The 65,043-nt window shown below is 39.9% G+C and overlaps 3 protein-coding genes across 5 annotated transcripts in view; 2 read left to right on the forward strand and 1 right to left on the reverse strand.

Moving 5' to 3' along the window:
* si:ch211-154o6.3 (uncharacterized protein LOC563854 homolog) overlaps window positions 1–14,463 on the reverse strand; it is a 28,075-nt gene extending 13,612 nt beyond the window's left edge. For both annotated transcript variants that reach the window (XM_053493676.1, XM_053493675.1), the window contains exons 1-6: window positions 14,174–14,463; window positions 2,975–3,090; window positions 2,208–2,362; window positions 1,956–2,079; window positions 1,737–1,858; window positions 1,474–1,560 (exon numbers count right to left, since the gene is read on the reverse strand). In XM_053493676.1, the coding sequence (XP_053349651.1) occupies window positions 1,474–1,560; window positions 1,737–1,858; window positions 1,956–2,079; window positions 2,208–2,362; window positions 2,975–3,090; window positions 14,174–14,263 (694 nt within the window). In that variant the 5' untranslated portion in view covers window positions 14,264–14,463. The remainder of the gene's footprint in view (window positions 1–1,473; window positions 1,561–1,736; window positions 1,859–1,955; window positions 2,080–2,207; window positions 2,363–2,974; window positions 3,091–14,173) is intronic.
* A 2,143-nt stretch (window positions 14,464–16,606) lies between these two features.
* On the forward strand, window positions 16,607–37,237 carry znf384b (zinc finger protein 384 b). Of its 2 annotated transcripts, XM_053494317.1 has the most exons (11): window positions 16,607–16,799; window positions 18,373–18,428; window positions 18,545–18,785; window positions 21,195–21,284; window positions 21,444–21,580; window positions 27,683–27,756; window positions 28,683–28,907; window positions 32,492–32,659; window positions 32,779–32,857; window positions 35,801–35,959; window positions 36,052–37,237. In XM_053494317.1, the coding sequence occupies exons 2-11, from the start codon at window positions 18,375–18,377 to the stop codon at window positions 36,379–36,381; spliced, it is 1,557 nt and encodes a 518-aa protein (XP_053350292.1). In that variant the 5' UTR covers window positions 16,607–16,799; window positions 18,373–18,374; the 3' UTR covers window positions 36,382–37,237. The 2 variants fall into 2 exon arrangements, with proteins under 2 accessions (XP_053350292.1, XP_053350293.1); XM_053494318.1 differs by lacking the exon at window positions 28,683–28,907.
* A 3,702-nt stretch (window positions 37,238–40,939) lies between these two features.
* On the forward strand, window positions 40,940–55,113 carry gnl1 (guanine nucleotide binding protein-like 1). Its single transcript, XM_053495303.1, has 12 exons — window positions 40,940–41,141; window positions 44,443–44,596; window positions 45,866–46,002; window positions 46,093–46,244; window positions 46,576–46,647; window positions 47,846–48,038; window positions 48,175–48,273; window positions 48,360–48,542; window positions 51,433–51,611; window positions 51,692–51,857; window positions 52,655–52,795; window positions 52,978–55,113. The coding sequence occupies exons 1-12, from the start codon at window positions 41,069–41,071 to the stop codon at window positions 53,238–53,240; spliced, it is 1,812 nt and encodes a 603-aa protein (XP_053351278.1). The 5' UTR covers window positions 40,940–41,068; the 3' UTR covers window positions 53,241–55,113.
* The last annotated feature ends 9,930 nt before the right edge of the window (window positions 55,114–65,043 follow it).

A 65,043-nucleotide genomic window follows, 5' to 3' on the forward strand; every position in this document is an offset into this window, starting at 1 on the left:
AGGCATTATGGTTGTACATGCATATTTAAACGAGTGCCAGAAATCATTTGGATATTCATTAAGCCATGAGATGATATGAAGTCAGCGAGAGAATAAAGCTGTATCTGTCGGTACTATGAAACAAAAAGCAGCACAGTGGTGGGCACTACAACAATTTCCAGTACCACTTTATTATACCTTAAATGGCATAAAAAAAAAAATAAAAAAAACAGGCACCTTGGGTAAACAAAAAAGGCTATTTTACAACAGGTGTCACATTCATCACGTTTTCACGAGTTTATTACATATAATTGAACATATTTATTGAAAATATAACATTGAAATATCTTAAGGGACATTTTATCATGAACACGTGCTGTGGATGGTTCTAATAATCTGTCATGATTGTTTTATTTAGCATCCTGATACTACAATTCAAAATGGCCCAAAACATGATATTGGTGTTAAAAAGTGTCTCACCTAGGTGTAGTGTCCGTAACCTTTTTCGAATTCAAATCTCCTTCAATGACCTTAACTGTCATTCAGATGAAACTTGGCCAATTTAGATTACACATGGAACGACACGAACCTGAAAAAGTGTATCATTCGAAAATGCTAAATTGTTAGGATATCACAACATGAATTCGACATGGTTACGGACACTACAGATTTTTTTTTTTTTTGAAGAAAATTTTGGTTTTAATTAAGCAACAAATTTTACAGGTTATAAACTTACATCAATTTTAGTACCAATCCTCATAAAGAAATATGAATAATTTGCATTTTAAATAATTATTATTTGAAGTAGCTGAAAATGGCCACTTTTAGGGTGCATATAAAACCATCTCTCCTAAAATTGAAAGGCAACTTGAAATTTTTTGTGAAGCAAGATCACACTTCCATGTTGCATAAACTTCAGAAGTAGTTTCTTTGGCACACGGATTTTCTGTATTTTATGTATAACATAAAAAAAAAAATTCAATCAGCTCCAATACTGTGTTTTGACCAAACGGTTGTACCCTTGGAAGCTTCTATGGCACTCTCAACTTTCAAGTAGTTTGAATTTTAATCAGCGCCGGTGCACTCACTGCTACTTTAGAGCTACAGCCTGAAATAGTAACCTGATTTCGGTGAAGCTTTTACTGTACTGTTTTTACATTTCTGATCACTATATCTCCATATTTCTTTATCTATCGAACATACGCCTATCAAACACATGTGCTGCCACCCACAGGAGGAAAGTTTAATTGCAGGCACAAATTAGGCAGAAGGTGCTGTACATCCCTAATAGGCAGATGTTCATTAAAAGATAAAAAATAAAGATACATGTAATAAAAAACTCATACCACTTCATACAACCATTAAAAATTGAATGAACTAAAAATATGATCTTGTGTGTAACCAGGCAACTGTTGTGTGCATGGAAGGTATGATTCACGTGGAGATGGAGATCCAGACTTATCGACGGGATTAAAAACGTTGAGCGTGACTCACCAGAACTCAGAGTCCATATTCGCACACAGCAGTCGGTGGAGCCACTTATGATGAACCTCTCCTTCTCAGACAGATGCAGAGCAGATGCTAGAGAGAGAGAGAGAGAGAGAGAGAGAGAATGGGCAGATTGCCAAACAACATGATTATAAGACCAATATGAAAAAAAAATGATTAACTCATTATGGTGGAGAAAATAAGTATAAAGTCAGAAAATTGATCAGCCATGGTCAGTTATATTTCAGTGTGTGTGTGTGTGTGTGTACCTAATTGCCTGCAGTATTCTGCAGGTGGTGTATGAAGACAAGTGACGCCACCACTGTGGCCTCCGAGATTGCGCTGCTCCGTTGCCGTGGGAACGTGCCACACCTTCACCGTAGTATCACGACTTGTGAAAGAGTATAGCATGAAGCTGTGATTTCACGCTTTATTAAAGTCACAAAGCCTATATGTTTGCTCATAATAAAAAAAATAAATAAAAATACCTGCCAGAAATCACAAGATTGTCCACGGCAGCTACACAAGTGATGATGTCACTGTGACCTTTTAGAGTCCTGAGGCGGAACTTGGCCTTTTCCCACAATGCTTTAAGAGATGAGAATCCGGCGTCTGGAATAGAAATACGGATACTTTACTGGTTTGGAGATGCGTCCAGAATACAAGGGTGAGATGTGGAGCTTTCAGATATCTGAGCATGCATGACTGGAAATGTGTGTGTGTGTGTGTGTGTGTTTGACCTGGATCTGGCAGGCTCTGGCTCTGTCCTTCAACTTCTCCCTTTTTTATCTCCTCCTGTGCTGCACTTTTTCGTTTATCATCCTTCTCCAGGTGGTCCCCACGTGCGAGCTTCACAGCCGGAGTGTGATCGCTGAGATGCTCCGCTGCATTATCTCTGAGGCCCACAATAGCAAACAACAGTCAGAAACACCAAAGTACATCATTCTCTCATTCATCTTCGGATACAGGTCAGGGACACCGTGAATCAGGATCCCGTCCCGGGACACACCGGGCATGATGTGGGAATACACACTGAATCCCCTGAATGACTGGATTTACATTACAAGCATACAGAGAAGCAGACATGACCAGTGTTGAAGAGTGTGTACTGTATGTGTGTGAACACCCTCTGCATGCATGTATGCAGGGTCTCGGGGGAGCCTGTCCCTGGAGACTTAGGGCATGTACTGTACATTCTGGACTGGGTGCCAATCCATCGCAGGGCACACACTCAAACACTCATTCACACACTATGGGCAACAACAATAAGCCTAATCTTTGGACTGTGGATGGAAACCCACCGAACACATGAAGAACATGCAAACTGCATGCACACAGACCCCGAGGCGGGAATCGAACCCGGACCCTGGAGGTGCAAAGTGTGAATGTCTGAGTGACACTGATAAAACTGAAAGATGGGGATTAGGTACGGGCAGCGAGAGGTGACACACACACAAAACCACACACACACACACACACACACTCTCTTCATTTCTGTCACACTTACACTTGTCTTTTCATTTTATCCTCCTCTTCACCCACAATACAGTGGCTTTGCTGCGGGCCAGAAAGTTGCAGCAGGAGCTCGGCCAATCTGCTGCGAAGCTCCTTCTTCCTCGAGACCTAAGAGAGGGACAGAAAGAAAGAAAAAGAAGAAGCGGGTGGGAGAGAAAGAGAAAGAATTAAGTTCTCTGCATGCAAATTAAGTTGAAGTTGAAATAAGAATCGAGCAACCAAAAGGCATTAGCATCATCACAGGTCTCAAGGCAGGAAGACGATATACTCAACGGCCACTTTATTAGGAACACCTGTACGACCTGCTCATACCGAAATAAAATGTGATCTCCGTGACTTTGATTGACTGATGAATCTCATCAGATTATACATTTATACAGAGCAGTGCAGAGAAACAGAAAGAAATAACAAGCACACTGTGTTTATGAGAGAGAGAGCTCGAAGGGAAAAGGCCAGCCTGCTTTGAGGTGATGGGTACCACAGTGGGCACCGTGTAATTGAAACTGGGCTGCCGGTGATTGGAAAAGCACCAAGGTGATGTTTTTCATTTCTTTAACTGTCCGGTTGCGACAAGTCTGTGCCAGCTGTAGTCTCTTTCTTAATGGATCGCAATAGAGCCCCATGTGGGCTTCTGCTGCTGTAGCATCTTCTTTAGGGTTTTGATGTGTTGTGAGTTCGGAGGTGCTTTACTGCTCACCGCGGATGTAGGAAATGTATAGACAGAATTGAAAAAAAAAATAGACATACAGTATGATATATATTAATTTCATTAAAGCTGCCGTATATGATTTTTTTAATCACAACTATCGTGGCTTATACAGTATGTATGAATGCGTATGAATCAGAGGCTGATACTATAATAGTATGTGTTTAAGTCATTCCCAATACACAAATCAGCCATGATATTCAGTTCCCCTTGAGCCACCACAACAGCCTTGACCCCTTGAGGCACGACTCCACAAGATCTCTAAAGGTGTGCTGTAGTGTCCGGCGCCAGGATGTTAGGAGCAGCCTTCATGGATCCGACTTGTTTGTCCAGGACATGCCATGGATGCACGATCAGATTAAGATCTGGGGAAATTAGAGGCTGGATCAACTACCTTGCTTAGCCGGATGTACAGCAAGCTGTGATGTAGTGTGTTCTGTTACATTTCTAAAATAAAATGGTGATTACCATCAAATATACCAATACATTCCCTTTTCACATCCGCATTCACACACTGCAGTCAGGTTGGGAATGCCAATTAGCCGAATTGGAGTTGGAGAAATAGGAAGAAAAGCATGGGGAGAACATGCAAACTCCATGCACACAGACCCCAAGGCGGGAATCGAACACGGAACCTTGAGGTGCAAGGCGACAATGCTAACCACCAAGCCACCTTGCTGCCATATAGCTACTAATCAATGTTGATGGCGGTAGTGTTATGGCTGATCGTTGTAAAAGTGCTCTTTTGGATATCATAATGCATTTCTAACTCACTCAGTCATCGTCTATACCGCTAGATCCTGTATTCAGGGTCGCGGGGGGCCTAGAGCGTATCCCAGGAGACTTAGGGCACGAGGTGGGGTACACCCTGGACAGGGTGCAAATCTATCGAAGGGCACACACGCATACTATAGGCAATTTAGGAACACCTTGAACCATAGGAGGAAACCGGAGTACCCGGAGGAAACCCACCAAGCACAGTAATAGAACCTAGACGCCAGCCGGAGCCTGGAGGTGCAGCGCGACAGTGCTAACTACTAAGGCACCGTGCCGCCCTGAATTTCTATTTTGACGGAAAATTTTTATTCAACTACACAGGGTAAACAGCCTTACAATATAATATTCATATCAGAAAACCTGCTGTTGTCTATGGCTGTCTATGGCTATCCATAGTGTTGTACAGTAACCGCACTCATGCACTGTAAGTCGTGCTCGAGTGTGCTTCAACGTCTGAACATCACGATCGTTTGGCTCACTCCATTTCAAACTCCATTGCCCAAAATACCACACGACAAACTAAGACGGCTAGCCGGGATTGATTCCAACTCCCAGCACAGCCGGTCAAGCTCCGCTGATTAGCAGCTCACACCTGCACGTAATTCTCCCACAACCTCCTGCCCTGTATTTAAGTCATTCATTCACCACCACTCAAAATGGAGTAAACACACTGTGTCCCTCACCTTCCGTTGCTAAGCTCTCGATTTTCTTTATTTAGACCCTTTTATAGCCTCCCTCGTCCCTCTGTACTGTATGTCCACAGACGGTCCCGTCAGTTTTTGAATTCTGATAAACCGGTGTTTGCCTTAAGTTATTAAAAGCTGATGTCTGCATTCGGGTTATCTCGGCTCCAGGATAAACATTAAAAAGAAAAAAAACGAACCCGGTCCCAGGTGATGGAAACAGCACTACCACAATGTCGAGAGCGACGTCCCTATTCATATTGCTGCACTTTTTTGGGGGACATTTTCAGCACATTAAATTGCAAATCATCAGAGCTAACCCATGGCCGCTTGTCACCGCTGACATTTAGCTTGGAATGTGGCGGCCGGCCCGTACGAGCAGCTCCGGAGAGAATTACCTGGAGAGAGAGTGTGAACACCTTTAAGCTTTTCTGCCTTCATGTTACGCAGTGCGAGCCAGCCGAACCAGCCTTTATGTAAAGCAGATACCTCCTGGGCTCTGTACTCAAGAACTAAAGAATTTAAACACAGTCCAGTTACCTTAGTCTAAAAGTAATCTTCTCTAAATGCCCCTCGTTGCTTTAAGTAATTTGCTTTTCGAGCACAAGAGGCTATAAACAAGGACGTAGTAAAAAACGCAGGCCTGATTAGATGAGCCTGGAATTACAGCAGAGTTAATGATATGTAAGGAATAAATCATGACAGGCTGTTATAGGAAAATAACTGTTCCCACACTGTTCCCCTCCCCGAACAATAGCAAGTGCCATATTTCTCTTATAACACAGGAAATTTCCACTTTTATAATACTGTATACTTTACCGCTTATGTATTTCACCCTCTTATAACACAGGAATGTAACGCTTTTATGTTTTAATTTATACACAAATGACACGTTGCACTTTTTAACCATACATCTCATTTTGTGAAATGTATGGTTAAAAAAAGCTTCAAACAGCATCTCTTTTCTTCTCTCCCTTGAAATTCATTTCTCTGTTCTTCCCGCGGCAGAAATCTCACTAGCTGGGCGATGTGTCCTATGAATTGAATACCCGAGACAAAATTCGATTTTCGATTTCAAAACGATTATTTTTCTTAAAATGGATAAAAATCAAGTTCTGGTTATTCAGTGCTCGCCCTATCATCCAGAGATTGTGGGTTTGATTCCCGGGTGATGCTGTAACCTCGCGCAGCCGGAGGTCTAGAGAAAGCCGATTGGCCGAGCTCTCTCTGAGGGGAGGGATGAGAGGTACTTTGTGCTCCCACATTAATCACGGCTCTACAGCCAATCAGGGGCATCTGTGAGCTCACGTAAGCGAAAGGAGAGGATAGCGAGGAAGGAGTAGTAGTAGCCTTAATGTGGGCGCCCCCTAGTTACAGGGAGGAATTGGACACGACTAAATTAGGGAGAAAATCAGGGGGACAATTTTTTTATATATTATTTTAGAATACAGAATTTTTTTTAATCACTGGGAAAATTTTTTTTGGTAAACCACATGCAACTTACATGCTAAATAAAATCAAACAGGTGGCTGACTGCATTTTGCATGTTTTTAGTAAGAGACACAAGAGACGTGCCCTGTGGCATCGATAAAATCCATTTTAATTTTTCAGCATCGACATAAACCATTAATTTGAATGAATCGATAATAACGATTAATCACGCAGCTCTACTGGCTGGTCCAAACTCCTTCCATTATTCTCTTACGGCTGTTCCCGTCGGGGGGTTGCCACAGCGGACCATCCAATCCACACACAACTTGGCACAGGTTTTACACCAAATGTTGCTCATGCGCACCTACTTGCCAGATCATAAAAAATAATTAACAAGCAAGTAATAAGAGCTCATCTCAAAACTTTTCAATACCACCTCGTGTATATATACTGCTTATATATATATATATATATATATATATATATATATATATATATATATATATATATACATGAACTAGGGGTTTGATCTTTTCACTATCATAAATAAAAACCAGGCTGTAACTTAGTGCATACATCATCTGTGACCATAAAAATAAAAAAAATCTTCGAAAAGCGCTGAGAAATTCCTGGACGTATTTCAGACAGGAATACCATGGTCGCTGGGAAGCTGTCTTATTGTTTAGACAGAGACAAATGACTGATGTCCAAGTTTGTCTTCTGGGATCATGTAGCAGCTGCTCCTGCTGGCTTCCAGTATGAGTCCAGATATTTGGGATCCAATAAGAAGATAGAAGCCTGAATGTTGAAACTACTCAAAAATGTGTCATTTAATCGTTTTCTGGTAAGCACTTTATCCTGCTCAGGGCTGTAGTGAATGTATGAGGCATGAGCGAACACACACTGCATGGACATCTGTATCTGTTACTATGGTATTACTATATATATATATATACAATTCTTTTACAAATAGATTAAATTTAACTTCCCAACCTACAGTATCTGCTTACTTTACGCTGCATGTCCACAGTCTGGCACAAGCATGTGTGTAAAAACAGGGTAGCAAACTTTCACTCAAGTGCTGCTCTGTATGTAGACCATCATAATCTCACCACACTAACCTCAAGCACTATGCTTTATAAATAACACTGATAGACACTGATCAACCATAACATTATGACCACCAGCCCCACATCGAGTAACAGTAAAGCACTGTGTTCTGACATCTTTCTATCACAACACACATTAAGCTTTTCATGATTTGTTCTGTAAATAAAATTTGTATTATTGTATTAAAAAAAATAATTATATATATATATGGGTTTTTCAAACAAGAAAAAATGTTGGGCAAATATATATATATATATAAAATATTTGCCCAAAATTTTTTCTTGTTTGAAAAACCTGTATAGTTCCACAGGATGCCCCTAAAGGATCAAAACCAAAATGGTGCACCTGCTCAATTTCAAAAAATTGAAGTGCATGCTGCATCCTGTTATTAATTTCTGGCACGTGAAGGGAAATAATGCGAAAAAGATTCGTGATGAACTGGTTGACTTGGGGTATGAAATTCTGCCTTGCCCCCCACCCTCTTCCTCTTCCATCAATTGAAGAAAGCACTTCAGATGTCAGTGAGGTGATTACCAAGGTGGAACTTTTCCTAAGGAACCAAAAGGTGCAGGGGTAGCTCAGTGATTAAGGCATTAGATTACAGTTCTGAAGATCCCAGGTTCGAACCCCATGACCATCAAGTTGCCATGGTTGAGCCCTTGAGCAAGGCCCTTAACCCTCAGGTGGCCTGCGTTCTCTCCCCATGTGTATCAGTGAGCCTCGGCCAGCATTGACCCTGTCGCTTGTTCACCGGTTTTCCTTCCTTAGATTACTTTTGGTATTTCCTGACCACTGCAGCCCAAAAACATCCCACAAACAGCTGCAGTTTTGGATGATAAGCTTGTAAGTGACGGGTGGAAAATCTGTACAGCATCCATAAAGAAATATAAAGAGTTAAATGTAAAACACAAATAAGAGAATAAACTAGAATGAATAAACTAGTGAAACTGAATGTGTGATGTTCAGCAATGCAGCACTCGACTCTCGAAATGCCACAGGTAGAACAAGTCTGAGGTCGGGTAATGACACGGTCTGTGCAGATTAGAGTACTAAAACATGAGACTGAGCAGACAACTGAGGCTGAAAGAAGAAGCAGTGAGTGAGTTAGTGAGTGAGTGAGCGGCCTTGAAGCCCAAAACCCCCTAATCCCCGTCCCCCCGGCCCCTGTAGAGACGTGTCAGTGAGCCATATGGCCCTGGGGACGAACTCTTGCCCATTTTCCAATACATCAACTTGGAGAACTGATTGCTCACTTGCTGCCTAATATAGCACACCGCTTGACAGGTGGCGCTGTAATGAGATAATTACTGTTATTTACGTCACCTCTCGGTGATCTTAATGTTATGGCTGATTAGTGCACGTTTGTATCGGAACAAACACGCATTGATCAGCCACAAGATCAGCCATATATTGTGATATTGATCAGTTATTTGTCCTATACAAGGTAACGCAGATGAGGCGCTTATTCTCGTAAAGGACACATATCTGTAACTATATACAATAACTATTTTTCTTTATCCGTGTAAGACATAAGCTGGTCGTTAAAGTGCTTAAAACTTTCTCTATCATTGTTTCCTAATCTGCACCAAATGTTCTCCAAATGAAAGATTCAAATAAACTTAAGCAATTAAAAAAATAAAAAAAATAAAAAGAATCAAAGATTTACCAAAAAATGATTTAAATTAAAAAAATTAACCTAGGGGCATCAAATCGCTTTGAGCTTATAATTAAAAGTACCAGATGCAATCTTCATTAATTAATGTGCATAAAATCAAGCAGGTTTCATACAGGCTTTGTCACAGACTTCCTAATAATAGCTCCACCTTGTGTACTTCAACGGGAAATAAGAAATGACAAATACAAAAATCTGATGCTTTTTCACTGTTCCGGATGATCCCAGCGGTCAGCGTCGGGAAGCCACCAAGTCTTCTCAGCTATTTGCATTAATGTTTTAAGAAGAAGCCGATGAACATAACTTAAAAAGAAACCTTTAAACCTTTAAAGTGCTGTTTGGGGAGGTTAAAATGAATTGCGGTAATAACTGTTCTTCTGCAAAGCTGCATCTATGGGGACCATCAGGATGATTTTTGCACCTTTTTCTTCCCCTTTTATTATTATTATTATTATTACAGATAATGGTACAGGATGTGGATTTACAGAAATAATAATGATATTAATAATAATAATACAACTGAAACGTACAAATTTCTGTCCGCTCATCAAGCAAAACCAAGTCAGCATGGATTTAACATCTATATGTGAAAAATTTCTAAATTTCTTATAGTAGTAACAAAAGGTAGGAAATGTTACGCAAGTTAACGTTATGCATTCACCATGCAGGGGTAAAATATCATGCATTATTGATTTTTACCTTTTTTTATTTGCCATTGTTAAAATAAAAAATCAAAAAACATGATTCAATTTTCCAGAATCGATGAAGAAAGACAGGAAAATGATTACTTCCAATGTTTACAGTTTAAGGAAAGTAATGGAGGGTGTAATAATATTACCAGCTGTGCAGTCGAGAACAGCAGCAATCACAAAAACCCAGCTGGATGGCGGCTTTTTAAGTAATTCTAAAGTAAATTGCAATAATAATAATAATAATAATAATAATAATGCATGTATAGTATAATTGTTTCACAACTTGGTTGTCTAATGTTCACATGGTCAAAGTTTCCTTTCAAAACCTTCTAGTTATCATCACTGTTACATTATTCGTACAGTGGTAGTTTGGCAGATAGATTTTTCAGTTAAACATGCTTAAGCCTATTTCCTCTCTTGTGAATCCCACAAGTGCTACTTTTTTATGTGCTTTTTTAAAATCTATTTATCTTAATAAATATTTCATAAATATCTTTCCATCCATAAGTCAGATCTATACTGTATGTATTTGAATGTGTCAAAATTGTTCATTTATTGATGCTACTATACATCCACCGCATTAGATTTGTATAGAAGACATCAAGATGCAGTTGTAGTGCAATTATAAGTGAAGTGTACAGCAGTGACAGAAAGTATTAAGACAACATAGGCCATGTATTATAGTTCTCCATGTGCATAAACGAGGCGATGTCACCGATTAATTCGAGCCTATCTGATGGAAGTGTTGTGAATCAGCCTGTTTAGTTAATGGATGGAACAAATATGAATAAATTTTGAGATGTGTGTGGCTATCCAAATACTTAAGAACTGGCTGTAGTGTAACTATGAAGTGGGTATAGAAAAGAATCACCCTTGTTTAAAAAAAAAAAAAAAACACTAGATGAGAGAGTCAGGAGGAAACCAGTCAGAGAGGCTTCCAGGAGGCCTACAGCAACTCTGAAGCAGTTGCAGGAAATCATGACAAAGAGTGGTCATTGTATGCATGTGACAAGAATATCACAAAGTCTCCACAAATATGGCTTGTATGCGAGGGATGCAAGAAAAAGCCTGAGCAAACTGAGCTTTGCAAAAATGCATCTTGAAAACTCTGTGGTCACATGGAAAAAAGGTGTTATGGTCAGACTAAACCATAAAAAAACACCAAAAGATATGTCTGGTGGAAATCCAATACAGCTCACCATCCAAATAACATCATTTTACAGTAAAGCAAGGAGGTGGGAATATCCTGTTATGGGGGTGTTTATCTCCAGGAGGAACTGGAGCACTTTTAGGATAGAAGAAAAATGGATGGGGCAAGATATTGTCGAATTCTTAAGAAAAGCCGTTGAGGAAAATCACCTTGTGTTTACTTCCCACATGATAATGACCCAAAGCGGACAGCAAAACTGACCACATAGTGGGTAAAGGAGGACAAGTGGAATGTTTTTGCATGGCCAAGTCAGAGCCCAGTCTTAAACCCCATTGAAACCCCTTTGTGGAATGACTTGAAGTCATAAGTTTTGCAAAGATAAATAGGCAAATACTGCAGTCTAGAGGTGCAAAGCTTTATGTGCTAATGAGAAGCTGATTAGAGTTTACCTGATTAGAGTTTACAAGTCATTTTTAAGAGTGGGCGTGATCCTTTTCCAAATCAGTGATCCTGTTTTTCATTTTTCTGACATGTTGGTGTTATATCTTTCACTTGGATGTTAAAAGTTGCACTGAGTAAATAAAGTTGGATAAAACATAAGACTTCATTTCTTCATTTCAGGCTGCACAGCAACAAAATGTGGTTATTTTAAAGGAGGTGATTTTTTTTCCATACCCACTGTATTTACATCCCTAACAAATATATTGAATTGATGCAAATGTATACTTTGTATACACTTTGTCTATTGTAATTTGCCCTTAATGACCACAAAACGTCCTCTGTTTCCCGAGACTAAAAGAACGCATATGCTGCAAATCCAAGTCGAGAGCATGTGAGATGCAGGGAAGGGAGACCGGGCATCCAGGCTGTGCCTGTTAATATCACTGCAGATTGATATCTCCTGTTTTACTGTGCAGAAAATAATTTCCAAAGTGTTATCGCTATTTTTGAGTGATCACTCTTCTAGTGTGCCCTGATGTTAAATTGCAGAGCTCTTACACAAAATGCATAAAGGTTGGCAGTTCTGGTAATATGATTTAATCTGAGTAAACATCACTGCATATTATGGCAGTGTAATATTATCTAGGGATGATTTAACTGTTGTACCGCATAACCCTAGCTGGCACTATGCAGAAACACAAACCAAACTGCAAGCTGAATCAGAACTTTTAGGATTGTACATGTAGTGTACAAAAAAACACAGTAATAAATATGTCATCCTTTATAAATAAAGAGAACTGATTGAACAGTTTGGGCAAGAATGGCAAATGTAATAGATCGTCCATGTCTCAGGATGCATAGAGGTTAATCAGTGACCCACCTCATAGTGAACTTTCACCCTCAGTATGCCTAATCTGGCAAAAGATCAATTTGAGGTGATTGTTTCTGATTAATTCATGGTGTGTTAGTTAAGATTCAGTATTTTTGTGTGAAATCTTTACTCCCAAACTTTAAATCCCAAAAAAGTTTAAAAACAGGAGAAGTTGCTGCCAAATATGAAGTGCGTACAAATGTAATAAATATATTTGTAATTGTTTTATTACCAATAATACCACTATGTCACTATAAAACAACTTTTCCTTATTTGGCCACTAAAAAGAAGAGAATGTGGTCTACAGATGACAAGATACATTAATGTGCAAAAATCTCGAGTCAGCCCTTTTTTCTTCATATTTTGCTCCCGAAGAGCCAGACGTTCTTGTATTTTTAATGTAGCTTTGAGGAATAGCTCTCCAGGCCTCCTGAAGAAGTTTTTTGCCTCTCATTTTTATTCCAGTTCTTGTACCTGGCCAGTTTCAGTTGAGTGAACCAGTGAGAATCAGGTGCAGATGCTGAGAGAAGATCGGGCCGGTGATTTGTATACTGGTGATGCTGAATGCTGAGTGGTTGGAACCGACGAAAAGGGAAATGAGGTCGCTGCTGAAGTTGTTACCTAAACAACCAACTGTTAAATAGTATCTTTAGGCACTTCGCAGCCTGTCGAAGTACAACATTTGTTCCCCTTTTTTTTATTTTTTTTATCTATAGTTAAAAGTTTGGACACAGCTTCTAATACTGGAAATATCAGGACTATGGAATAACCCATATGGCATTATGTAATTAAGTATCAACGACAACAACAACAACAACAACAACACTGGTCAGTTGTTATTTTGAGAGACAAATGTCCGCTGTTCTGGAGTAGTCCCTGCAAAAAAAGTATTCCAAAACCCATCAAGCACCATGATAAAAATGGCCTCTTATAAAGACCTTTCCAGAAAAGCATGACCAAAACTTACATCTGCTTCAGAGGAGAAGTTCGTTTAGAGTTACCAGCCTCAAATATCACCAATCAACAGCACCTCAAATTAGAGCCGTTATGAAGCATAAGCAGCAGACATATCTCAATCTCAAATGAGATTATTGTATATTTTGGATGCCTTTAACATTGTTTTACAATGTAGAAAGAAATAAAAATAAAAAAAATCAGTAGAGACCATGGAATTTGAAGGTGTAGCCAGTCTTTTGACTGATGCTGTGCATGATTTAATTTCATTAAATTAAATCAAGACTTTGCACAGTAATTTATAATCGCCTGAAGAGAACAGAAAAATCTGCTCAGTTCCTAAACAAAATGTGATTTGTTGAACACAGAGGTAACTACCACTTAATTGCAATGAAACGAATAAATGTAATGTTTTAGCCTTTTGGTCGTATGTTTAGGTCTTGTGTGTCCATAACAAACTGTTCATGTGGTCTTGGCATACAGTTTAGATCCCGTTAATTTGATTATGTGTTGTTGTTTACACCAGTGACAGTTAACCTTTTCCATGGTTTGGGTCTAGAATCATTTTAACCCCATAGGAGCTTTTTGTAATCACTACAGTCTCTTTTGTAGTCCCTAGGCTCATGCAGAGACGTCATGATATTATGTGTGCACGATAAGTGTATGATCTGAGCAAGATCTGGAAAGAAGTTTGACTTGTGTACCTTTACTGCTTCTTCTGGTGTGAGGGAAACTTTAAGCTCCAGGTTCTCAATCTGTCTCAACTTCTTCTGCAGTTTCCTCACCTCCCCCATCTGCACACCTCGGCACTTCAATGCTTTTTAAAAAAGAAAAATCCAGATGATGTTGACTTCTGGTGATGTATGTGCTCTTGCAAAATAGAGAAATTATAAGCTGGTTCCAATCCAGTAATCTGCCTTTTTACTGGATGTACACTAACTGGTGTAGTGTTTGCGTGAAGCCCCTGCTGGATGGATACAACTGTAAACGTGGAAAGAGAGCCCAGAAACCGGAAGTCAACACTGAGCGAGAACACGCGGCTGAATCTCAAATGCGTCACTGCTTCCTGTCTCTGTCGACTATTTAGGGTGTTTGACAATGCCTCCTACTTCTAGTCTAGGGCACTTCGTAATAACTAGAGAGCTGATTGTAATTCATGCTTTATTTGAACTTAGTAGCATTCCTACTACTTCTCATCCGCTCCCGGACACTTTGTTGTTGTTGTTTTTTTGTTTGTTTGTACAATACTAAGTTACATTGTTATATTTGTATTATAAGTTAGAGGAGACTTTGATCTCCTCGAACTGTGATTTTTGCAACATTGTTTACAAACAAAAGTTTATTTATAGGTTACCCCTGATAATTTGTTACATTCTGACACAGTTACAGTATCTGGCATAAGTATTTACCCCCTTAAACATTGTGTGTAGTGTTACCACCTGGGACTAAAACTGATTTCACTGAGATAGGTGGATGAGTTTTATTCCATGTCACCGTCGCCCACAGCTTGCTCATCAAACTGATTTAGACATATTTCCTCACACATTTCGTACTCATGTCGCTAATTGTCTTTCTGATTCTGTACATTCTGTGAAGATGCTTTTTGTAAAAACCATTTTGTAAATGACCAATATATAGAGATAATATGTGATGAAAAGAGCAAAATAAAAAACACACTCTGTCCTGAAAATGTATTCAATGAGATTGTGTAAAAAAAAAAAAAAAGAGAGAAGGGTGGACTGGGCTTGTTCCAGGATAGTTTGCAAAATTATTTACCCCAAAAAATAAATAAAATATTTTAAATACATACATATATATATATATATATATATATATATATATATATATATATATATATATAAATATAAAATAACTTAACTAACTCAAGTAATTACCTGGTTATAAAGAAAAACTTAAACAAGCAACTAAGAAGCCAAAGTGTACTCGCAACGTGATATTACCACCACCAGGCACTAGTGTGGGAGGCTTGTCCTCTTTCATCAGCAGGTGTGTATGGTGCTTGGCACAACTTTGTACTGAGGAAGAAAAAGTTTGGTTGCGTTTAATGACCATATGATTTTTGTATGGGTTTTGTGTGTGTGTAAGGGGGGGGGGGGGATTTTATTATATTAATTATCACTCATCCATAAATCATAGTCTTGTAATAAGAACAGCTTTTAAAATCATTATCATTTAATGTGCCATATACATTTACATGAATTAGGAATTTGGTCACGCCAAAAATTACTATCTAAATAAAACAACATGGCTGCTATCTTGGGTTCTATCATTCTGTCATCTTCACAATTGGCCCTATTATATTATTATTATTATTAGTAGTAGTAGTAGTAGTAGTAGTAGTAGTAATGGCACCATAGTGGCATTTTCACCTTGCACTGTCACTTTGTACCTCCAGGGTTGAAGGGTTTAATTCACACCTCGGGCCTGTGTGTGGAGTTCTCGTGTATGTCCTTCCCATGCTTGGTGGGTTTCCTCCAGGAACGCCACAGTTTCCCCATGCGGTTTTCTCCCACAGTCCAAAAACAGAAATTAGGCTAATTGGCGTTCCCAAACCGACCATATTGTGTGAATTGTGTGATTGAGTGGGTGTGTGTGCGTGTATAAACCCTGATATGGGTTGCCACCCTGCATCATGCCTGAATTCTCTTGAGATATGCTCCAAGCTTGAATAAATGAATGAACTATAATAATAATAATAATAATAATAATAGTAGTAATTATTATAATTGTTATTATTATATAATAACATGTTTATGCCATGTTATGATTTACATTACTAGTGCAATAATGATAATCCTAGCAGCAGCTTGCTCCATGTACAAATGGTAAAAAATATATACACAGCAACCATTCAGACCATTGTGACAGTAAAGTAATAAATTAATAAAGAACACCGGCATGTAATAAAGTAAGATATATATAAAATATTTCTATATAATTTATGATGTTCTGTGGCATTCAGTTTGTGGACAAAATGATCTGAACATTAGGCAAAGCAGGCAAATCGTCAACGTGTAGTATGTGCATACAGTATGATTGTGGACGCACCCTTGTTTGAAATTGACCTTACTCGAAACGGACATGACGTCATGACGTACGGAAGACGTTAGCGCGATTTGACCTCATCCGTAGGAAGTGGAGCGTAGACAGTTCGGGCAACTCCGTAAGAAAAGGAAAAAAAATAGAAAAAAACGAAGGAACGAAAACTCGTTGAATTTCTTCACTTGAGTGTTTTACGGAGCGACTTCACAAACTATCCCGAGCGGAGGAAGTCCCCGGGCGAGGGGCAACTAAAGTCTGCACGACTGGGTAAATCAGGCTTGATTTTTTTTCGTTTGAACCTTGTTTTTTTTTGCCTTGAATTTCGGCCTCCTTCGCCTTCCGTGTGCCGGAAGTCCTGCGTAAAGCCTCGGTTTCGGCGTCGACGTTTTTTTTTTCTTCTCACTTGTTATTTTTTTCTCTCTCCAATCCTCGTGTGCACTGGTTTTTTTTTTTTTTTCAGTTTATTTTCTCGGGCCCGACAGCGGGAGAGGGTGAATATGAGTTAACGTTACACCTCCCAGAAGATAATGTTACGGGCTGCTAATGAATTTGCATCAGTCACCGACGAGGCTGTTTTTAAATAAACATTATTATGTGATTTGATTCGTTTTTTTCTTCCTCCGCACATGATGCGTAATTTTTAAATAAACTTCCTAAAAACACTTCACGTTTTAGTGATAATTAGATAGGTTGTTGTGTGACGGCTATTTTTGAGCTGCGTGTCTGGAGAAGAAAAGAAAACCCGCCAACTAAAGTGCTGGCCTGCGTTAGGAAACGGCTCGAGATTAGTGCACAAAGACAATCAGTGTGACTCCGGTATTATTTATTAACCGGACTGAGAGGTGCAGCTCTGTGCCGTGTGCTAACCCTGACCACACACACACTGCTTATCGAGCTGTTAGCTTCACGGGCCTTCATTCACCTCACCTATGACTGCTCTACTTCCTCAACGGCTCTTTTTAAAAAATAATCCTGCATGTGGCTTTTATTGGAGCTCTGAACGGAACGTTTACGTCAGTTATACTTCAAACGAGGTGTTTAAATTTCCTTTGATGTTCTGTGCTTGTCAGGTTCTAAATTCTGGGTTTCCTCAAAGAAACACTTTAACCCTTTAATTGACTAAATTTACTGGACGGAGTTTTAAAAAATGTCTTACTGCTTTAATTATTTCCAGTAATATGCCTTTAATTCATATATTTATTTACCTATAGGAAATTACAAGAGTCGTGTAGACATTTTGCGACATTTTGCAACATTGTCTTTTTATGTCATTTACATAAATACCAATTAAATAAAAGATGGGCATTGGTGGCTAAGTGGTAGATTTTCCACCTGTCATTCACTGATCACAGTTTAAAAAAAAAAACTTACTTACTTACTTGCTTTTTTATGTTTAGTAACATGATTGATTTAATTATTTATGGGAAGTTACAAGTGATTTACACACGTACCAATTAAACTAACATAGTGTGTTGGTGGCCCAGTGGTAGGTTTTTCCCCTGCCAAGGCCCGGGTTCAATTCCCAGCTAATGTCCAAACTCCAGCCACCGGTTGTATTGCCGGTTCCAGGTCCGGATGAAATGGAAGGGTTGCATCTGGCGCAAAACGTGCCAGGTTGTCGTGCGGACCCTCGACATGAGCAGCGTAAAAACTAACAACCACCACCAATAAAATTAAAGAATTGCTAAAGTACCTTTTCCCATTTTTCACAACTGTCATTTCATGTTATTTTATATTAGATAATCTCATGAAGAGGTAAGCCCTGACGTTCTCATCATGTGCCGTACTCAACAGTAACTATTTACTATTCATATTTTTTATTATTCTTTCTTTAAATCAGGAATGATGGAGGATTCCCATTTCAACTCCTACTTCTGGTCTCCGGTCCAGGGACAGGTGAGAACGTGTGCCGCTACTTCCCCACCTTCTACCACACACGCACATCTTAATCCATGTGTCCACATCATTTTGTTTTAATGCCTCATGTGTGTGGGTGTGTGTGTGTGTGTCAGATTGAGAATGCCGTGTTTTTAAACAAGGTGAAGGAGCAGTTGGGCCAACAGGACAAAAATCCTCCGTACCCACATGCCTCCTCCCATTACCCCACCACAGCGGTGGTGGCAGTTGCAGGGGGCGTGGCAATGGACACAGCAGCTGGAGGGCGGGCGCTGAAGCAGGAGCAGTCGCATCCGCCACATTCCTCGCACAGCATCACTGTGGTGCCTGTACCGTCCACCGGAATCATGACAGCTGGTACGGTAGATACGATCATGGTTGTGAAATGACTAATGGTCCAGTAGGCATGTGCTGATGAGAGGTACATGTACAATACAGGGTGTCTAAAGGGTCTTAATACATATGGGAAATAAACACATTATCTACAAAACATCATTGACATTTGACATTGATTGATGTTTCCTTAGGGAGTTGTGTGATCTCACTTCCATATTACTCATGTAGTTGCACTTTAAATGCCTAGTCTAAAAGATCTTTGTACTGCATTATTTCCTGGTACACTGTGCCAGTCATGTGCCCCCTCAGGTAAAAAAAAATAAATAAAGGAGGTTTAGATGTAAGAACAGTCCACAGGGCAACAGCGGCCAATCTAAAAACCAAAAAACTGTTGATTTAACCATCAGTTCATTTCCAGCATGTATGAAGTCTTTCATGGCATCCTGTAGTGTTATGATTTTCCTTGCTTTTACAGGTGGCGCTTTGCGCATGTTTTGCTACACATCATACAGGTACAAGGCAGGCTGATTGTGAAGTGTTCTTGGTCACAACAGAACGCGTCCAAAGTTTCAGGGAGGCACTTAGTAATTTCCAACCCTTTTTTTTACTCCCTTGAGGAACAAATGAGACAAAACAACAAGAAGGGCACCCCATGGGAAAAATATCCTTGTTAGTCAATCAATATAGTTTGATTATATATAACATAAGACAATGTATTAATTATTATATATAACATAAGACAATGTATTAATTTTTTGCTCTTCCTCATAATACAACTCTTCCATTTTATCCGGGTTGAGGACCGCACCCTTGCTTGTTCAACCCCCAAATACTGGTGTGAAATGAATGCACGCTTCCTGCATAGTAGGAGAGGATTCTGAACCTGAACCGTAGATGCCTAATCCAATAATAAATTAAATCTAGCCAGTGTTATTAATAAATAAATAAAATCTGCACCAGAATGGCTCAGGTCAGCGCGTTCAATAGGGAAAAGTTAGTAATGATCCGAATACAACACGGTCAGTTTCACCACAACACAAAGTTATTTGCTTGTTTGTGATCTCGCATTTGGAAGTAGCTGCATGAACCTAGTTTAGACAAAAAGTGTAAAACCAAGTCCTCTGTCTCAAGCTTTTTTTGTTTGTTTGTTTGTTTGTTTTTTTGCGAAATAAGCCAGCGACTTCCTCTTTCACGACAACATGAACTGTTATTGTCCTTTTTTTATTGTCTGTTTGGAGTCATCTGCCTAATCAAACAATATGAACCCCCAGCAAAGTACAAGTTCTTCTTTAATACTGTATAATCGTGCCTGCGCGCACGTAAACAGTTGTACAGCTTCCTTCAGACCTTTCAGAAAGCAGATTTGCATTGCATTTATCCCAAATAACGTCTCACTTTGAAGGCACTGAGCTTAATTTGGCCAAATGTGTGTTGTTGTAATTGTTGTTATTATTATTATTATTATTATTATTATATAATTATAACGTTTTATAATAGTTCCTTTTTTTATTTGTACTTTTTTTGTTTTACTGCCTGTCACATTATTAATGTTCGTAGACTGCCTCGAGACATTTACATGGTTAATTTTAATAAGCTGCAGTGAGCCAGCCTGACAGGAAGTTATGAGTCATGTTGACACTGTAGCGTTTTCTGTCAGTCAAAGAAGTTTTTCTTTTTAAGGTCTCTCTGGTGCCTTTTAGGCTAATTGCAATGGCGAAGAAATTGTTTACAGGCCACCTCATTTTCCACGACCGTGCCCACGCCTTCTCTTAAAACTGCCTTTCCTTTCTAGTGTTTCTTGTAAAAAAAAAATAAATAAAGTAAGCCAGTTTGCATGTTATTGTTCAGTACGATTACGTGGGTAATGATGAAAACCTATATGTTGCAAATTTTACTCTATTTGATATAGTTTCGAGGTTGGATTGGCATTAAACGAACACTTGCAAGCTAATCTCAGTAAATTACAGTGTTTTATATTTGCTAGAAATTTAGCAAGGATGCAGAACCTGAAAGTTTTTATGTAATTTTTTTTTAGTGTGGGCGAGTTTGATAAAACCCTTTATTACTTGTATTTTTCTCATGAAATCACTTTAAATGTTGGTTCCATTTGATGCATTCATAAGGGTTTTGGTGCAAAATCTATTTAAAATATTACACTTGTGACATTTTGCATACACTGACATCATTTAAAACTGGCTAATAAAGCATGCAACGTGATTAAAAAGCTGCACATGCTGACCGGACCTTGTAACACTGTCACTAAAGCTCTATCTACTTTACATGCATATAAATAAAGATTGCTCATTTGGAATCTGCAATTCAAATAAACTGGTGATGTAAACAGTTTTTTTTAACCTCCTCCTCCCTTCTCTCTCTCTCTTTCTCTCTCTCTCTCTCTCTTTCACTCTCTCTACTTTTCTGACTGTTCAGCGGGCTTAGTCACTCTGGTGTCTCCGGTATCCTCCGCTCCATCTCTCATCCCTGGGCATCCAACAACAACTATGATAACAGTACACACAGGTACCACACTGTCATATTCTCTTCAAAGAACATCATCTGAAAAAAAGAGCCACATTTTAAAAAGAACAAAAAAAAAAAAAAACACCTGTAGCAATAATGTTCTTTAGCTTTATTTTTTATTTTTTGAAATATAACTAATTCATCCGTTACTTCTCTCAGATAAGAAAGAGGATGGCATGTCCCCCGTCGTCATCCCGTTACCATCAAAGCGAGGGAGGAAGAAGAAATCCACACTCCCACTGGTGGGCTCGCCGACAGGAAGTGACGCGCTGATGCTCGGTCACCTGGCTGGACAGGTATGTCTCGTTAAAACGTAGGAGATTTAACCTCTCCCAGTTCAGAATCATAGATATAAAATAAGGAACACGTCTTTACTGCATGTAATGATGTTCATTACATGCAACACATAGTATAGTGATTTTTTTTTTCCCTATCCCAAAGGCTTCCGTCTTAAAGGAGGAAAAACCTGTCAAACATTTTTATTTATTAAAGTATGACGTGCTCTTTTATCCTTTTACAGTTTACATTGTTCAGTAGGTAGGTCTGCAAAAAAAAAAAAAAAACATTAGTCCCTGTTTAAGCATCTCCTAATTACATACAGATGGCCCCCAATTTGCGAGGCGCTAACTGAAGAATTTTTTTATATGGTTAGCAAGCAAGGTGAAGCTCCCAGTCAGCCACAAGATTAAACAATCAGTACTCTACAGTAAATATGAGACGAACATGAGACATTTTTCTTTTCTTCTAAATATAAAATAGGCCTCGTTACATGAGTTTATCCAACTTTAGGCTGATATGAATGTTGTGAGCAGGTTTATTGTAGGCTAGGTTAAGCAATGATGTTCTCTAAGTCAGGTTGAGAGAACCCAAGTGCATTAAGAATTTATCTGGGCGTAATCCTGTCATAAGTCAATGAGTGTCTAATGCAGTGTTGCAAAGACATTCAAAGAATGAAGAAAGAATTCCATGGATTTTTATTTCCTTCTACACTGGAAACAACATTTATTAAAATATACAATCATTTCCTTTAAACAATTACTATTGAGATGTGTCTGCTACTCATGCTCTGAAAAGCCTTTATAACAGCCCTAATCTGAGGTGATGTTATTTAATGATTTATTTATTACTTTTTTATTTTTTAAACTCTAAATGAACTTCTCTGCATCAGAGGTAAGTTTTGGTGTTGGTCTTGCTTTTCTGGTATGGTCTTCATGAGGGCCAGTTTCATCATGGTGCTTAATGAAACTATTCCAAAACTATTCCAGAACAGCAGACCTTCGTGTCTTACAATAACAACTGACTGTTATTGTTGTTGCCTAATTACATAATTCACATATAATAATTTACATGTTTTAATACATAGTTATGAAATCTTCAGTATCGTTCTAGAATGTAGAAAATAAATTACTTTAAAAAAAACAACAACATAGAATTTGAAGGTGTGTCCAGACTTTTGACTGGCACTGTATGATAATAGAATATGTTTGCTATCACATAACTATTGATGTATAACATCCCACACAAAGTGAAACAAACAGAATGGATGATATGAGGGATAATGTCCTTATTGATAAGATAAGATGTACCTTTATTCGTCTCACAGTGGAAAAATTTCCTATTAATTATTAGAAATAATAATGTTATTGCACGGTAATATTGCGCTAGTTTAGATGACATTGAAAGAGAATCTCCAAATGTGCTGTATGTGAGTCGAATTGAAAAATATTGTGCCCGTTGTTAAGGCAGTAGTTAACTAACACTATGACACAGTGCTTATTCCGTCCTGCCCATTTACTCATGTTGTGTCTTGATTGGCCAGTTGAGCTGTCAGTCATGTGTAACCATTAACATTGATTGAAGTGTAAGTGATGTATAATCATCTTTCACCAGTGATCGTGACAGGTGATTTAACAAAGTGATCTCTGCGCGCGCACACACACACATTAGCCGACTCCGCTCCTCCCAATCACAGGCAAGTGTTCTTGCCGGCAGTTTGTCAGCTTTTTTTTTTATTTTTTATCTTACCCCATATGCCCGCCTACCCGTGGCTCTTGATAAAGTCCTCATGGATTGTGTTTGATCCAATCGAGTAACCATAAGAACACAAACCAATTGAATTGTAACTGTGCTTCATAGCTAGAAAATCACTTCCTGACCTCCAGCCACAGGTGGCGCCACACAGCACAGCAAATGTGTCATCACGTGCGAACAAGCTACAACTTCCTGTCAGTAACCCTCATACAATTTTCCTTCTTTTGCTCCTTTTTATTGAGCGCGTCTGATTGTGTTGTGCATCTCCCACACAAGCGCTATGAAGGAGAGATATAGCGACCTTAGCATAATATAATTAGAAAGAGAGCATTAACATAAACCTGCAATTTGGAGCGGCACCGCTGTCAGAGCATTGCTGTTAAATAAAACGGATGAGTGTCTTCCCGACCAATCAGATTAGAGAATTCACCAGCAGTGAGGTACAGCACTGTGACTAAAAACAAACTGGCGATAAACCCCGTTTTAAAGTGATCATATTTCATATTTGCGTGACTGGAACGTTTGTACTCGAGGGGGGGAATAAAAGTGTCATTTCATGTATATAACATGGACAGGGTTCCCTGATGCTCCTGCTGCTTTGCGCTTCAATTTTAGCGTACACACAGTTTGCACAGACATTTTGAATAAGTGTGTAGCGCAGCGTTCTGCCTGACCTTTTCATCTCTTGATTAAAGCCACTCAGATTGCTTTCTAGTGCCTAACATTAGAGAGAAATGGTTTATGTATTATAAAAAGATGTGCCTTCAATTGTTTCGACCCATTTTCATTACTGAGGTAATGCCAGAGCCTGTAATAACGAAATACATTGTTTATATTTTAACAGCGTTGCTTGTCTCTAGCCCAGCGTGTAGTCCAGCATCGGGAAAATATCTAAGCATTTCTGCCCCCTCTCCCTATCTCTCTCTCTCTCTCTCTCTCTCTCTCTTTCTCTAGGATAACAACTACAGACTAAGTTGTTTGACCTTATAGTATAGATAAAATGGAATTAAAAAAATGTCAAAAGGAAATTCCATCGCATTTTTATTAAAAGTGTTGCATTAAAGTTACTCATTGTCTTTTAAATGAAAAGCCAGCGTTTAACCAGCTCAGATCGATCAATAAGTGTATGGAACATGAAACAGGATTCACAACTACAAGGAAAGTGCACTGCTTTAAAATGTATTGCTGAGAAGCTAAGAAATGGATTTATTTCTCCAAGTTAGCAAAGTTTTGTCGCACCATTTTAGCAAATTAATTTGTAACAGGTGAAGCAAATAACTACGAGGTCTATTCAGGTCAACCCAGGCCTTTTGATAGTAGAGGATAAACTGCTACACTACACCAGAGTTTCACTAGTGCTTGGATACCATTCAGAGTAGAATGTTTTCTCAGTACATCGGAGAATTGTCGTGATCGGACACGCCGGACTTCTGTGTCAAAATGTTTATTTACCAGAAACATGAAATCACCACATCATGCCCGCTTCTCTTCTGAAACGCTGGCTACAGTTCCTCAGAAGCCATGATTAGACCACCTGATTCACGGATGAAACACTGGCCTCCCAGAACGCCATCAAAGGAGTTCCTGGGAGGCCAGCATGAATCAGGTGGTCTAATCATGGCTCGCTCCTGAGGGAAAAAAATTACCTTAAATGTAATTAAATTAGCAATTAATTATGCTAATCTGTAGTAAAATGAATCATACCATATTGTACAATATATGTACAATATATGTGAGCTGTTTTGACCTTTTTTTTCCCGCCTCTTTCGGTTTTCTTTGTCAGTCTGCTTCTGTTTAACCTGTTAAAGTTTAGGAAGGTTTGAAAGTGATCCATCCTTATCATAATGCTAAAAGGAAATGAATGCATTCTCTATACAAAGGCTACTGTTCATTTTTGGTGCATAGACTTGCAGTTACAGCACGAACGGTTATCATAGTTAAGGGTCTGAACATAAATCAGAGTGAGAACAAAAGAGCAAGAGGCGTTCTTGGGTTGGTGCGTACAGACTGAGAGTGAAATGGCGAAGCCTGTTAAACAGGAAGTGTGAAACAGGAGCAAAATGAAAGGGATGACTCAGTGCATGTGAGCGACTGCAACCCATTTGTTCACCTTATTGGCTCGTTTGAACAGATCTGAATAAATCACGTAAGCAAATCTGGTTAAATCTGGTTCGATCTGGCAAGGGTGAGGCATCGAATGCCTCGGCTCACCTTGGGTGTGTTGATTTTCTTTTTTTTACCCAACTTGGAAATTTGTAGCTTTTAGTATGCATACTGCCAGACTACAAAAGTGTCACTGCACCATTAATGCCATTACTACCGGGCGTACTTATTAATGAGCTGCAGCGGTGCACGTTACGAGGACACAGGATTGATGTGTGAAGTCAAAAAGCGGCAAAATAGAGAGAGTGGAATTCTGAAGACGTCTATATCCAGCAGCTTTATTTAATTTCCATTGATATAAGGGTCAGTCAAAAAGACAGCGCAGGTGTGAATGTGTTGCACCAGTTCATTTGTAACTGCGCTGCAATGCCAAAATGGATGTCCCGCTTGTGATTTGCACGAAAGATGAGCAGCGTGCAGTGATTTCGGTTTCATTTTTTTGTGGTCTGTGGGTTTATCTGGTGTCGAAACTATAGGGTAGGTGAAAGTTTCTGAAAAAGAATTATAACTGGTGATAAAAACACGGAATCATCACTAAGAGCCTGAGAGTAAAGCGCTGGGTATGGAACGGAAACATCCTCAATCGCCGACTGAGAAAAAGTTCAAAGGTCAGCCATCAGCTAGAATATGGATGCTTACAGTTTTCTGGTACTCTCAGGGGCCGGTATTGGAACATCACCAGAAAAAATGATGAAAGGCCAAGGTTTAATAACAATCCAATGCCCAAACCCCAGCCCCTGGATGCAGCCCCGGTCCCTACATTAGATAAACTGGGAGGGTTGTGTCAGAGAGCAGCCGAAAGACTAGCAACAACTCGTTACAGTGAGACACTTATTGACGACCTGAAGCCTAAACTTTGGATTAAACACAGAGGACTGCTGTCCAAGGGCGTTGTGATCATGCATGTCAATGCATGTGTGCACACTTCTGCCCACACTGTCGACATATTGCAAAAAAAAAAACATTTTAAGGTGTTAAAGCCACCCTCCCTGATCTGACCTCGTTTCATCGCACTTGCATCTGTTTGGTCCCCTGAAAGCAACAGCCCTACGAGGACGAAGGTTCACTTCTGATGATAACGTGAAGACAGCGGTGCGTTCGTGGCCCACAGCTCAGCCTAAACATTTTTTTAATGAGGGAATACAACAAAAAAGGCAAAGAGATTATTTTGAAAAATGTAAAATAAATTCTACAGCCAGAGTGCGGATAATTTTTGACTCATCTTTGTAAATTTAGGATCTGAACAAATGTTTAGAATAAAGTCTGTGATATAGCTTTGGTTTATTTGGTTATTTATAGGTTTAAGAAAAGACAGGAGGTAGAGTTGGAGGTGGCATAGCTGAAGATGTTGAGGTTCTCCTTGGGAGTGACAAGGATGGATAGGATCGAGAATAAGATCATCAGAGGGACAACCCATGTGAGATGTTTTGGTGATAAAGTCAGAGAGGCCAGATTGAGGTGGTTTGGACATGTTCAGAGGAGAGATGGTGAATATATCGGTAGAAGGATGCTGAGGTTGGAACTGCCAGGCAGGAGGTCTAGAGGAAGACCAAAGAGGAGATTTATGGATGTAGTGAGAGAGGACATGAAGTTAGTTGGTGTGAGAAAAGAGTATGCAGAGGATAGGGTGGCGGCCCCTGAAAGGGAACAGCCGAAAGACAAAGAAGGTTATTTATAGGTTTGTTTTATTATAACATATATATAATATATATATAATATATATAATATATATATATATATATATATATATATATATAATGTATGTTCGATGCGTTTTCTTCCCCAAAAAATAGAAAGTTAAACTTGGCCTTATCCACACTGTCCAATCTAAAGAATCCTCTGTGAGACAGCTAAATATAGAGACACCAGCACCAGAATCTTTAACTTCCTCCTTCTGATTTATTTTTCTAGCATGTCCGTAAAAACACTTAAACCATTTTTTTTTGTCCTTGAACCAAGCAACGATCGGTGAGGAAATGGTGTAGACATGCAGCCAAAGACACAGCAACAAACCATGTTTACTGCTAACGAGTAAGTTTGAGGTGCAGCCACTAGGGACGGGACTTGCAGTGTATGAGTCGAGAGATCATTTATTTAAACATGAAGCTTTGCCTAGTTAGGAATCATTCGAAAAATTATAATCGTTTATAGAAAAAATCTCTTTCTCTCTCTCTCTCTCTCTCTCTCTCTCTCTCTCTCCTCAGCATCATCCCGCCGACCCCTACGACCTCTCTGCTGACGAAGGACCTGCAGGAAAGGAGGGAGCAAAAACATACAGGTACATTAGCTCGGACTTTAGCATGCATTCCGCGTGTGCGTGTGTGTTTCTGAACGCTTCTAGCAAAGGCAGGATTGTAATAGAGATACTTAGTGCATTGTCCCTTTATACTGCAGCAATGCATGGCCCCTAGCAACCCTCCCACACACACACACACACACACACACACAGACACACACGTGCGCACACAGACACACACACACTTGCGTGCACTCGTGCTTCTTAGGCTGTGTGTTAAATGTGTCTTAGTCCGTAGGTGAGTCGGCTTCGTGTAGTGTAAGTAGTGTTTCATTGGCTGCATGTGCCAGCATGGCTTTGCTAGTTTCCAAACGCAAGCACACACACCCACATACCAACGCGCGCGCACACACACACACACACTCTGCCACCTGGCGGACTATTTACTCTCCTCCACTCGCTTGGTCACTCCTCTCTCCTTCATTTGTCTGCGCTTGTATGTCTTGCCTTTCCTTCTCATCTTTCTGTTTTGTCGGCAAAGTCTACAGTTTCCCTCTGTTGTTTTTCTTCACTGATCTCATCCCCACTCTCTCTCTCTCTCTCTCTCTCTCTCCCTCTCTCTCTCCCCCTCCCTTTACCCCCTCCCTCCATCCTCTGTTTCCCACCACCCTCATCTCATTCCACTCCTTTTTCTCTCTCTCTCTCTCTCTTTTTTTACCTTTCCTCTCATTTTCTCTCTCTCCATCCATCCATCCATCCATCTATCCATTCCTTCAATCATTCAATCATTCTTTCACCTCGCCTCATATCACCTTTCTCCAACCCTCTCTCTCCACCTCTTCTTGCTCCTGTGTTTCCTCTTCGGCTCATCTCTCTCCTCTCTCCCCATCCTCCTATTTCCTTCCCCGGTGTGCGTGCGTGTGTGTGTGTGTGTGTGTGTGTGTGCATGTGTGTGTGCGTGTCTGTAGGTGCCGGATGTGCGGCCTGACGTTCTGCAATAAGTCAGACATGCAGCTGCATTCCAAGTCGCACACGGAGGTGAAGGCGCACCAGTGCCCGCACTGCTCCAAATCCTTCGCTAACTCCAGCTACCTGGCGCAGCACATCCGCATCCACAGCGGCGCTAAGCCCTACATCTGCTCCTACTGCCAGAAGGCATTCAGGCAGCTCAGTCACTTACAGCAGCACACACGGTACTGGAGGATGCACCGAGCGCCAGGATGTGGAATGTGTCTGTCTGTGTGTGTGTTTGTGTGTGTGTGTGTGTGTGTGTGTGTGTGTATAAGAGAAAACATGCAGTTTAATGGTCAACATGATAATTTGGTGTTGGTTCAGGGAACGTAATGCAGTGGGGGAGTTAACCAAACACTAGTAATAATATCTTAAATAAAAAACATTAAGGAAATTACAGCAAGTCCCCTACATATGAACATTTGAGTTATGAACTTTGCAAGATATGAACGTTCGCACATGTTCAAGCATGGAGGTTAGAGCTGGCGTACACCGCCACGTGCGTGTGGCGTGCACCCCAGGATGCAAGTGTGAAAGCAGCAGCGATGAAGCTGATACTGCTAAGAAGCACCAGGCAATATCGATGGAGACAAAACCAACCACAAAAACAGATTATAAGCAATAAAATTTTTAATTCAATTTTATTTATATAGCACTTTTAGCAATGGTTATTGTCTCAAAGCAGCTTCACAAAATGAAAAAATTTTGTTGAAAAAAAAAAGATCATGGAACATTTTTATACTGTGTATAGCCAATTGTGTTAGTACCTAGACACTGTTTGTTGGACTTACGAACAAGTTGGACTTACGAACACCCTCTTGAAACAGAACTTGTTCGTATGATGGGGAACTTGCTGTACAAGTTTTACATTTAAGAACATAATTCACCATCTAAAAAAACAAATACACTTTTGTACACGGAACAAACTTGTCATTGTTGATAACAAAACGTCATATACACTCACCGGACACTTTAATCGGAACACCTGTACTCCTACTGCTTTATGCATCCTGTGGCAGCAGCACAATGCATAAAATGATACAAATGCATGTCCAAGAGCTTCAGTTTAATGTTTACTCTAACCATTAGCTTCAGAGAGGAGATCTCATGCCTCAAAATATGTGAACGTATTTAGAAACTCATTTAAAGGTTTTCAGTGTCAACTGTGCTTTTTGACGTTGGAGAGTGTGTGTCAGAGCAAGACTGATTGACCAATATATACTGTAGATTTATAATTAGGTCATATAATCTGTGGTTTGTTATGCTTTGAAAGCCTGTTTTTTTTATTTTCATGTATTTTTAAAAAGAAAGAAAGTGTGTATATGTGACAAGGCGTGATTGACTGAGGGATGGGTTTTAGTAGAGATGTGGAGAAGAGATTCTGTGAGGTATTGCTCTTCTTTGTGTGGCAATTCATGTATCGCCACGTTGACTAAGTCGGTTAAAAAATATATATATATATTATTATTTATTTATATGTTTGCATTTGAAGTGGTAAAATGTTGCCGTTCCTCTATAGCACAGCATTCTGGGTGGCAGGAGTACCTTATTTTTTTAATTTATAAATTTGTAAATTAAAGTTTGTTTGGAACTGAAACAAAATCTGAAAGAAAAAAATATTCAATTCAATTTTATTTATATAGCGCTTTTAACAATGGTCATTGTCTCAAAGCAGCGAAATATCATTTATAATACATATGGAATCGGCACCTGGGTATCATGATGATAATGATTTCCCTTATGATTCCCATCCCTAGTGTCAGACTCTGTGTTTCAGAAACCGCTGATCTGGGATTACGCGACTACGTGGTAAGGACAACGAAAACAATCAAGTGAACCTCAGTTTTGACTTGACGGAATACATTAAGTGAAGCTCTTGATCTGTGACTAACCCTCATTTTGATTATATGTATTATTCTGCTACCACACAATTGCTTGATTTGACTATTGCATGAATGAGAAGAAATACTAGTGTTCCTATTAGAGAGACCAGTGGGGGTATGAGTTACAAATTGTTTATACCAACTCCTGTTGATTTTGGGTATAGATATAGATTTTGAGTTTAGATTTATAAGCATTAACAACAACATTCCAGTTGAGCTTGGTACATCAGTTGGCAAAATTGGCCGTTTTTGGGGCAGGGGTGGCTCGAACGGTTAAGGCTCTGGGGTACTGATCGGAAGGATGTTGTTTCGACTGGCACTCTGACCTCAACTTCCTAACCGGGATATACGAGAAAAGAAATAATTTTACTGTGCTGTAAGGTATAACAACAAATAACTGAGTCTTACTCTTAATTTACAAGCTGTTAATCTATATAGAATAATTTGAGTTGTTGTTAAAGTGACATCATGTCTACCCCATTTCTCATGCCCCACAGTTCTTGGTTCTATACCAGCATTGTTTTGGATCATTTGTGGTGGAAGATATGGAATGTTTTTTTAAGATTTAGCACCAGGACGACTTCCACAAAGTCGACTTGAGTTGAAAGTTTGACTTGGCACAAAGGGGCACAGTGAAAAGGGCTTGATGTGACACGTCCTACAGGGCTTCTAGGGAATTACAATACTATTTTGGGCCTTTCTGTAGCGATGTCCTGTAGATCACATAGAAAACTCTGTCTAAAACTCTGTCTAAAAAAACAAACATAGAGGAATTTAATATCATCAATATGGTTTGGAAGAAGAGCGAGTAAAGTATGTACTCACATTGTAAGGGACAAGTTTTTAATCAAATTCATACAACAGGTTTGTTTTTGTTTGTGTGTTTGTTTTTAACTAATGCCTTAAAATCTTTGAACAGTTGAGTCAGTGTGAAACACATGCAGGAATGAGTGACTGTCTTTGTTTGAACGCTTCTCGCTTTCTTACACTTCCGCACTGTTCTATTTCTGAAAATTCCCTTGTTTCCTTCCTCTCACACCTTCCATTACTATTCAAACCTGTCATTTTTCTCAGCTACTTTTTAATCTCCTGTAGATGTGTCTCGGTCTAACTCGCAATCACTGCACGGACTCGCACAAACACATTAAAACAGAGCAGCAGCAGTATAATCGAGGTCACAGGAAAGGTCCCGTGCCATTCTGAACTCTCCACGGCATGATTTCAGAGAGCAGGTCTTCGGAAATGTTACATTAAATGGTGGAGCTGATAGGGCTGGCCTTCTAGTCACCGCGCGCAAACATTTCCATCAGTCGCCCAACTGCCAGGCCTTACAAGAACAATCAGAGAGCGTGTCGTCGTTTGACCTCAAGTGTAACCAAATTATGACCCCAATATGGAAAGGGTTGATGTTCTGTATAATGGCATTTTCAATGTTTTTAAAATGTACAATATATTGGAATATACTGTATTTATACAATATAATATTTAATACTTTTTCTTTCATTCTTTTTTTTTACATTTCCATCATTGGGGTTTGAAAGGGATAAGAATCTTCATGACGGCTTGGTGGTAATTGATAAACTGCTGTAAATGTTGCTAAAAATATATAACACTGTTCATGCCATGGATATATTTAAGCTTGCCGTCTAATGGAGATGATTAGAATTAAATCAGCTCTGGAGGAGTGTGAATAGTTGAGAAATAAAAATAATACGACTCAGGTTCTACATGACACTTAAGCTAGGAGCATACACCTCACTGCATTTAAAGCTATTCATATACAGTCGTCTTTAAATTACAGCACCACTGCCATCGGTCTCAATCTGTCTCTCTCTCTCCCTCTTTTTTTCTTCTCTCTTTTCCCTGCTTGTGTTTCTGTACAGAAACCACACTGAATCCAAACCCCACAAGTGTCCGCACTGCTCGAAGTCGTTCGCTAACACCAGCTATTTGGCCCAACACGTGCGGATCCACACCGGGGTGAAACCCTACACCTGCTCTTACTGCCAGAAGACCTTCAGGCAACTCAGCCACCTACAGCAGCATCACAGGTAGCCTGTCCATCTACCCACCCCCAGCTTTTTTCATCTTATTCTCTTCACATGCATCTTGTAAGTCCTTGTATTATTACTTTTTTAACCAACAAGTGATCCTATTCTCATTTGTGCAGAATCCACACAGGAGACCGGCCGTATAAGTGTACCCACCCAGGCTGTGAGAAGGCCTTCACTCAGCTATCAAATCTTCAGGTATAGAGAATCAACTCCCTAATTTACAAAGTCTTCTGATGGAAATCACAAGGGCGGTACAAACTCAATCCAGTGCAATTTGATTTATATGATAGCGGTTTTAACAATGGTCATTGTCGCAAAGAAACTTTTATAGAATAGAATAGAAAATTATGGAAATAAGTAAAAAAAAATTATGTATCAGCAAGTCGAGGGTGATGGTAGCAAGGAAAATCTCCCTGAGATGACAATAGGAAGAAACCTTGAGAGGAATCTGACTCAACAGAGAACCCATCCGCATTTAGGTGATAACGGAGATCTGGAATTGTTGTGCGGTCGTACTGTGTGTCAGGAGAATGGACGTTCAATATAACAGAAGAGGTTTTAAAGTTGATGTGGAGCCCATTTCGTTATTGGAGGCTTAAAACCGTTCGTGGGAATTTCAGTCCTAAACTAAAAGTCTTAAAATTATCTTCATGGTAAAGTGAAAGCCAAGGAGACCACTTGGGCCTCCATACGACCAGGAGCGGGGCATCAGGATGAGTCAGACAGGTCCGGAGGGCAGAGGGTTGTCTGGATCACTGGCAGCTCAGGAACGACATGTGTAGCTCGAGAGAGATGGGGGGGAGAAAACGAGAGCGAACATGCAATCATGGGCAAAAACTTTTTTTTTTTCTTAACTAACATAATAGGTTTTTTTACATTGTATATGTTAATAGAGTAGCTTTTCCACCATACAAAGATGCTTCTCAATCACAAGGCATTAACTCGCCTGCTTGAAAATCCTCTTTGTCGCAGTTGATGGTCTCACGCTGCGCTACAGAATGTTTACAGAGATGACACCATTGACGAGGGCAATGTGCACAGATGGATGAACAAGTTTAAATAAGGGGAAACCAGAATTGAAGACGATCCACACAGTGGGAGAGCATAAGCTGTGACAAAGGGGATTTTTGAAAGTGGATTCGAGAGTTGGGTTCATCGCGAATGCATCACTTGTAATGGAGACTATGCTGTAGTACCGTTGTTGCATAGAGGAAGAGTTACTCAACCAACATGTGTAATTTGGACAACCTATAATGTCAGTTAATGAAAATGTTTTACCCACTTTTTTCAGTATTCCATAAATATCTCCTAACAAAGCGTGAGCCTCAATCGGGGCTGATTAACAGAAGGCCTGATAAAGCTCTCCAAATAAATTTGTTTATTTGTTTCATTTTAACCATTCTTCAAAAGATAAAAAAGGAGCTTGCAGTTTTGTTATTCTACTGCGGAGAAAAATATTTCATTAAACTCGGGACTATAAATTGATCTACGTACAAAATGTGCTAATGATGTAATTGTTCATTAGCAAGCTAAACTTGAGACTGTAAACATGTCTCTTTCCCAAAGAACTAATTTAGCGTTTCATATAAACGGAGGCAAATTCTTGGGCAATCACAACTAATAGCCGCTTTTTCGATATTATGAGTCATTTTGTGTAGCTTCATGACACATTATCCCAATTAAGTAACACTACAGAATGTGGAAGAGTACTTATTGCCGAGCAGTGTGGATAAATGAACACATTTGTGAGGAGTTGTTCATGTATTAGAGGTCATTAAACTAATTTTTATAGTGGATTAAGTGTAACAAAGGCCAGTACATAAGTTTTACGCCTCTGGTCTAAATCAGTCACCTGGGGAAATAAAAAAAAAATGTGCTGGCAGGATATGCTTTAGTCTTAGCCAACAATTTTCTGGCTTACTAACAAATAATCGAAGGATCTTTTCACTCCCACTTTTATCAAAATTTTACTGTATGCCAAAAACAACTACTACTATATTATTACTCCATTAATGATAGGAGAGTAAGGTTCAAAGTTATCGAAAAACTCTCCCCAGGTCAGGTCTCCCCATCGCCAGTTATCGGAGTTCGATTTCTTTATCATTTGGTAAGAATATGGAGCGGAGATTATATGGTAACATTGTATTATTAAATTAAATGAGCTTATTTTGAATTTCTGTAACACCCAGAAGTGAAAGTAAAGTCTTACTGGTACTATGTAGCCAAAAGCTTTTTTTTTATCTTTGTCTCCACTTATTCCACTTCAGAACAGCGTCAGCTAACCCAACAGTTGTGTTAGAATCCTAAATAATGTGGAATAGAAAGCTAGTGTGCAATCCATTGTTCCACACACCAAGTAGTGCCTTTGTTCAGGGGTTAGAGAGGGCGAGTTGATTCAGACTTGTGTTTGGAGCTAGTTATCTTTGCAGCTCACATTAGTCGTGGACAGAACAACACAGATGGTTGGTTCAAAGGCAATTCAAAACAATTTACGCTATCAGATGCGTCTTTTTTCTGAAAGTGATTTCGTGACTGGTTTTCAATGTGGGTTTTGGCAGGAAGGTTCTCTCCCCTCTTTCCGGTACCAGGATTCAGGATACCACCTGAATCTTTTAATGATGCGCAGTATTCGTATCAACTGTTACTGTAACACTGATATTGAATACAATTAACCAAGGAATGTTGTTTCTAGTTAACATGAATTAACAGTAAAATATGACCATGAAGCAAAGTATAAAGTAAGTTAGCATTGATTCAATATTCCCGTAAATATTAATACAACATAAATTAGAAATAAAAAAAATTATTACAGCATGTTAGTAACTGGTGGTGTAAGTGGAACTGATGCAAATAATGGAACCATGCTTTGAACTTAACTTGTGGTGTTGGTTTATGTTAGACACTGGGTTTATTTGAACCACTGCTTGTGTGCTTGCGTTATTTAAATTGATCTTTTCCCTTTGTGTGTTGACGCTACAGATTTGATGCGCTTATGGTACATAATGTCCATTCAAGGAACTGTAATGGCATACAGCGTTACCTTGAATATTGTTCAGCTTTGAGGCATTTGGCAATTTACTAAAGATGGACATTTAGATCTCAGTCTTGTTTCCTAATGATAAACCTGTTGTTCCACAGTCTCACCGTCGCCAACACAACAAAGACAAGCCATTCAAGTGCCACCACTGTAACCGCGGCTATACGGACTCGGCGAGCCTCGAGGTTCATCTCTCAACCCATACAGTTAAGCATGCAAAGCTGTACTCCTGCGGCCTATGCAATCGCACCTACACTTCGGTACGGCACTAAGCAACCGTATATACACATCTTTATCAGAATTTAATTCTTTCTTAACAATGATCCATCTGTGTGTGTGTGTCTGCTCATAGGAAACGTACCTGATAAAGCACATGCGGAAACACTCTCCGGACCTGGTACCCACTCCACCATCATCGGCTCAGCAGAGCCACAGTCCCGCGCATGGAGGAGCAGGGGGAGGCGGAGGAGGAGACGGAGCCGCAGCAAGTCGTGCCGAGAGGACCAACGCGTACCCACAGCCAGACGGAGTGCCATGCGTGTTTGACCTGCAGCAGTACAAACCAGTAACAGCGCCAGATGTTTCATACAAAACAGTCAGCGTGTCTGATCTGTCCGCTCACAAAGACCTGTGCATCACAGTGGAGGCCTCGGCTATACAGGTAGAACACCTCAGTTCATGAGGTAGGAGAGGCCTATGGGAAGAAAGAAGCGGACACAGACTCTAGAAACAGCTATTGTGCAGCAGAAAGAAATCAATAGTGACGTGATCTTACATGACCTCTCCAGGTACGAGAGGCCTACCTAAAGTAGGGATTAAAAACAAACGCGAGGACTGGTTTAAATGAAATATATGCTGATGGAAAGATATTTCCTATTAGGCCTGGTCATGTTCACGAAAAAAAAAGTACAACAAGGACAAAATGCCTTTTTTTTTCTTTTCTTTTTTTTACTTTTACTTTCTTGGTTCTTCACAGATATCCGGCTCTTCCTGATTCCCATCTATGGCTAGATCTTATGAAAGCTTTTATTTAATACAGTCGTTGTCATCTGTAGATATTTCTATCTACGTATACACTAAGAAATTTACAGTTGCTGTTAAAGGACAGTATATGAACATCTTTTGCTATGTTGCGCAATATGCATGTGATATTTCGCCCTTGAAGTCTAAAAAGGGAAAAAAATCAGTTTTCAATTAGGTTGGGAAAATGTATATCTGAGTATCTAGTATATTGTGTGTATGTGTGCAAGTTAAAGGATGCTTACGTAGTGATTTACAAAGAAAAGGAAAAAAAAAAAAAAGAAGGAACGTGAGTGTCCGTACCAGCCAGTCACAAGCTCTCTGCGTTCTGGCATGAACTTTTAATAATCTTCTTCACTCTTCATTTGTGTGGATGATGTACTACGCTCACTATTGTTAGTCTACAGCTACTCCATCTTAGTATTAACTCTTGTAATGGACCCTATCATAGTCATTAATACGATCAGAATAGAATGAATTATGCTTTGAAAACAATAATAAAATGTAAAATGTGTCAACCTGAGTGTTGGTACCTTTTTTTTTTTTTCTTTCTTTTGTTTTCAGTATCTTTTTTTCAACACTGTTCATGCAGCCAGATGACAGGTTGACAAACTGAAGATGGGGGAAAAAGTTACACGTATTTAGAAATCGTCAGTGGTTACCTACTTCAAAGATGGCAGACAAAGGGTATTATAGAACAGTTAGTTCCGACCGAGCAGTCTGACTGGACGAAACGCATTCCAAGAGTGGTGATGATGAACTACTGGGATGTTTCTTTAATATATATATATATATATATATATATATATATATATATATAATTTTTTTTCATTTAGTTATTTTTTATAACTAAATGAAAAATTAATCAGGTCCTCAATCGTTAATTACAGTAACTGTCAGTTGCAGCATGGGTGAATGGCTTTATAAGTCTTACCAGATTGCCCTTATAGTGTTTTATTTGCACCTAAGCTGACTTAGAAAGCTAACTAGCTTCTAACACAAGGCTAAATATAAAATGCTAATGCTAACTGCTAATCAAGGGCACCTTTTTTGCAGAACAAGTGATTGTACACCCTAGTCTATTGGCTTTCCATTTAATGCTATTCGCAATTCAACCCCGTAAACTTTATAAGATTTACAGGACTGTCCACTACCTCCATTTTACCTTTCGGAGCTGTCGTTTCGGTGCTATGCCAATCGTGGTTAGTTAGTTCCGCCAGTCGCAGAAGGATAGGTGTTGGCGGAGCAAAATAACTGCCTAAATAAACAAACAAATTATAATCTCTTGATGAGGAATGCTGTTGGTGGAACTGTTGTACAAAAACAATATCATCACAGCCGTGCTGATAAACAGCACTCCCTCGTGTTGTTGACGCAAAATAAGTCAAAATGTTAAACGCATCCTTCCTGAATCTTGCCTTAAGGAAGACTGGTCTGGAACATCATTAAGAGTCCAGGAAGATGAGTGGTAACAAGGCCTATAGTTGACGATAATATAATCAAACTACTGGATTCCAACCGTCAGTAAACAACAAATGAGAAGTGGTGGTGGTGGTAGGTAGCAGACCATCCGTTCCAACTTGGCACAGTTTTTACATTGGATGCCCTTCCTGACGCAACCCTCCCATTTAATCTGGGCTTGGGACCGGCACTGCATTCAGTGGCTGTGGTTTGGGCGTTGGGTTGGAATCAAACCTGGGCCATCCACATGGTATTGCTTAATTATATTCAGTTTCATTTGAAAAAAATTTTGATTTTGACTATGTGAAATGATATTAAAGGTATAAGTAAGACTAGGTAAGTCATTAATAGTCATCGCTTTAGAGCTTTCTTTTGCAAACGTATCCTTAGTAGTCCTGATTGCTTAAGTAACGTTGTACAGACAAAAATATTCGGCCAAACCTTGTAATTATTAAATTCTGGTGTTTCAATTAGGCCCCTTATACCCAGTGAATGCCAATCTTAATGCTTCAGCATACCAAGACATCTTGGACAATGCTACGCTTCCAACTTTGTGGCAACAGTTTGGTAAAGGCCCATTTCTATACCAACATGACTGTGTGTGACCCCAGTGCACAAAGCAACGACTATAAAGACTTGATTTAATGAGTTTGGTGTGGAAGAACCTGACTGGCTCTAACACAGAGCCCTGACCTCAACCCCATCGAGCACCTTTGGGATGAACTGAAACTGAGATTGTGAGTCAGGTCTTCTCATCCAACATCAAAGCCTGACCTCATAAATGATCTACAGAATGAATGACCATGAATTCCCACAGAAACACTCCACAATCTTGTGATTAGCCTTCCAAAGAAGAGCGGAAGGTGTTATAGCTGCAAAAGGAGGACTGACTCCATATTGGTAAGTAGAAGTATATGTATTTGGATACCATGTCATTGCAGGTTTGACTAGAGTTTATAGTAAAAAATTGGTAGAAATACTTAGAGCTAAAAATAAGCTCTATTATATTATAAAAAGCTTTAATATAATTAGTGATATTATTTCAGATTGAAGCCCATGTAAATGGCTGCCTGCAACAAAGATGAACCGCTTTATTTTTTTGAAAAAAAAAATTGTTCGGTTTAATATTATATGGCATAGGTTTCCACTTGATAGATGGCTAAATATTAGGAAATATGTTGTCAGCCAAATACTCTGGAGAGTGAATCACAGATGGGAAATTGAAAAAAAATAAACTAAATAGAGATTAAATATTGTCTTTAACCCTTAGAATTCCAGAATTCCTAAAATTCGCTTAAATCACTTTTAAAGCACTGTTATGTTAGCAGTGTAAATATGTAAGCAATATTCAGTTTAGCTTTTATCTATTGTCTATCTATCCCATTTTATCTCATAGTGGTGCTTCACATTACTGCTCGTCAGTAACACCACGGTTTTGTAACATGTGAAGCAAACCGGTTGTAAACTTAGAAAATAGAAAAGAATAAACATACATTGATCTGTCCTTTCAATTTTGAAGATTTCAGTGTATTTTCCTTTTTTTGAGTAAGCCATGCTGTCACACTTTTGTTTGTTTTTTGAGGAGTTTACATCAAATTGTCAACTGCATGCTTACAGAGATTCTCTAGATATCAATTGTAGCAGCATCAAGGTAGAATATTGTGACTTAATAAGAATTATATGAATTAAAAAATCTTGTAGTAATTTGTGATAATCAGCACGATACTATTACTATTATTATTATTGTTATTATTACTACTAGTAGTAGTATTATTATTGTTAAATTTACACTAAGCATTTAGAATAAGCTTTTATCCAAATCACTTACAAAAGAGGAAGAAAGCAATTCGTTAACAGTCTGTCATAAGGTTTATTAAATATTATTATTATTAATAATAATAATAATAATAGTAGTAGTAGTAGTAGTAATGTGCTGATGGAAGGTGTGGGAATGGATTATTAAACTGAGGGCACAAATTACAAAACTGTTGCAACAGATAGGTTTTTTTTTCTCCTCTAGGTGACTTCCAGGGCTGCATACAGTCAGTCATGCATACAGACAGTCATGATTACAGTTAGTCAGACTTACAGACAGACATAAAGACAGACACACAAAAAGTACTAGACATTCATACAGACAGACAGTAAGACCGACAGACATACAGCGAGACAGTCAGACAGACAGTCAGACACACAAAAGTACTACAGATACCCAGACAGACAGTAAGACTGACAGACATACAGACAGTTAGTCATACATACAGAATCAGTCATACATACAAACATACAGACAGTAAGTCAGACAGTCAGAGAGACAGAAAGTACTACAGACGGTCATAAAGTCAGTCAGACACACAAAGTACTACAGACATCCAGACAGTCTGACAATACCAACATACAGACAGACAGACATTTTCTGGGACTGGTTTTGGGTCCCTTTGAACCCTTTGTCTATGTATTTATATGGATGTCCCCTGTCTGTGGTCTCTCCATGCCTGGACTCACTGAGAGGCGCTTGAGTTGTTTAAATAATGGACACTACCATTCCCCGTTACGTGTTGGGGGTCTCGTAGTGGCTTATATTATTTATAAACCGCGTAGCTCTGAAGTAAACGTTCACAACAATTAATTACATTAAATGTAAACATCTATACGTGTTTTTATTTTTTTTACTAAAGCAGCGTCGTTGCTGCGACATAATGTTTATAAAAGCGAGCCGGATAGTTTGGTACAATCCGGGCAGCTCGGTCGCAGTTCGACGTCACAGGAGAAGTAACATGCAGGAGAAACTTGACTGTAAACACTAAGGGAGGACAGACAGACTGGGGAAAAAGACAAGCAGGGGGTAACTGAGTGTGTTCTGACTCGGGCTCGGAAAGAGAAAAAAAATGCCTCGGAAGAAGCCGTTTAGCAACAAACAGAAGAAGAAGCAACTTCAGGTGAAGCGCGAGAGGAAGCGAGGTGAGTGCGCGTGCCGAGGCGTTCGTGTTGTTAGCTAACAATGCTAACAGCGTCGCTAAGTGTGCAGTGTCACTAGTGTCCGCGCATTCCACGACTAGTGTAGTGTGTTAGTGGGTCGAGTGTAAAACAAATGGCACCTTTTTTTAAAAAATACAAAATAACAATAATAAATAAATAAAAGAGTCGACTCTTGTGCACTGCTGAAATGAAAATGCTGTGTGTTTGTGTAACTATGACATGACTGACACACTGAGTGAATGTCTCAGGTGTGTTTGGGACATCAGCTGTCTGTGTGTGTGTGTGTGTGTGTGTCTCCATCAGCACCAGGGTTTGCGTTATGCGGAATGCCACTGCGCAGACTCACTACACTGTTACGTAACACCCGATCCATGGAACTGTGCAGGATTGTGTGTGTTTGGCTGTCTTCTACACACACCTTTCACTTTCCTTTCAGGGCTCAGCAGCTTGGTATATGATCATCTAACATTCTTTCCAGTTAGTAGAGTAGTTCTAGGACTAAGTTACGTGATTAAATATTAAAGTTAAGCCTTTATTTGTCACATATACATTACAGCACAGTGAAATTCTTTCTTCGCATGTCTCAGCGTAACTGGGGTCAGAGTGCAGGGTCAGCCATGATACTGGAGCAGATAGGGTTAAGGGCCCTTGAGCAAGGGCCTAGGGAGCTAGGGATTGAACCGCCGACAATTGTCGGTGTCTTAGCCCTCTGAGCTATCACTCAGTCAAGTTAAGAAATTTTGATGAACATTAATTATCAATCATAATCAACAAACACAAACATCTTTCATTCTCTCCAGGAATCTCAGGAATCCAGGAAACCCAAGTACATAGGGCGCAATCCAGTGTCTTCTTGTGCCAGTCCCAAGTCTGGATAAATGCAGAGGGTTGTGTCAGGAAAGGCATCCGACGTAAAACATTTGCCAAATCAATGATGCGAATCACGAATATAATTCCCATAATGATTCGCTGTGGCGACCCCTGAAAGGAAACAGCCGAAAGACAAAGAAGAAGAAGATTGTCTTTTAGTGGTGAAGTGGTTAACACTGTCGCCTTGCACCTCTAGAGTCTGGGTTCGATTCCCGTCTCTGTGTGCATGGAGTTTGCATGTTCTCCCCGTGCTTGGTGGGTTTCCTCCAGGTACACTGGTTTCCTCCCACAGTCCAAAGATATGCAGATTAGGCTAATTGGCGTTTCCAAATTGCCCGTGGTGTGTGTATGTGTGTGTGCCCTGCGATGAATTGGCACCGTGTCCAGGGTGTACCCTGCCTGGTGCCCTAAGCCTCCTGGGATAGGCTTCAGGTCCTTGCGACCCTAAATGTAGGATAAAGCGGTATAGAAGATGAGTGATTAAGTATTGTCCTTTATTTCTTCGGTGTAGCTGAATAAAAGCAGTGTTTAGGGTTTAAGTAAGTGCATTTGCAATACTAATAAAGTCCCATGATGAAACTAGCTCTCATGAAGACCATCCTCAGTAAGCAAGACCAAAATGGGCCGCTGCTGCAAAGTATTCAATATTCAAGGATTTTATTTGTCACATATATGAATATACAAGTACAGTGAATCGTGATATGTTATACAACTATACTATACAACTATTCAAGTAGTGAAATGTGATTGTGACAAATTCCCGTCTGTGCAGGTAAAAAAAATCTATTAAAAATGATATATGTGCAAATATTTGTGATATATTGAAGTTGGTATACAACAATGTTTAAATAACATTTTTTCCAGTTAGTAAAGTAGTTCTAGATCTAAGTTATCATGTGCTGGAGATTCAGCGTTAATCATTGTCTTATCACTTACACACACATCTTTCATTCATACCAGGTGTTTCTTTTTTTTGCTCCATACATATACTTTATTCCTGGTTCTTACTTTACTATTCACAAAAAAAGTAAAGAAAACAAATCCACAGTGGAACCTTGGATTATGAGCATAATTTATCCTGAAAGCTGGTTCATATTTCAAAACACTTGTAAACCAATTCAAATTTTTCCAAGAAATAATTGAAATTCAAATAATATATTCCGCAGCCCCAAAAAATAAATACATAAAAATAATTAATACAAATATAATTTTACAAAGTAAAAACAAAACAAATTAACCTGCACTTAACTGTTAAAAAAAAGTAAAAATAAATTCCGACAGATAAGTGTTTCTGTTTGTTCTCTCCCCCTTCTAGTCCTACAGTTACTCTTCCTCCACTCTTTTCACACATACGCGCGCACACAACGAAAAACACCGCTGTAAAGTAAAAATAAAACAAATTAATCTGCACTTTACCTTTGAAGAAGAATCGCGACAGAGCAGTGTTTCTGTGTAGAGCAGAGAGAAAGAGTGTGTCTGTGAAGGCGAAAGTAGTCTGTGTGTGTGGCAAGGTGTCTAATGGCGCGCGCGCACACAAAAAGCAGGCTGAGCCTTGAGCAGAGAGAGAAACTGGATCTGTAAGCTCTCTAATGAGACTTGCTTTTGCTTTACACGCGCGCTCTACGCACACCCATACTGACACAAAATAAAATGTTTTATGCACACACACGTGGTCAGTGTTATATTAAACAGTACACGCATGCCGGATGTTAAATATACCAGTGAGAGGCCCAGCAGGGGAGACGATTACCCACAATTCCGCAACACAAGAGAGAGAGAAACCGTTGGCTCAGTTGTGATCACGTGACGCTCGGCGTCGAAACAAGAAGTGCATACGTGATACATGATACTCGGTACTCGTAAACCAGGACTTGTTTGTTTTCCAAGTCAAAATTTCTTTTGCTCGTCTTGCGGAACACCCACAAACTGCATTACTTGCAATCCAAGGTTCCACTGTACATACAATTCACACAAGTAGTGTCCTTTTTTTTTTTTTAGTGTTGTCATGTGCATTTCCTTCCCAGGAAAGCAAGACCAGTTACCAGCCTCAAAAATCATAAATTAACAAACATCACCTCAGATTAGAGCCGTTATGAAGACTTTACAGAGCATAAGTAGCAGAGACATCTCAATATCAACTGTTCAGAGGAGATTATTACATATTTTGTAATTTAGCATTGTTTTACAGTGTAGAGAGAAATAAAACTCAGCAGAATCCATAGAGTTAGAAGGTGTGCCTGAACATTTTCCTTTTTTTTTTTTTTTTAACAGAGACATCTTTTGTTTAGAATGCCAACCTCTTGCAATGAAATAAGCAGCAGTCATGATAAATTAACATCAGAACTAAAAGAGGATCTTTGTCCTAAAACTTAGGATCATGTTCGTTAAAGAGAGACTGTGTGTGTTTGTGAAGGTGATACAGGCTCGGGTCAGAGCAGCCGGAATGCGAGTATCGAGCGGACCGTTAGACGGGACAGACAGTCAGATACGTCAGACAGCGAGACGACGGATATAAGGAGGATAAACCACCAGCCTGGCACCAGAGACGGCAGATATGACCCCAACAGGTGAGCCAAACAGTAATTCAAGAAGTGTGTGCGCATAAATTGCAGGAGATAGTTACCTGTTCTCATCAATTTGATGTACTTTACCACACAAACACACTTTCAGTTGTTGTATCAAAAAAACAGTATAGCATTTAATTATTTATAAATTTGAGCACAACATTTTATACACACACACAACACACACACTTTCTGGCCAAAAATGTCACTGTCTTTGGTGGGTCAGATTATTGGATAATATTAAGAGCTTATTAAGAGCTGTTCACATCATTACAATCTGGAAGGATAGTGATGAACTGTGATGATCAGTTTATTTCAAATTGAAAGAGTGGTTCTGAGAGCATGATGAATAATTATCCACTTTGCGCAGCACATTTAAAGCTAAAGAGGATCAAATTAAATGTGTGTGTGTGTGCAACTTTTTATTTTATTTACTTTTTTGTGGGCATGTAGTGTATATAAAAAAAAAAAGAGCTTGAACACAAACAGTAGGTTAAGATAGTAGGATTTATTCGACTGAACCGTTGGTTCAAAAATGAACAGCACCCTTAAAATTTATATTTTATAATGCCTGAGTAGGAACACTGAGTCTCTTCCTGTATTGTATAACACAGTTGGAGACACTTGTGGAGGGATCCCCTCCTACATGCCCGAATATTTTAAGCTTCTTTGTTATTCATGTGAGCTTTCCTCTTCAGGCTAAATATCCTGGTTCCTCAGAATTGATTTTCACAAGCGCCTCGAACCATCAGCCCAAAAAACAGCCCGAAAGTTTATGTAATTCTGGAGGGCACTGTGCTATTGTAACCTCAGGTTTCTTGTCATGACAGAACTATTAACTTTTTAGGCTTTGAAAATGCTCCCGGAGGATATGCTAATGTAAATGTTAACTGTTATGTCCTCCGAAATACATCTTTGGGGAATATTAAATTTATAAACATTTAGAACATTTATTCAGTCACAAGGCCACACTAACATGTTTTCCCAGCAAGAAGTGAGCAATTCCATAAAACCCAGATGTTGTTTGGATGAGAATAAAAAGGAAGATACTTTATTTTAGCCTATTCATCAAAAAGAGCTACGTGGGCTGCATTTTAAATGTCTGATCAAGACATTAAGGTAATCCTTTCGAGTGTGGTTTTTTTTTTTTTTTTTTGTGTGCAAGCAGTGGGTGAAATTGTCTACCAGATGTCCTCTTGGGATAGACAGGGCCAGGACTGCGATAACAGGCTTACTGTGCCTTTTTTTTTTGTTTTGTTTTTTTAAATTCAGGTTTCGTCTTCACTTTGAGAGGGAGAGCAAAGAAGAGGTGGCAAAAAGGAAGAAAACGGCCAGAGAGAAAATACTGCAGGCGGTTCCAGAGAAAGACCTGGAGATGGACATAAAAGATGTCTACCCTGATGAGCAAGGTCTCATATCATTTGTCTTTGAATCATGTCATCTGTCTTTCTGACTTCAAGTTTCCTTACTTTGACTTGATACTTTGGCATGATTTCCAGGGCTGGATTTCCCACGAAGGCCCTCTTGGCATTATGGGATGCGCAGAGAAGAACTCTTAAGGAAGGAGCAGAAGGCATTTGATGAATTTCTAGAGAATCTCCATTCCAAGAATCCCACCGACTCCCTCAGCCATTTCGAACACAATCTAGAGGTTAGTTTTTTTCTATATTCTATCTCTATAGTTTTTTCCTTCCTAGACAGTGCCATTTTAGTCTGTTTTTAGGAATCCGAGAGAGTATAATCCATCTTCGAGTTCCTTATAATATGCATATACAGTACACTCTACTACTTTAAATCCTTTGCACCTCTGTGTAAAAAAAAAAAAAAAAGTAAATTATTCATAAATAACTTTTTTTTCTCTAAATTGTCACCTCCCAGTTTCTCTTAATTTAAAAAAAAATATATATTTTTTTATTTTATATTTTCTTTTTTTCTCAATGTTCTTTTTTTGTTGTTGTTCTTTTGTTTTTGCTCTTTCTCAGACCTGGAGGCAGTTATGGAGAGTATTAGAGATGTCCGATGTCATCCTGCTTATAGTTGATATCAGATACCCGGTGAGTGCTTCATTAATTCTCACGGCTGTGTGAGTCCTGTCAGCAGATGGGGCTAACGGATCCGATTAGAGGTTTAAATTAGCTCCTGTAGTTCACGCTGCCCAAGTGAACAGCTTTCTGACTGAGTTAAAGAGATGTACCGTTTTAATTTTCTCCCAGTGAAGCTGGAAGAAGTTGCGAAGCATTCTATTACGAAGCCTAAAAAGTCATTTTATAGTAATTCAGTTGGCATGAAAGACATTTAATATAAGATCTAACTGAAAATAGCATTGCTCCGTCTCTTCTGTCCTTATTACTGCAATATCTACAGTACTGTGAAATCGTCTTAACCAGCATATAATCCTTAGTGGAAATTAGTTTATCATGTCTGCATTATTATGTACAAACATTTACTATTTCCAAACATAAGTTTGCAACAAAATGAATGAATAAATCTCTTTGTCTTTAACGGAGCAACATATTACATGACAAATCAGTTTTCAGTTGGAAACAAAAAACCTAATGTGGGCTCTTGGGTTTTGCATACAAATATAAAGTAATATAAGTGTGACAAAGTTACAAAGTCCAGCACACTCAGTAAAACCTAACAGATGTTTGACTTGTCAAACTTCACAAATCTGTCTAACACTAAGAGAAGCGGTGGAGGTTGGGGTGGGGAATCGAATCAGGTATGAATCGCGATTCTTTTGTGTGGTGATTCACGTATCACAGCATTGACTCCAAAATGAATTTTTTTTTAAAAGAAGAAGAAGAAGAAATGGCCAATCAGCCTCAATTACAAATAATTCAGTACCGAGTGCAGAAGCTTCCGAGTGGCGCAACAAAAACGCATTTTATGGTGTTACCTTATCAAACATCAAGAACGTTAAAGGCCTCCGTTCCGCCTTTTTACCTCACACTCTGTGAGCGAATTAGTCTCGGACCCACTCATTACACACGCTTACACAAGTCGAAAATCACGTGAAAGTTGTGCCAGCTTTGAGACACTAATGATTAGATACGCTGAAGTAAAAGTGCTCACACGTTCTTGTAGAAAATTATTCACATTAATTTGAGTGCTAAAAATGCATTTGTTTTTTAATGTTGTTGTTTTTTTTCTTCCTTTCAATCTGTGAGATAGGTTACTTTATTTAATGTACCACTGAAATTAGACCTGGTTTGTTCATGCACGTTGTCTCTTTCTCATGTGTCCTCTCAGGTTTTACAGTTTCCTCCTGCTCTGTATCACTACGTCACAGGTGAACTGCAGAAGCAGGTAATTGTGGTGCTCAATAAGGTTGACCTTTGTCCTGCGCCCCTTGTGTTGGCATGGAAACACTACCTGAGTAATCACTTTCCTCACCTGCATTGTATCTGCTTCACCTCACACCCTGGACAACCCTACAACAGCTGTGAGTGCACGCCGTTTGCGCACCGAAATAAAGGCTTGTGTTGTTGTAATATACCTGTGGAAGGTGTTTCAGTCATGATGTATGCAATCCAGTTCTTTATTTGTTTATTATCTTTGGATCTTTCATGTTGCTGCAGTGTTTCAGAAAAGGCGAATGAGGAGGAAGAATGGGTGGGGCCAGGCAGGAGGACCCATCCACATTATGAGGGCATGTCAGGAGATCACGGCTGGAAAAGGTCGGACATACTCACGCTGTGACGGCAAATAAATCCGCTATGGATTGATGGTTATTGTGTAAACTTTATTGATTTTGGTTCAACAGTGGATTTAAGTAGCTGGGAAAAAAAGATACAAAGAGATGCGATGGCGATGGGACGAGACAACAGTTGTTCTGGTGATGGCGTGGAGACCGTGCTGATGGAACATCACACGGATGTTGCCATGGAGCTGAACAGTCCCAAACGAGAACTTTACAAGGATGGAGTACTCACATTAGGGTGTATAGGTAAGAACGTGCAAAAAATATCTTGGTAAAAAAAAAAAAGGTTGCTAGTTGTGTAATTAATAAGTGTTAGGTTCACATTGACATTGCTGTTTTAAATAGATTTGCTTATAGTATCCTCCAAAAGTATTGGAAAAGCACCTTTCTCCGTTTTTTGCTATAAGGTAAAGATATTTGTGTTTGAGATCTCAGAATTAGAGTTGATTAATCAGATTATCAAGTTTCAATTCCTGATACATGCATCTAGATGTGTAAAAAAGTAAAAAAAAAAAAAAAAAAAGTCATCTAAATGTGGCCCGAGTTCAGGTTCAGACAATGCATAATAGTTGGTTGCATACTTCTTTCTTAAGTAACTGAATCATGCAAGCGACCCACTGACTCTACTAAACAGGTTTATTCATCGTTTAATTAATGAATTGAACAGGACACACCGGGACAACAATAAACACCTGTTCCATTATATTTGACCACTTGAAAAGTGGCTGGTTTTAATCAAAAGGTGCCATGTTCTACATTGTTTAGTAGAATTAAATAATAAGAAATGAAAGCTGAAATCATAAACCACCATTTCAAATTTATGTTTTGATCTTGAACCTAAGTGTCTCCTCACATTTGTAGCAAAAACACAGGAATTTGCCGTTCCAATACTTTTGGATGAATGTGTATATTAGCCTACAATTATTCAAAATATTTTAAATATATTTATTGCACTGTATAGTTAGGACTTCTGACCATAACACTGTTTTGTGATCTTCGCAGTTTCCAGTAGTGCTTTTGCATGTAACCCCAGACCCGATGTAAAACTAAACCAGCTGCCATTTTGCTTAAGATCAATACATAAATTTTGTCTTGCAATAAAATTAAAGTGTAATAAATTTAACACAGTAAATTTGCAATATACAGTAAGTGATGTGCTTGGACTACTATACTGTACATTTGCTAATTTAGAGGAGATGCGGGGTTTAAAGTTGGGCCATGGCTTTTGTTAGGTTATTAAGCTTCTAATGGTATTCAGTTCACTCACTCACTCACTCATCGTCTATACTGCTTAATCCTGTATACAGGGGCCTGGAGCCTATCCCAGGAGTTTTAGAGCACAAGGCGGGGTACCAGGCCATCGCAGTGGTATTCAGTTAGCATTTGTTATGTTTTTATTGTTATATCTCCATTTCTTCCATCATCTCTTTTGTCCTATTTCAGTGGGTTTTCACCATGCGTCGCACATAATCGCAAGGCTTTGAACTTCTGCGACTGTTTGCATGTGATGCAATGGACAGTTTAAAATCTGACTTGAGCGGGTAGAGCGCCCAGACTGGGACACATCTTTAAAAATCTGAACTAAATCTGGTTTCAAACCACCGTTGGATGGGATTCAGATTGAATTTGCAAACATTTGTACTGTTCAGACAACAGTAAGCAATCTGACTCCAATCTGAATATGCCAAAAAAATTGGATTGAACAAAACCTAAGGGACAAAACCCTGTTTCATTATGACATTGCCTTTGTGCACAAAGTAAGGTTAATGAACACGTGTTGTGCTAATGTTGATGTGGAAGGACCTGTGTGGTGGACTGCACAGAGCTCTGACCTTAAACCCGCTAAACACAAGCAACTGGAACACAAAGTTCGGTTTCGAAATTCTTTTTCTAGAGCATTCAATATTGAAATTAGTCACTGATGATACGGTTAGAAATTGCTTTGTGCTTTGGTCTTGTCAGGCTGGAACTTTTGTTTTTGCGCTTTAGTTTCAGTGAAGAGAAAATTGTAGGAAAATGGAAGAGACGGATGATTCGAATGATAACAAAAGAGCCCAGAAAGACTTCTAAAGAGATCCAAGGTGAACTTCATGCTCAAAAAACATCAGTGTCAGATCGCACCTTTCATCATTGTTTGAACCAAAGTGGACTACGTGGGAGACGACCAAGGAGGACACCATTGTTGAAAACAAATCATAAAAAAGCCAGACTGGAATATCCCAAACTACATGTTGACCAGCCACAAAGCTTTTGGGAGAATGTCCTATGGACAGATGAGACAATTTGTTTTTGCCAAGGCACATCAGCTCTATGTTCACAGATGGAAAAATGAAGCATATCAAGAAAAGAACACTGTCCCTACTGTGAAACATGGATGAGGCTCTGTTATGTTCTGGGGCTGCTTTGCTGCATCTGGCACGGGGTGTCTTGAATCTGTGCAGGGTACAATGAAATCTCAAGACTATCAAGGGATTCTAGGGAGAAATGTGCTGGCCAGTGTCAGAAAGCTTGGTTTCAGTTGCAGGTCATGGGTCTTGCGACAGGACAATGACCCAAAACACACAGCTAAAAACACCCAAGAATGTCTAAGAGAAAAACATTGGACTATTCTAAAGTGGCCGCCTTAGAGCCCTGACCTCAATCCCATTGAGCATTTTTGGAAGGAGCTGGAACATGCCGTCTGGAAAAGGCGCCCTTCAAACTGTGAAACAACTAGAGCAGTTTGCTCATGAGGAGTTGGCCAAAATACCTGCTGAGAGGTGCAGAAGTCTCACTGACAGTTACAGAAATCATTTGATTGCATTGATTGCTTCAAAAGGTTGTGCAACAAACTATTAAGTTAGGGGTACCATAATTTTTGTCTAGGCCTGTTCCATGAGTTTATTTTTTTTTATAATTCTGTTGACGCATGGTTGAAAAGCAAAGTCTGCTTTCATTAGTTAACATTTATAGAATTTTTATTTATTATTACTTTTGTTAGATTAAAGTTATTTCTGTGACCATCATGAGTTTTTCTTTCATTGACTGAAGGGTACCAACAATTTTGTCCATGTGTGTATGTTCATATGCCTATTATTTGGCCATATAGTGTGCGCAGATTGTCAAAAATCTGTTATTTGTTTTTCACTATCTGCAGGATTTCCTAATGTAGGGAAGTCTTCAGTGTTGAATAGTTTGGTTGGTAGGAAGGTTGTGAGTGTGTCTCGGACTCCTGGTCACACAAAGTATTTCCAGACGTACTACCTCACCCCTACTGTTAAACTGTGTGACTGTCCTGGACTCGTCTTCCCCTCTCAAGTCAGCAGACAACTACAGGTAACTACAGAACTTCAGTGTTATAATCAAACGCAAACACTATTTCCAGACATGTGACTCTTGGTCTCTGTGCACGGCAGATTCTGGCTGGTATTTACCCAGTGTCCCAGCTGCAGGAACCCTACAGCTCGGTGGGATACCTGTGTGAGCGCACTCCCTTCCTGTCAGTGCTAAAAATTACACACCCAGAACAGACTGCAGATACACAACACACGCACGAGTGGACAGCATGGGATGTGTGTGAAGGTAAGGACTGACTGAATTAGTGCTGCTCTGTGTGAGAAGATCCAGTAGTCATTATAAGGCGCGTTCAAGTCAAACCAGGACTTTTGATCGCCCAAGAATGACAAAAGACCGTTATGAGAGTTAAAAACGAGCTTTAATTGTCTATATATTCCCTGCTGCACTAATAGACTTATCCAGATGTTTCACTAGTGCTTGGATACCATTAGGCACTGATCAGACTGCCACATTTTTTACATCTGAAGCACCTTCCTTTCGGGAACACCTTTGATTTCTTTGATGTGGAAGTCACTTGGAGGAAATCACAGGACTGTACAGAGGATGTGGGAGTAACTCCCATCTGAGTTCCTTTAATGTGCATGATTGTGTGTACATTTCACACAGACAGATGTTTAAGACTTCTAAAAGTTGGTGACAAGTTTTCTATTGATTTTGAAAAATGTAAAAATGTATGCCTTCCACTCATGGAATGTTCACAGGAATAACTGCAACGGGCTCATCACCACTCAGAGCCTCATCAGCGTACCTTGCTTGAACTTGTCTAAATAAATGTCAATTTGTTTTGTGTTTTTCATCCATGAGAAACGCTATGGAAAGTCCCGGTTTGTCTTGAACACCCCTTGCATTTGAAGAATAATTTTTTTTTTTCATTAAGTGAGATTCAAGAATGTGTTGGTAAACAGAAATAGATGCTAATGAGTTCAGAGAAGCTGGCACCAGGGCTACTGTTGATTGCTGAGATAATGAGAACATATTTCTCATAAACACTTCCCTTCTGTTGCTTTTCCTCGCATGAACAGCGTGGGCAGAGAGAAGAGGCTATAAGACAGCAAGGGCAGCACGGAATGATGCCTATCGATCCGCTAACAGCCTGCTGCGCCTGGCCATGGATGGACGCTTATGTCTGAGCTTGCGGCCACCAGGATACACACAGAACAAAGGTGGTAAAAAAAAATATAAATAAACTCTCAAAATCTGCTCCGTTTATTAGTTTTTTAATTGTTCCAGGTGGTTTGGGTACCCTAGCATTTAGCAGTCTCATTCCAGTTCTATCACTGCTTCCATCCCTTTTTCCCTTTTCTCATGCGAGTTTAAATGTTAATGCTCTATTCACCTTTTTTAGAGAAATGGGAATCCCACGCAGATTTACCAGAAATCATCGTTCTACAGGGACGCTCCACAAGGCCCGAGGACGAGGAGAACGGCGATAGGGACGAGGAAGAAGAAGAGTCGAGCTCGGAGCCAGAGGAGGAAGACGACAGAGACGCGGACGACGACGAGGACGCTGACGGAGACGACGAAGACGAAAGCGTGCGGTCCGATAAAATCGGCAAGACCGACAGCCTGAACATGTTCGGCCTGCTGGGAGAGCACGAGTGCGAGTGAAGGAGGAGCTCCATCTCGGCGCTCATTCTGTCATCTCAGCTGGTCACTTTTTGTTTGTTTCTCAGATTCCTCTTGCCTGCATATTCTCTCAGTTTGTGACTTTTTTTTTTTTCTCAATCAAATACTGGAGGTTTCAGTGACACAGTGTCTTTTACACTCCACGATAAATATCCTGCTCTTGTGTAAGCAGCTGAGCGTGTATACGTCTAGACGCTCTCTCGGCTTTGTTTATTCTTGATTGTAATTTAAAAGTTTTCATTTAATCTCTTGTGTTCGAGAGTTTAGATTGAATGTAAATACAGTCGGGCCAAGCGTCCAGCCTGTGTATCGAGTACAATCGTTGATTGATCAAGAATCCGAGTTCTTTATTGAGCTTTATTGCCAAAGTTCAGCAGGAGGTCATTGAGAGAAGGCAAAAGTGCTGCACGATCAACACATGCAGCTTTAGGACAAATATGCCAGGTGTATTTAAAGGATTTAAGTAAATACAAAAGCCAGCCATGAAATGAAATAAAAGGTGAGTAAGAGAAGATGAGAAGTAGAGAACCACATGAGAGAAAAGAGCGGGAGTGGCTGTCTAAAGCACTTTTTAAATCAGGAAGATCTGTTGAGAATTTCTGAATAGATCTTGCCAGACCAGAGGTGTGACTGGCATGAAATTACTGCTCACTCAGGCCGTGGGCAGGAAGATATACATGCCAGGGTTAGATTAATTGAATTTATTTAGCTTTTTTGAAGATGACGCGCATGCATCCTTTGCTTTCCTACAATGAGATCAAAATCTTTGTAAAGCTTCGTGTGCTGCCTTTAAAGGAACATATCAAAAGCTTTCTTTGTGGATACTTTCTACATCACTGACTTATAAGACAGCACAGGTTGTCTTAAAGCATCACGGCTTCTGTTTTCGTCACAGCTCAGGTTTTGAGCAATAATTCGGTATATATGAAGGGAATCGTGGGTAATTCACAGCCTTTTCAAGTTCCTTATGATTGGTACACTATGACATTCTATTCTTGTTTGTGTTTCCTGGCATCGCTTTAGCGTGAGTGCTATCAGATTTAGTTTTTTTTTGTTTTTTTTTTGGAAAAACAAAGAAATCTTGATAACGGGACTAATGTGATATACATTTAATTTACTGTTGAATAAATACAGTTTTTGTAGTACATGAAAATATTAGCTCACAGATTAATAGCTGTACACATACAAAAAAAAAAAAATCAATGACCTGTTTTTAAGTCATGGAGATATTTTGTTACTCGGTATAGATTTCTATATATGGGCCATACTGAATGGGTCTAAATCAGGGTTTGTAACGCCGAGTTACAGGGAGTTTGTCCGTGCCTGTGCTCATCACTGAGCTATACTATGCAAGAGTAGGAATATATTTTCATTAGATGAGAAATAAAAGAATTTGCTGTGTTAATTTGCCCCCACGTGACCGGAGGGACACGTGTGTAAGACGTGTAACATGCTTGCACTGTTATTTACGTGAGAAAACTATAAAGGTTTTCATTAGTGGACATGTAGATTATATGAAGTAAGAGACCTTGATGGAGTAAATGCTGACATCCAAGGACCATATTCCTCAAATATTTGTTTATAGCACTTCCAATCAAAAGTGGTACAATTCCAGTGTTGTGTTTTATCCTCATATTATCATCAGACATCTTAACACTGACACAAGGGCAGGGAACATGAGCAGAGACTTGTTTGAATTATGTATGCCTCAGGAACGAAGACATTTGTTCTGGAGTGGGCGACTGTAAAGAGGATGTTTGCCTACTGTGTGCAGGTGACCAAGCAAACAAATGTGTTTTATTGCTTATATTGACTTGATAGTCCTCTGTAATAAAGATGACATGTCTTGATATCACTTGCTTTGTCTATATGCTGTTTTTTGTGTTGCTTTATTAGACATTAAATCCAGTCACTTATCCTGTATGCAAGTATGATTCTACCGGGCCTGGATAACCACGAGTAGTTACCCTGCATGTTTTTTTTTTGTTTTGTTTTTTTTAATGCATGTGCATACACACTATTTGACTAAAAGTATGTAGAAACCTGTCAGTGAAAGACGATGTCTGTCGCGGTGGCTCGGAGATCACTGCAGTCCTTCCAGTAAACATTTATCCTGATTCTTAAAAATCGATGGATAACTTGTTGACAACTTGCAGAAGAGATGCATCTGTCTGTGGGATCTACACGAATTTACCAACAACACTTGCACGTTACATTACTCGGCTGGGAGTTATTTCCACATGTTTGGGAGTTCCTGGCAGGCCAGCGTTTCAGATGTGACGCAGGCAGTCTGATCAAGTCCCTGGTATACTGAGGAAACTTTCCAGCCGGATAATGTCCGAACACTAGTGAAACCAAATGGGATAGGTGCATTAGTGTTCTGTTATTGTTCACAATGAAAGGTTTGACTTGAATGCTTATCAAAGTTCTTCTCCAATCCGTTGCAACAAGTAAGTACAGTACTCAGTTATCTGGAATTTCCTTGTATGTTCTACCATTACAGTTTCCCTTCACTGGAACTAAGGGGCACAAACCTGTTTCAGCAGGACGGTGTCTCGGGGCACAAAGCCAGGTCGAAGATTTAGTGCACACACTCCTGAACTAAAGCCCACTGAACACCCTTGTGGATGAACTGAAATGATACACTAGTGTAAAGCGTTTGCAAAGGGTGAAGGTCATATAACAGCAAAGAAGGAAGTAAATCTGGAAGCAAATATGGTTGTGATGGTCAAGTGTCATATAAGCATGGCTACATGCCTACTGTAAATACCATTCTGTTTCATCTGGTTTTACGGTTAGAATCCATCGGAATACTCAAGTCTTACTTGATCAAACATGGCATTGGGAATTCGCCCAATTTAGGACTACTTGGAAGGGCGGTTAATACTTAAATCATGGAGATAAGACACTCTGATTATCAGGCAGGTACAGCATAGACTTGCGTGTCTGTAAACAACCCCAGGCTAGGTTTCCTAGTCTGTACGAGGTTACGATCCGGTGTCCCAGTCTCTGGTTAGGTAAGGGGGCTTTGCATGTTTTTCTTCAGTAATGGATAAATAATTGGTCTGAGGATCAGATATCAGGTCTAAATAGTATTATATAGCACATACAGGGCGCAAAATTGGTAGTGATATGATCTTGGGTAGAAATCCTATACCAGTGGTTTTTGTCAACGGCAACCGTTGTTCTTTCACCTGCTCCCGTTAGGTGTCGCCACAGCGGATTATCTGATCCATGCATTTGCTTTTGGGAAGAGGTTTTATGCCAAGAAGTCCTTCTTGACTCTCGTTCTATCCAAGCTAAGGTTGGCCTGCAACTCCAGTGGCTCGGTGTAGGCTGTTGGCTGAGGCGTGAACCTGGGCCTTCCACATGGCAGAGCCACCAGTAAACAAAAAATTACATTTGTCCAGAAACATTCAAGACTCTCATGCATCCAGGTGTTTTTTCTTTGTTGTTGTTGTTTGCATTTGAACATTTCGTCCCATCGAGCAAATTTGCACTTTTTGATATTTTCAATACACACGAAGAACCTATATAATAAATCACAATCAGCTTTGTTTTCCTGAATTTGAGGTCAAGTGTTGAGTAAGCTTTTGCATACGGACCACAATATAATTGATATTTAATTGGACAATCCATTTCACTGTCACATGTTGGCGTGTCATTTTACCTCTAAAACGCAGCAGACTGACATTCCATGGTTTGACCCTAGTGGTGTTCCTTACTATCATAATTCCAAAAATTTGTTCCTGGATTCGAATACAAAACACCTGCAAACTAACGCTAGCCCCCCCCCAATCACACTGCTACCATCGCCCCAACCCATGCACACATACACACACAACACAGCCGACACAGAATACAACCTAATTTCCTGGAGTTGGTGTAAAATCATGTGCCTGCTTATGATTACCATGTTCCCAGCGCTGTTCTCGTGTTTCGCTCAGAGCAGAACCTATAAACTGTGCTAATTAAATTCTGGCGTGTCAGATTCTTTAAGAAGCCATTGGTCATGCCAGCGCGGGCCATATGCAGTGCATTAGTGCGGAGTGAGACACGGAGCAGCCTGCCATTCCCATGTCGTTCCAAACAACTCACCAACACCCTTTAGACCCCTTACTCAAACACACGTACACACACGTACACACACACACACACACACACACCTTTCGTTCCATATAAAGTAGTCAAATGACATGGGGTGATGAACTGAAGGCATCGCATTATCAGTGTCTGAGATTGTTTTTGCCACATAAACCTCAAACAAACAGTAAACAAGGGTTTAGACAGACACCCGGCATGCAAGGCTTAACCTAAACCAAGCCGCATCCTATTTTGGGTTAAATGAGGGAATTCAGGCCCTACATAGTTTCGTGTTCCATGTCTTTTAGCACTCAAGACTGATTCAACCCACATGAGTTTACTGTGGAAAAAACATCTCTGTAGTGTTGTAACCCTGAAGGTGTTGAGGCTGATGTGACCACGGTACACATCAGACACACAGCCAGGGGGCAATGCAGATTCATTATTAGCATATTATTCAAATTCACACAGGTTTAAAATCTGAGCCTGGTGTTTTTGCACTGTAGAGCGTAATCCACTAATAAATCTATTTTTGTGCTCTACAGACTTTATACTGTATATATGAAGCAGAACACCCAGAAACACAACAGTATTTTCCAACATGATGCAGTGTACACCAGCCAGCCATAACATTATTATCACGCTGATCACCAACAATACACCGGCAAAGTCGCTCAGGCCTCGTAGAATCATAGTAACTATACATGCACAAAAAGTGGTTACACCTCTAATTTTAATGTCAAATGACAAATCTAGACATAAACATGGCTTAACCATTCTCATTGGATCAAAGCTTAGCCTTTTCTATCCAATACCACAGAACAGCCAATGCAGCACTGAAAAGAAGTTTAAACCTGGCTACGGCAAAATGGCACCAGAACACCCAGAGCACCACTGCCTACACCACTGCAACGGGCCCAGCGGACAAAAAGCCCAAGGCCGCCAACCCGGCCTCCAAACTCCGAACTCTCCCAATCTGATCAAGAAAACAAATACTGTAAGTCCAATTCATGGAGACCTTTCACCCCACAACCCAGAGTACCAAAAGGATCTGCTGGCAACATCCTAATGCCAGACACCACAGCACACACCCAATGCCCCTGTGGAGCTACAACCCAACAGGCCAAAGGCAGGCCAGGGGCACCCCGGTGGCACAAAGAGAACATAAACACCTAGGTGGTTTTAATGTTACTGGTTTGACTTTTACGGTTTATGCTGAATGTTGCATGTCCATATTATATAAGACACTGGGTTACATTTAAGCCAGTTTCAGTAATTCTCTATCCCACTGCTTGGTCAATATGTAACAGACCACGTTGGGTTTGTTTAATTATGAACCAGGAAGCTGTGTGTTTTGCGGAGAACCTAGTGTGCTTTATTGCCCAAAATCTATTTATTATGATCCAACCCCCCTTTTTTTTTACCCCTATTTTAAATTATGATGCCATGATGCCACTGTTAGAAATCAGGTTTATTGTAAACACACACACACACACACACACACAAACATAAACAAATATATATGTTTATTGATTGCAATTAATTGTAGAATACATTAAATACTATTTCCATACTATAAGTATTATTTCACTTATATAGTATTTGAGTTGAAACAGCCGTGTTATGCATATTAATAATTGGCAATTAAAGACGAGAAAAATAGAAGCACCAATACAAACAAGGTCAAAGATTTCTCTCAGTAGAGGGTGTTGGTGGCTCGACTTGTTCAGTCATGAAAATTACCACTAGTTACCATGGTTACAAAGTTCTATCACTGATGAGAATCTTCATGATGGTGGGAAAATCATCATCGTCGTCTCACTGTCTATACCGCATAATCCTGTATACAGAGACGCCTGGAGCCTATCCCAGGAGACTCAGGGCACAGGGCGGGGTACACCCCGCACGGGGTGCCAATCAATCGCAGAGCAGGCAGAAAATCCCCACTGATTATTTGCTTTCTGTGATTCATACTTTCTGCTGAAAGTATGAGACTGAAGCACAAACAGGATCCAGAGATGTGAATCGGGGAGACGTGCCAAGGCACCGCTGGGGATTTTCATTCGACTTTTCCAAACCTTTTCTCAAATTAGTGTCCCTTGTCTTTCTTTTGTAATTAGACCGCTTGAGTGCTGGCTTGAGAAGGTATTTGATATCTAAAGTTCGTTATACAGTATTTGTCTTCTCAAACTGCCCCTGGAGATTCTGGTGAGTTTGTGGAAGGTTACGTTTAATTCTGTATATTCTAATAGCTAAAATTAGTCTTGTTTCTGTATATAGCTTGCATATTGCTACCTTTGATTGTAATGGACCGTTTAGATAAGTTGTCTAAAGTCAAATACTATCTCGAGATAATGCACCAAACTTGAGTATATTTTAAGGTCCATTATTGTCTAGGTCCGGCTCAGAGGCACCGAGGCTTGGACTCTAAGACACCCTTGAAAGTGTACTGTGGTATCTGCTGCTGTTATAAGATATTAGCAAGACATTAAAAATGAAATCCATCAGACTAGAGCACATTCTTGGCCTGGTCCATGATCACGTTCTGATTCTCCTGTGCTCGTTGTAGGTGATGGACATGAATCAGCATGAGAAGTCTGACTGACACCCCTATACACATCAAGCTGCAATGCATTCTGGGTTCTGACACCTTCCTTTCATTGACCTATTTCAGCAAGTTGTGCTACAGTAGCTGCTCTGTTAAATTGGCTAGCCTCGGGTCCATACACTCATCTGTCTCTGACGCCGTCTCTGGTTCACCGCTTGTCCTTCTTTGGACAACTTTTGGTAGGTACTAACCAGTGCATACCAGGAACACCACACAAAACCCACCATTTTTTTTAGACTCCATCATTAAGCGATCACGGTTTGGTCCTTATTAACGTTGTTCAGATCATTAGCTTCATGAATAAACAGTTTACCTGCGTCCTAATGTATTCCACCCCCGTGACAGGTGCCGGGGGGGGGGGGGTTCACTTCCCCTGTCAGTAGTTTTAATGTTATGTCTGATTACTCTTCATCAAGTAGCTTCCTTAGACATTGTGTACTTATGCTTGCCCTTGAGTGTGTCTGCATGTGTGTATGTGTTTACCCTGTCTCGGTTTGGGAGTCTGAGTCTGTGTGTCAGTTGATATATTTAGCCTGGGTTCTCACTTCATTGCAATGGCAGACATTTCAAAAGAAAGCCCACAACCCCCACTCTCACTATTAAAGCACGATACAGCTCAGAGAGAGAGACAGGGATAGAAAGACAGTTGGGGTTATACCTGGAGCTGCAGAATTAGACCTCTGTATCCATGGACAACAATGGGAAAATAGGCAGCATGGGTGTGTTCGGACTCACCTGCCTTCCTGTTTTAGCTCGGGGCCTATGGAGGACAGCAGTGGGCAGCAATTTGCAGCATGTAGTGTTTTGGCGTAGCCAGAACAGACAGAAAAATTACAGTAATTTAGCTGAAGTAGTGTCAGAGAACGAGGGAAGGAAGGAAAGAAAGTGGCTCCAATTAGGAAAGACAATGAGTCAGACAAGGCAAGGAGTCTTAGACAAGAACCCTATTGAATTAACCCACAGTCTCACCAAAAAGCACTTATTTTTCGAACCATTTCTTTGTGTTTCTCTTTCATTAAGGAAATCATGAAAGGTTGGGCAGGAACAGAAAGCTGTTGCTGTATCACTTCCAGACATACGCACCAACCTTTTCCGAAACCCAAACATCACAGAGGTATGATAGACGGACAGAAGGTTCGGACTTCTAGAACGCACCGTAGACCGTAAGACAAAGACCGGGGTTGAGGCAGATAAAAACGTTTGTCTTTGTCTTGATAACATTGTGTGAGAGACGTGATTGTGAGCACTACTGATAACGTGGTCCACTTAGGGTGACGAGTTTAGGGTGTGTATTACCGGAAAAAAAACTGAGAAGAATCGAGCATTACCATGCCTGTCCCTTATCCATTGAAATGTCTGAGCGCTATAAAAAGCAAGATCCTCCCATTTAACATAGAGTTCCCGAACCTCCATGCTGCCCCCTGCTTAGACGCCACCCAGACACTGTGACCCTACGACCTCTTGACATCTCTACCCCTCCTAAAAATCCTCCAGGGAAATGGCTGTAAACGGCCAGCCCACTCTCAACAAGCCTGTACGACTTCCTGCTCACACACATTTCACACATACTAACATACAGTTTGAATTAATCAAAATGATGACAACAGTCTGAATGAACTGAATTTTTCTTGTATTGTAGTCATGGGAAGTAGTTCTAATAATGGGAAATCCCTGGCTCAGATCACTTTTTAGGCTTGTTTTTAATCACAGTTGAGATCTCTTTTTACGCTTCAAATATAAGAGTCATTATTTTTTTGAAATTATAAGTCAAGTCAAGTAGGCTTTTCTCGTCATTTCAACCATACACAGTTCAGTACACAGTGGAACGAGACAACACCAAGACGCTACGTACAACACAAATGAACAAAACTAACCAGCTAAGACACCTAACAACAAATTAATTAACAATATTACCTAAAAACGATACAAAAGACAAAAAAAAAGACAACAGAAGTTAACATAAAACGCACATGCAAATGTGCAAACGAGCAGCAATTGCTCTTCGTCCAATTTTATTGGACAAATTTTATTCCACAAGTGGTGATAATAGAAAACAACAGCACTGGGACTTTTTACTCTATGTATCACTCGACATCCCAGGTGATCTAACAATCGCTAATTACATTGATCGGTCAGTTGCCGGCATGAGTGAAGGTACTTCGGTATGTCCACAGTACCAGAAAGAGGAGAGATCAGCTGCCTGCCAAAACCCACATTCAAAACCAGTCACTGAAGCACTTTCAAAAAGAAAACTTCCCATAACAACACTTTATCGTTCCGAATTGCCTCGGAGCCGTCCGTGTTGTTTTGTTCACGGTTTTCAAAAGCTACGAAGCTAACTAGCTTCTAACAGAAGGCTGAATCCCAAATACCTCTCTAACGCCTGATTAAGGGCACTACTTAGTGTGTAAAAGAAGGGATTGTACACCGTATATAGCGCACGAGCGTGTCGTTTTATGCTATTCGGGATTCAATCCTGGAGAAGTTAGTTACTGAGACAGTTCTAACATGGAATAAGTGGAAACATAAAGAGCAATATCACACTCGTGGTTGTGCTGTTGTACTGAATATCAGCACGGCTGTCATGTGTACTGTATCTTCAGCACCCGAGCTGCTCCGTCACGTCTACGACGGCGTCACAGATGTGCTGATATTCAGTACAGCAGCACTCCCTCTTGTATGATGTAGCTTAAATATCCATTTTAAATACTTCATGTATCTTACGCTGTAATATTCATGCTATGAGATTAGTTATTGTAGTCACCTTCCCTTTGTTCTTCTCTGTGGCTCTGATTCATGCACACACTCTCTCCTGTGGACAAAGCCAAATGTCACCAAATCACCCTCAGGCCCCAGACAACAAGTGTCACTGATCTTGTTTCACATAACACACACACACACACACACACACACACATATATAAGCTGACTTTCTTTGGAATGTCTCCCTGAATCATCCCAGTTTTTTTTTCCATCTTCAGGAGCTCTTGGGTACAAAAAGATCTTAAACTCCTGAGATAGCATGCAACAGGACACTCTGCCTAATGCGTAGACAAGTTGACCTTTCAAGTATTTTCCCTAGAAAGGTAGAGTCCATGTACAGTCGTTTACTGAGAAGGACGCATATTAAAGGTGTGGAAGTTCAGGGTACCAATGCAGCATCAGGAAAAAGGTCCAGCTTTTTTAGGTGAGTAAAGTAGACAGTAAGTGAACTCATCAGTGCCGTGATTGTTTGTTGGTTTGTGCGGTGAACATGTGCAGCCAGTGGAGATGTTGAGGAGGAGTGTGGTATGGATGGAAAGAGAGAGAGAGAGAGAAAGAGATTAAATGCTTCAGAAGGGGAATGGGTGGAATGTACGTTTGTGTCAAGTTCCCAACATTCTGCGGGCCTGACATACTGAGAGTGATCAGACTGCTCTGCCCCTCAACAGCTGTGTGTGTGCGTGTGTGTGTGTGTGTGTGTAAGAAAGAGAGAGAGAGAGAGAGAGAGAGAGAGAGAGAGAGAGAGAGGCAGCGTGGGGGGGGGCGGAGCAGAGAAACACAATAGAAGTGTGATTATGTCTGGATATGGTATGTGTTTATTCCTCCCTAATAACTCAGGTTTTGTTACAGGCGTGTATATATCAAATAGAATAAACCTAGAAAAATGCGTACTTTTATGCAAACTCTGATGTAAGGAAATTTAACGCTGCCCTGGGATAGAAAGCACACAACCTCCCCCCAAACACCACCACCACTTTCTTGCTTTCTCGCTGCAGATTTATAACACTTGTCAAAACCCCAAGACTATCTTCCCTCAGCTGTCTGAGTCCCTTAGAATGAGGCCTTTTCTCATCTTTGTGCCTCTCCCCCTCCCTCCCCCCTCTCTCTTTTTCAGGGTGAATTCCACACAGGATAGGACCTGCATTTTTCATGCTTCGCTGTGTCCTTCACAAAGCATAAAGCAAACACTGGAAAAGTAAAAGTTTTCGCTGTGACGGTACGAAACGAGAAAAGAAGCCAAGACGACAAGGCAAATGTGAGGAGGGAAGACGCCCAAAGGTCATAACAACACTGAAAAGGGGATAAGTAGTTACCAGGACGACACACAAAGCCCGGCCTGCAGGAGCAGCATGGAAAAGAGAGGGAGGGAGGGAGGGAGGGAGGGAGCCGGGGGAGGCAGTGAAAAGGAACTAGAGGGAGAGATTATCTTTCTGTAATGTTAAAAGTTAAGCTCGTGTTTTGGAGAGAGACGATCTTAGGTGCTCGCGTGTATCATATTGCCTACAGATTTACAATATGAGGCTTAAAGCTCCACCTCCACCACCAGAGCTTTATGGCGTTCTTACGATTTGTCCAGTACTGCTGTATCACTTAGTAATGTCTGCCCGGTTATTATGTCGGCTACGCACAAAGCTGCCAATTTATTAGTTACTAATAAACTATTAGAACTCAATGAACCACGTGAGTAAAGACATACAAGGTGAAAAAAGAGCACAGTTATGGAACTACTTTTATTTCTTTATAGAATCCCATGCAACACTCATCGCAGTGGTTCACTCGTGCTTGGTACAAAGTTTTCTCAGTACATCCGAGCCATTATTGGACATGCTAGCCTTCAGTGTCAAAATGTTCCTTTAACTCATTGCAGATTAGTAATCTTCTCCGACAGTCGAAGGTAGAGAGCTCTCACGGTAGTCACTTCCCAACAGTGCAGGTGTTCATGAATGATTGTGTGTACAGCTCCCACGTGTCTCTTACACAAGTTGAAAAGTCGACTTTCAAGGTTTAAGAGTTTCCCCTCGCAGAATGTTCACGGGAACGACTGCAGCAGGCTAAGAGCTTCTCAACCAGGTGTCTACATACTTTTGACCAAATAGTGCGTATGCACGTGCACAGAAAGGCACCCAGAGGCAACGTCCACTATGGTGGTTATCCAGACCTCATAGAGTCTTAGTTACATATATGAGAAGTGGTTACAATGTTCACTGTAACCACTGGATTTAATGTCAAATAAAGCGTATCTAATAAAAATATTTATCCTTTTTTTTTCATTATACATCTGAGCAGTTAAGGGCCTTGCTCAGGGGCCCAACAGTGGCAAATTGGTGGCTGT

Source organism: Clarias gariepinus, chromosome 4 (assembly GCF_024256425.1).
Source record: "Clarias gariepinus isolate MV-2021 ecotype Netherlands chromosome 4, CGAR_prim_01v2, whole genome shotgun sequence".
In the NCBI taxonomy this organism is placed as follows: Eukaryota; Metazoa; Chordata; class Actinopteri; order Siluriformes; family Clariidae; genus Clarias; species Clarias gariepinus.

Excerpts from the sequence above, each read along its gene's own strand:
- znf384b (XM_053494317.1), top strand. The coding sequence starts at position 18,375 with ATGATGGAGGATTCCCATTTCAACTCCTACTTCTGGTCTCCGGTCCAG. Across the intron at positions 18,786-21,194 it reads CACCGGAATCATGACAGCTG|CGGGCTTAGTCACTCTGGTG; the intron begins GTACGGTAGATA and ends CTGACTGTTCAG. Across the intron at positions 21,285-21,443 it reads TATGATAACAGTACACACAG|ATAAGAAAGAGGATGGCATG; the intron begins GTACCACACTGT and ends TACTTCTCTCAG.
- gnl1 (XM_053495303.1), top strand. The coding sequence starts at position 41,069 with ATGCCTCGGAAGAAGCCGTTTAGCAACAAACAGAAGAAGAAGCAACTT. Across the intron at positions 41,142-44,442 it reads GAAGCGCGAGAGGAAGCGAG|GTGATACAGGCTCGGGTCAG; the intron begins GTGAGTGCGCGT and ends GTGTTTGTGAAG. Across the intron at positions 51,612-51,691 it reads AAGTCAGCAGACAACTACAG|ATTCTGGCTGGTATTTACCC; the intron begins GTAACTACAGAA and ends TGTGCACGGCAG.